The sequence below is a fragment of the Sitophilus oryzae genome, unplaced genomic scaffold, assembly GCF_002938485.1.
Source record: "Sitophilus oryzae breed Bouriz unplaced genomic scaffold, Soryzae_2.0 scaffold_1633_pilon_pilon, whole genome shotgun sequence".
NCBI classification, from domain to species: domain Eukaryota; kingdom Metazoa; phylum Arthropoda; class Insecta; order Coleoptera; family Curculionidae; genus Sitophilus; species Sitophilus oryzae.
In genome coordinates this window covers 5,541-77,629 of record NW_022146318.1, presented here as the reverse complement: position 1 = coordinate 77,629, position 72,089 = coordinate 5,541, and the positions used below count along the sequence as shown (strand labels likewise).

General features: G+C 31.9%; 3 protein-coding genes across 4 annotated transcripts; 2 read left to right on the top strand and 1 right to left on the bottom strand.

Moving 5' to 3' along the window:
• The first annotated feature begins 3,598 nt into the window (after positions 1-3,598).
• LOC115880562 (homeobox protein CDX-1-like) lies at positions 3,599-6,423 on the top strand. Its single transcript, XM_030897792.1, has 2 exons — positions 3,599-3,614; positions 6,056-6,423. Exons 1-2 carry the CDS (start codon positions 3,599-3,601, stop codon positions 6,421-6,423), a joined length of 384 nt encoding a protein of 127 aa, XP_030753652.1.
• Positions 6,424-28,861: 22,438 nt separating this feature from the next.
• Positions 28,862-34,234, top strand: LOC115880564. The gene is made up of 5 exons (XM_030897796.1): positions 28,862-29,094; positions 29,414-30,645; positions 30,711-30,791; positions 30,890-31,424; positions 34,181-34,234. Exons 2-5 carry the CDS (start codon positions 29,414-29,416, stop codon positions 34,232-34,234), a joined length of 1,902 nt encoding a protein of 633 aa, XP_030753656.1. The 5' UTR covers positions 28,862-29,094.
• Positions 34,235-37,442: 3,208 nt separating this feature from the next.
• LOC115880563 (balbiani ring protein 3-like) lies at positions 37,443-56,611 on the bottom strand. 2 transcript variants are annotated; one of them, XM_030897793.1, is made up of 7 exons: positions 56,505-56,611; positions 53,190-53,243; positions 52,900-52,956; positions 50,528-50,631; positions 48,733-48,987; positions 45,796-45,929; positions 37,443-37,648 (listed from the first exon to the last, which is right to left on the bottom strand). In XM_030897793.1, exons 1-7 carry the CDS (start codon positions 56,566-56,568, stop codon positions 37,627-37,629), a joined length of 690 nt encoding a protein of 229 aa, XP_030753653.1. In that variant the 5' UTR covers positions 56,569-56,611; the 3' UTR covers positions 37,443-37,626. The 2 variants fall into 2 exon arrangements, with proteins under 2 accessions (XP_030753653.1, XP_030753654.1); XM_030897794.1 differs by having other exon boundaries at positions 50,528-50,628.
• Positions 56,612-72,089: the final 15,478 nt, after the last annotated feature.

Sequence of the window (72,089 nt, the reverse complement as noted above, 5' to 3'; positions counted from 1 at the left end):
CGCACGGCACTGCTATTCTTAACTTGTTCATATAAATACAATAATAATAATAAATCAATACAATGGCATTAACTAACAAAGCACAACTAACAAAGTTTTGTCGCGAACTTATTCGAAGCGCGGCGAGAAAACGTGAATTGGATCGGGGATGGTATCTATGTATAAAAATGCAGACCCACGGATTAAAGCGAAGTAATGCGAAGAATCAAAATACATGCAATTAATCCAATGACATTTTGGCCGCTCCGGCGCTTCGCAAAAGTTTAAAGCATGATGCGCACTTGTGCGAAGCGCGCCAAAGCCGAAGCCATATGCGAAGCACTGTTTTTCGCACGCGATGGATAATTAAAGTTGTTTTAAGCTGACCTTTTTAATTTTTGTATTATGCGTACAGAAATATTATCTATGTGACGATTTGATAAAACATTGGATTCATAACATTAATAAAAAATGCCTTTTATTCTGCATTTTTCCTCAATTTCTACCCAGGTATTGTCTCGTCTCAATTCATTATGATAATTTGGATTCTCAACATAACTCTTTGTAGCTCTGTATAATCATAATGAATGTTTCATCATCCTTGATCTCAGTAATTAAACTGAATTCACAGGTTGTACGATTCCTTTGCTATGCTTGAGATCTGAAACAAATAAATTTGTATAATTATGTGACACATCAAAAAAACCTCGAGTATGGTTTATAGGATGAAAAAATTAAAAGTGGATGCCGTTGAAGGCTCTAAAATCTCAACAGAAATTGGCTATGAACTTTTTATCTTAGTCTTTGAGTTAACACAGGCATTATTTTTTATAAGAAATAATTATGGTGTTTATATGCCTTTTAAAATAAGCAGGATTCAAAAACAATTGCTGATAAAGCAAATTTACATTTTTGAGTAGTATCCTCCACTTATTGTAATTTTTAATTCTTACCTAACTTGGGTGTAAACAACTGCCTGGGTAAATTCTTAAAAGAGGTCTTACAAGAGACAGATCTTACCTCACTCACAAAACTGCAACATCTGCACTCTGGAAGATTCCTGATTTGGGTTATCTGATCCTTTCTCTAAAATGATAGATACAATTTAAAAAATCTAAAACGATAATTTTAATAAACCAAATTGAGTTTGGATTAGTAATACATATTAATATTTTAATAAACTTTGGAATATGTAATAATTGAATCACTCTCTGCCAAATTAAAGTAGCCAGTGCCATAACTTCTTTATTTACAGCTCAATTAAAATATTTTTTGTTATAAAGTTGATATGATATTTTTTAAAATAATAATGTTCATCTTCATTACTGAATATTTTGCGACTTTAATTTGGCCCACGGTGTAGGTACCTACCCTTTTCAGTTACTGTTTTTCTCAGGTAACAGTACATGTCTAATACCAACGAGAGAGTGGTCTACCAACAAGTTCTACAACAAATGTTTGTCTGTAAATACAGGGTTTGTACCTGGATTGACATCACTGGATACCAAATTACCAGTAGGTTGATCATCTAAAAGATTATTTTAATTTTATTAGAACAAAATATCTGAAAACGTTCTTTATTTAACTAAATGCATATATATTTACTTTTAAGGTTTCGCACTTGATATCACTTTTGAAATAATGTAGGATCGTTCTTCGAGAATGTATGTCTTTTGGAAAACAACTCCATGAATGCCGGCATCGGAACAACATACTTATGAAAGGGTTTACGGCCTGATTCCATCAATGTTTTTAATAAAAAGTTTAAACAATCACTAAAATTTCAGTAAAACTTTTTTCGATTTTTGACGGTGCATATTATTTGATTAAAACTGACTTGATTTGATTTGAAAAACGCTAAAAGTCATAATATTTTTTCCTCAAGCGCGACCGGTGGTTCGTCACAGAACTAATAAATTTGTGTATAACTGGTTGCGGTGAAAAAGTTCTTTCAAAGATCTCAATTTCAGTTTCCCATATATTTTAGTTTGTATATGATATTTATTTGAGACTCGAAATGACATTCTTTTAGGCACTAGTCTAAAAGTGACACTTGTTTAGGCACTAGTACCTAAAAGTAAAAAATGAAATGTTAGAAACAAAAGTGAATACAAGAGGCATCCAACTTTTCGTCTCTAAGAGATATGCAAGTTGCAGGAGTCGGAATAAGTAAATATCTTCTACTGGCAATGCTGGTAGCTTCTGCTTCTACGTGAACTGCTTTTAATTTCTTATTTGGCGTATCTTTCTGTCCCATGATTTTTTTTGCTATTTCGGTTTTCTGTCCAATTGAATTTTCAATGTAATCTTCAGCAACCGAGCTTGATTGCCAACCTCCTTGTCGCTTTAAAACTGTTATGTCCGCTCCTGAATCTACCAGCATTGTTGCAGAACTGCGCCGGAAACAATGACCAGTGTATTCAATGGCGTTGGAGAGTCCAAGAAATTCCGCTATCCTTTTTGGCATACCTCCAATTGTATTGATTCCAACTGGCAGGGTATACAGCATTGATTTTTTCGATACGTCAAGAAAAATCGCCGATGTTTCACATTGAATGGTCGAAGTTTTGCGTACTTTCGAAATACATGTAAGAAATTGATACCATCTATTGGTCCCTCAGTAATCGTAAACACTTTTGGAAAATGAGTTTTTGTATTCGGAATCGTCACACTAATAAATGACTGACAATCTTTAATGGCATCTACGGTCAAAAACGTGATTTCTTGCCTCCTACATGCTCCAAATACTCCAAATACTCCAACGATTAAGACAACTTTAGCTAACGGGAATTCTTTGTCATCGGCTTTTTTCATAAAGCGTTCTATTTTCTATATCCAGTTTTGTAAATACTTTTGATTTCTTTGCCTGATATCCGAAAGCTTTTCTTTTTAAAAATGCAATTAGGTTTGTGAATTTGCTAATATCTACGTTTCTGTTCAGGTAAATCATGGTACGGAGCATCGAATATTTACTCCACGCAAATCTATATTGCATAGTAGACATAAACGCACCGTGTTAATTTATTAACTTGCAACAATGAAAGTAGAACTGGTAGGTCCTTTTAAATCAATTATTCTTTAGAGATTCGATATGAAACAGTTCTGCTGTTGGAAAAAAATTTTGTATGGTACTCGCGCGTTATAACATATAAGTCACTTAAGAAAATTAGCCCAACATTAGGCTAAACATTTCCCAGCGTGACTTATAGATAACACACTAGTACCATAAATAACTATTATTAATTTGAAGGTAGATTTTTGCAAAAAATATCTTTTAAATGACCACTCCAAATAAAATGAAATTCTAGACGAAAGTACAACTTTAAGGCCTCTTTAAAAAAGTCTAATACAACATATTTTGATCCCTTCAGCATTTACATGCGATGTACCACCCAGTATAATCGCATCAATAACCATTTATATTATAATACTGGTGTAATTTCAACTTGGCCATTTTACACTTGTTGAACGTTAGTCGCTTCATAATTTATTGAATCTAGCTGAACAAACACAGGATGTTTCTTAATTTCCTTCCTCGCCATCTTTCTCTCGCCTTTCGAGTACAACCCTGGTGAGCCTCGGATGTTTGTTTTCCTTGTGCTTACAGGACTCGTTCACAATGCACACGTTGTCAGGTGCCTGGGAGGGTCGACTCGAGTTATCGCACGACGACAAACATTTGCCGACGGGTTTCATCTCGCCGCTCGCTAATCCTGTCTAATCGTCCGCTATCGGTCGCTTATCACACGAAATGGATGAAGGAACAAACTTTGCCTTTTTCAAGACATCGGAGCTCATGTAAAACGGTGACGCGTGAAAAACTTGTATTAATTTATTATTATAATAATAATAGCTCCCGTATATAGCGTTTGACGTCTTGGGAGTAGCAAGGTACAGCTTGCCATACTAGAGCCGTTCGGTATACAAGGAAGGTAATGTGGCTAGCACTACGCTTCAACCGCCTATTATTACATCAGGATTGTGAATCCCAAGTACTCGTTTAAGGCTGAGTCGACCTAGGTACCCAAACTATTTTTATTTTAATAAAAATGGTCGGCTGATGAAATGCCGGGTATGGGATTCGAACCCACTACCTTGAGATTGGTAGACGAGAGCCTGTACCTCTACGCCACCGGGCACCATTTTTTAAGTAGATTAATTTATTGATACTTCTTCAAAAATATATACACCGTATTTTGCCACTAGAAGAAAAATTACAAAATAAAATATATATCTTCTGTCAACAGAGTTTCCATTAGTGATGGACATTACGATCCTTTTTAGTGAAACGAATCACACGATTCAATTTCTCATATTGAATCGCCTCCTACGATTCGTTCATTTGAACGAACTACATGCACAATTATTTACGTTTCATAAAAACCAGATCGTAACTGGCACTACCGGCGATAATTTGGTAGAACAATTATTTAAGGGACCAGAAAAAGAAATACACAGCTTTTTCATTTCTTTTTCAACGCTTAATGACACTGGCGTAATTGGATTGATTATATTAAATTATCCATCCAATTTATACATCTATACTATTTATTAAAGACTTCTTAATACCAATTTAATATTTTTAAAGCCATATTTTAATTCCGATTTAATACCGCTTGATTGAAGAAACAAATGGTGTACAGTTGGTTAATTAATTCTATTTTTGGACATATTGGTTTACTACACGACTAACTAATATAAAATTAAAAAACTAAGTGCTACTAGGCTGTTATAATTTTATTTCATAATGAGTGAAAATTAACAAAAACAAATTTCATTTTAAACAGAAAATATTGAAAACAATTTTAATTATTTCTCACAACTAATAGACAGCATTGCCTTCTCGAGCCTCAATGCAAGCTGTGAGACGACGTGGCATGCTCTCAATTAAGTTGTCCAGAAGATGTTAAGGAATGACTTCTCAGTGTTTCGCGCCCAGCAATTTTCAATTCATTTAAGGTTTCAATTCATTTAAGGATCATTCCTTTTGGCAATATGGCGTTTTAGCATGTCCCAAGCATGCTCGATCACATACATATCTGGAGACATCGGTGGTCACCACAGTTTTCTTATACCCTCTTCCTTACAAAGTTCGCGAACCGCTAAAGGGCGATGGGGAGTCATTATCGTCCATGTAAACAAATTCATCTCCCGCTGCCCCGCGAAATGGACGCACAATAGGCTCTAAAACGTCTCTAAGATATGAGTTCGAGCTCCGTGTATTATACTTGCCCATACCATAATGCTTCCTCCTTGAAACGGGACACGGCGTTGAGCTGCGTTCAAGCGTGCTCGTCTTCCAGATGCTCTCCAGACCAAAGTTCGTCGCGAGTCTGACACTAGGCCAATTCTTGTTTCATCACTAAACATGACGAAATTTCAATTAGGTCCATTTGCTCTCATCTCCTCAGCCCATTGTAGTCGCGTAATTTTGTGCTGTAAATTAAGCTTGGAACACGTAGAGGCCTCCTTAAATGTAATCCTCTGTCATGGAGTCTTCTTGCTATGGTCTTTATTGAAACATTTACTCCTTCAAGGCGAGCGAACTCATTTTTAATAGCAGTATTAGAAAGCAGGGGATTGCGTCGTGCAATAAATAGGGATATTTGATGGTCTTGCACAGCAGTAGTAATTCTCTTTCTACCTCTTCCAGGCCGGTCTGTAACCTCGTTTGTTCCCTGAATTTTTTTAATATTCGCGAAACATCGCTTTGGTTAAGTCCTAAAATTTCAGCTATTGCAACTTGCCGGTAGCCCTGTTGAGACAGTGTAACTATTCTGGCTCTATTAAACTGTGAAATAATGTTTCTAGGCATTTTAAGGCCAAAACAATGGTCAAATTTCTTTGAGAGACCACAAATCGAAACGTGCAAGAATTTGTAATAATATTGGGTCTGAACGATAAACATTGTTTAACATATCCATTTTAACAAAAAAAAAATGTTTATTACAGATTATCAGAGCGAGAATAAAAAAAGATTCCTTTAAATTTCTTTCCGTACATTTTTAAACGATATATGCTATCATTTTGGTCACGTGTGTATGTATGTATTAATTTTTTGCTTCTTTTGTTACAGGTAAAACGCGAACAAAGGATAAGTACCGCGTGGTCTACACAGATCATCAAAGACTAGAGCTGGAAAAGGAGTTCACCTTCGTAAACAAATACATCACAATCCGTCGCAAGTCAGAATTGGCAGCAACTCTGGGTCTATCTGAGCGACAGGTTAAAATATGGTTCCAGAACCGCCGAGCAAAAGAGCGCAAACAAACTAAGAAACGAATCGAAGAAAAAACCCATCTGGATATCTACAATAATCTCGCGCCCACACTACAACCTCAAGATCCTATCGATCATAATTCGGTTATATCAAATATACCTCAATCAAGTCACATGATGCAGAGGTTTCTCCACGAAGAGGAAATGAAATCTGAGTCCAATTAAAAGAAACGTTTTTTTATTGGAGGCTTACCCAATTATTACTTATATAATATTCTTCATTAATTTACCTAGTAACAACAAAATCGTTGTTACAACTTTTTATTGATTTTTATCCAAATGGAAATATATCGTTTATTAAAACTATTTTTTTTGTTAAAAACCATTGAATACAAGGGTTGTTTTTTATATTTTGCATATGGGCATAGAACAAAACGGTAAATAACTTTTAAACACTATTATTTTTCGAAGTATTCTCCACAATCAAAGTTTCATTTCAAATCCTAAAATGGCGTAATATTACATCAAGATTGATACTCGCAACAATCACACCTCCAATGACATATGAGTCAAAAGTGATAATTTGGCTCATTGTTTATTGAATTTTCAAAATAACTAATTAGGTATTAATAAAAGCGCTTTTTGTTTTTGTTTAAAATGTCAAAATTATTCTTAAATTTTCTCAACGTTTAGAATAGAAAATGATTGTACAAAGAAACTTCATAATATTTCAACTTTACGAATATCACTAATATAATTATACAGGGTGGTCTGAACTATATTCCTGAAACTTTGATAGCATCTACTGTAGATAAAATAAGTAAAAACTTCGGATAAATGTATGTCCTAAAATGCTTAGTTTCGAAGATACAGGGTATAGAAGTTTCATATTTATTTCGATTTTTTCCAAATAATTTCTAGAGTAAATTCAATATTTGGGCGAAGTAACGTCAATATTTAGGCGCCCCCTACAAATAGGTGTCATATTGACATCAAAATTAAAATTCTCACTTATAATATCACAAGAGCTTAAATTATTTTCGGAAATTTTTTTGAGGGCACGAATATTTTGAAAATTATCCCGAGTCGAAGACGAGGGATAATTTTCCTAAAATATTCGGGCCCGAAAGAAAATTTCCAGGAATAATTTAAGCTTGCGTGGTATTCGGTAAGAAAATTTCACACCTAAATTTGAAAAAAAAAATATTAATCCAACATGACATTTTAAAATAATTTCAATTTGTTAATAATATTAACAAATGTTATTATATTTTTAATTAGTTACATCAAATGCTAAAACTCAAATGGGTAATATTTCAATATATAGACATTGTAGTTCATTCACATTATGATTGTAGATCTTATGTTTACCTTTTCAACTGTCAAAAAATTTCCACTAAAGTTTCGTGGCGCCTCGAAAAAATTTCCGGAAATTTTTTCAGTTGCCATGGTAACTAGTCAACATTAAAGCATGTTATTGGTTGAAAAGTAGAGGTGTGAAATTTTCATATCAAAAAACTCCCAGACACCAATTTTCAACCAAATATTGACGTTACTTCAGAAATTATTTGGAAAAAATCGAAATAAATATGAAACTTCTCTACCCTGTATCTCCGAAACGAAGCATTTTAGGACATACATTTATACGAAGTTTTTTACTTATTTTTATCTGCAGAATATGGTACCGAAGTTTCCGGAATACAGTTCGGACCACCCTGTATAGGACCATTTTTTATTCAGAAATTGAAGTAAAATTATAGTAGTATAGTAATTTCGACATTGTAAACAAAAATTTAAATTGCTTTTGTTTAATATCAAATTATTATTTTAGGTAATTTAAAAAAAACGTCATAAGAATCGCTGTTGTTTAATATCTGTTTTTATTTTCATGAACAACCTCAAAAATATGTGAGAGAGCTACACTATAATTGGAAATGGTTGAATAAGCTGAAAATGATGATAATGATATTTGCAAAAAATATATAGGGTGGTGCTATTTAATATTCTTTGATTTGGCTTACTTCGGGTTAAACAGAAACATAATGATATTCTGATATTAAATTGTCTTTTAATGAGAAATAAGCTATAACAGGAAATACAAAGGGTGAGTCTTAAAAAATATAAAAATGCAAATATTTCTATGTTGGTAAACATATTTTCTCCTTACCGTTTTTAAAGTTATTGCAAAATAACCAAATTATTTTACTTTAAAAAATATTTTGTATTTAAATTTTGAAAATCACTGGATTTTTTCTGCAAAATATTTGCACTTATTTAAGACTCACTCTGTATATTGTCCAACGATTTAGTTGTCACTTGGTATATATGAAGTTTCTTATTCACTTCTGATTGTTCTTTAATGTGAAATAATTGTCACCGTCCAAAAGTGAGTGTGCAATACAGAGAAAAATATGTTTAAAAATCGTGCAATCTATTTTAAAAATGTTCTTTAGTTTTAAGATGGCTATTATATTTAACTTTTTTATTGTGAAAAAAGTGTTTTGTATATACATATATATTTTTACGGGCATTGGATACGACATCGCTCCTCAATTTATTCTCCGAAACTTACAAAAAGAAACGGTAGGGCGTACAAACCTTTTGTATTTGTTTACAAAAGTGGATTTTATGTTATTTAAGGTGCAATTGAGATTATGAACCAAACTGCGAACAGATTGCGCAAATGTAGCATAACGAATCATTGTTCATGGGTCATTTGTATATATATAAATTTAAGATGAAAATGTTATAAATTGTTGATTGAACTAGTGAGGGAATGTAAAATTTTGTTTTAAGGTTTCGTTTTATTTTATAATAGTAAAATTAGTTGTATTAAATTATTCTTCTGTAATTGATAAGCGCACTATTGCGACACATGGTTTAGAAATTTTGAAATAAATGTTTTTTTTCTATATAAAATGTCTGTTTTTACTCAAATAACGCCTAGTTACTTTTGTCAAGGTTTACAGAATCAATATAAAATATATTCTGTAAACTTTGTTTGTTTGGAGTATATCTAAGTAACACAGTTTATTATGCTAGGCAAGCAATATACATATTAGAGTCAGCCGATTTTTAGTTGTATAAGTGAAAACAATATATTCTTAAACACCCTCTACACTATACCCGAAATGTTTTACGAAATATTTTTGGAAATATTTCGTGAAACATTTTGCGAAGATTTTTCGAGATACTTTCAAAACTAAACCCAATTCTTGAGTTCCCAGTTCCAAAGACCTAGCTCTAAGAACTGCTAATGCTTAGCAGGAATAAAGTGCGGATTATAACAGGCCTCTTGACAGGACATATGGCTGTCAACTGTTATTTGAACAAGCTCAACCTTTATCAAGAAAGTCTTTGCTTCAGACTCTGCGATAAAGATCCTGAAACAGCGGAGCACATATTATGTCATTGCGAGGCTCTGGATCGCAAGCGACACTTTTTATTTGGGATCATTTTTATCTGGAGGAACTATGCTCCCATCCTATCAAGGATCTGCATAAGCTAGTGCAGGGCCCAGGGATAGGAGAATGGGTGCAGTTATAGAAAGGGGACAAACACAATAGGCCTCACAGGTCGCAGTGTTTCCGCCAAAGGACGGCCCCTTGTTATGGAAAAAAGTCCAATTCTTAACAATATATTGTTAAACACCCTCTACACTATACCCGAAATGTTTCACGAAATATTTCCAGAAATATTTCGTGAAACATTTTGCGAAGGATTTTTTAAAATATTTTCAAAAGGAAATCCAATACTTAACAATATATTCTTAAACACTCTCTACACTATACCCGAAATGTTTCATGAAATATTCCTGGAAATATTTCGTGAAACATTTCGCGAAGCCATTCCTCGAAATACTTTTAAAAGTAAACCCAATGCCTTAACAATATATTCTTGAACACCCTCTACACTATACCCGAAATGTTTCACCAAATATTTCTAGAAATATTTCGTGAAACATTTCGCGAAGTTTTCTCGAAATACTTTCAAAAGTAAACCCAATGCTTAACAATATATTGTTAAATACCCTCTACACTATACTCGAAATGTTTTACAAAATATTTCTGGAAATATTGCGTGAAACATTTTTCAAAATACTTTCAAAAGGAAATCCAATACTTAACAATATATTCTTAAACACCCTCTACACTATACCCGAAATGTTTCACGAAATATTTCTGGAAATATTTCGTGAAACATTTCGCGAAGCCATTCCTCGAATTACTTTTAAAAGTAAACCCAGTGTCTTAACAATATATTCTTGAATACACTCTACATTATACCTTAAATGTTTCAAGAAATATTTATTTTTCGAAATATTTCGTGAAACATTTCGCCAAGCATTTCTCGAAATACTTTCAGAAGCAAACTGAACCCTTTTCTTATGTTGCGACATATTATGTTGCAACAATATTTTCATGTTTTTTTTAATTTTCTCTAAAACGGTATGGAAATTTCGATAACTATAAACGGGATTAAACCATTTCAGGAAAAGCAAACATTTTTATGAAAAATGTATTTATCTCAAAATGTCAATAATAAAAAACTTTTTCCTCTTGTAGAATTCGGGGACATACTGTAGTATAAATCCTATCCTCTAATTTCAAAAACACTAATTACTTCTACTAATTTCGAGGATCTAAATACAATGAAAAAATATACCTAGAGAAATATTTTTACTTTTTTTAATTATCACGATTAAAATAATAATCAGAGTACCTATATAGGTCTAGATAGTCAAGATATGTAGATAAACCTAGAACATACAAAAGTGTGAAACACTTTGTGCGTAAATATTTTATTATTTACTCGACATACACGGAGCATGTTTATTTTCATGTTCAAGATGAGATAAGGCGATGTTTTACTTGGCTAAAGAAGGTACTGAACAAGGCTGATGTTATTACATACCTACCTCTATACGTTGGGAAAATTTTTAAACTAATTCAAGTTTTAATATTAGAATATGCCTTTTAAAAATTCATTCTAAATCAAATACAAAGCAAACAAAAAAGTGAAGTAGATTTTCATATTTTAAAACTTTGTTTCGTTTAATAAACATGTATCTTATACCTTTGTTATATTTTTTTATACAAACATTTTAAGTATCTACCTACTACAATTTTTCTGGAAAGTTTTCACAAATGATAACAATTTAGCAAAAAGTGTATGAGAAACCCATGTTTTAATTACTTGAACAATTATTACAACCGAATGACCGAAATGACTACAACTTTTGATTTTTAAATGTTACTCTCGATACTTTTTACTTTATATGTTAGAAAATGATCATATCATATGCTAACTCCTGTCAGAGTGTATTCTCCTACATTAGAGAGAATTGATATGATTTTATTAGTTGGTGAATGCAGTGTGCATTAAACCAATTAACTACAAAACTCAACCACTATTGTCGACAACATGAGAGAAATTATTATCGAAATTTAAAATTTACTCTTCATTTTCACAAAATGTGACATATGTCAAAATCCTTAGATTTTAGGTATATACTTCTTTAATAAAATTCACTTTTATTTTTTTTCTAGAATCCGAAAATCAATTAATATATAGAGTGTTCCATTAGAAAAAACACAACTTTGATGTGTAACTTTTTTTGAGGGCCCCCTGTATCGTTCTATATATTTTTATAAAATGCTTTAAGATTAACAATGCCCTGTATCATCAGAATTAATTCTTGTGCTGAGTTCAAATGTAGTGAAATAAACTTTACTGAAAAATTTTATTGCTTCCTTTAATTTATACAGGGGTACCGAAAATTGCTGATCTATTTTAACTATTTATTTTACATAAAAACTTTGTTATTTCAAAGGCAACATCCTGTATTTTTTAAAATAAACCGAATCAGATTTAAATGCTTTTTCAAACTATAGTAGGGTTTCCTAGCTAAATAGGTATTAGCTCAGATTTTGAATAAAAAGCGATTTTTCAATAAAATGGCAATCAAGATGGCTAGTGTCGCCATGGCAATTTTTAGTGACAGTTAGTAGCTATAATTTTTGTTATTTACTCAAAAATTGCTATGTTATTTACTCAAAAAACGAAAGCTGGAAATGAAATGTTAAATAGTAATATAAGAGAGTAAGCGGTAGTATAGAAGATGGAGGGGGTGGAAACCGTAGAAAGCGCCACGAGGGGGTGTAAACATAAAAGAACCACTGACGAGTCGGTTAAACTGAGGGTGAAAACGTCCCGGGGGCGTTGTTTAGACAAACGGTTTAAATGCGTTAGGCACGGTGGATGGGACTTTTGGCGTCGGCGAACAATCCCAAAGAAACTTACGAAAAAGATGTGTGGTCGCCAGAATTAACCCCAACAATTTTATTTTGAAATTATAAAAATGGTTGAGTTTATTTTTCTATTATTTTCGTTTTTTTATTTTATTTATTTTTTTTAATTGGAAAAATTGGTTTTTGTGAAAGCGTTTCGAAATTGACAGTTCTTGATATTTTAATGAAATTCGAAAAATGACATTTATTTAAATTATTAAAGTGAATACAAGACGCATCCAACTTTTCATCTCTAAGAGAAATACAAGTTGTAGGAGTCGGAATAAGTAAAATTGGCAAACTGGCAATGCTGGTAGCTTCTGCTTCTACGTGAACTGCTTTTAATTTCTTATTTGGCGTATCTTTCTGTCCCATGATTCTTTTTGCTATTTTGGTTTTCTGTTCAATTGAATTTTTTGAATGCAACCTTCAGCAACCGAGCTTGATTGCCAACCTCCATGTCGCTTTAAAACTGTTATGTCCGCTCCTGAATCTGCCAGAATTGTTGCAGAGCTGCGCCGGAAACAATGACCAGTGTACTCAATGGCGTTGGAGAGTCCAAGGAATTACGCTATCTTTTTTGGCACACCCCCAATTGTATTAATTCCAACCATAGACTAATGTCACGTACTAGAGATAGATTGGACACTGATATAAAACAAATAGATCCTTCATTTAGAGCCACCTGGTGATCCGGAAGAAACTAATGGAGAGTTTTGGCATGACATAATTTTGGCGTACCGTTATTTATTAACGCTAACTAAAACGGTAACGTTATTCAAGAGCAAAATTATTCCTTGTAAAATATAAAATAATAAATATAGACTTGTTTACTACATCTTATGTTTTATTAGATCATTAGAAGTGTAACATATTCAAAACCAAAAATTAAATTATGAATACATACATTTTATACACCAAGAATAGAGCACATAGCGCCTATTTTTTTTTGGTTTAACAAATAAATTATAATATAGTAAAATATTACTTACGACTACTAATTAACTGTTACTAAAAATACTATATTACCAACTATGTACTTACTTATTTATGATAAAACATATTTTTATTTCGTTCATAAATGTATTATTTCTAAGATGTTTAAAATGTCTTTAATAAAAAAGTTTAGCATCTAACACGAAAATGATGATCAACCGTAAATATAAAAATGCACATAATATTAAAAACACAAACTATAAACACAAATCACCGAACTTTCCGACAAATCAGGAATATCTAAATTAATAGTTATTTAAAAATGATTTAAAAATAATTTGACGGATCACCAACATTTTGACAACTAGACCAAAATTAGACCATAGATGGTAGTAAATATAGAAGCTGTCATGTCATCTTTGTATATAAATTAGAAACCTGTACTTTAATGTCTTTTGCGCCGTCTGGCGATGCGGAAGAAACTAAATTTGTAGTCCCATAAAATTACTATTGAGTGTCTAGGGCCTGATTCCAACTGGCAGGGTACAGCATTGACTTTTTTGATACGTCAATAAAAATCGCTGATGTATCACATTGGTCGCGTTCATCAGGACGTAGCGCTACCGCAGCGATCACTAATTTTCTGCTGAACGCGCCGATTAGTTGTGAGCGCTCTGGGATCAGTCGCCATTTTTTCCATCAGATTTAAAATACGCTACGCTACCGATGCATGATGGATTAAACGTCACATACGCCAAATGTCACAAAATGTTTTGGAAAACGAAAACAAAGCATTTTGTTTATTGTTCTCGGTTGACTAATCCCCTCGATTTGTGCCAAAAATGGGTGAAAACAATTTAATATGCATTACTTATGATTTTGATCTAAAAAGCACGTTCAGCAGGACAACCAATCGATGGTACATCGCTCACTGATCAACATGTCCTGATGAACGCGACCATTGAGTGGTCGAAATTTTGCGTACTTACGAAATACATGTAAGAAATTGATACCATCTATTGGTCCCTCAGTAATCGTAAACACTCTTGGAAAATGAGTTTTTGTATTCGGAATCTTCACACTAATAAATGACTGACAATATTTAATGACAGCTAGCGTCAACAACGTGATTTCTTCCCTCCTACATGCTCCAAATACTCCAATGATTAAGACAACTTTAGCTAACAGGAATTCTTTGTCATCGGCTTCTATCATAAAGCGTTCTATTTCCAGTTTTGTAAATACTTTTGATTTATTTGCCTGATATCCGGAAGCTTTTCTTTTTAAAAATGCAATAAGGTTTGTGAATTTCCTAATATCTACGTTTCTGTTATAAACGATAAATCAACATAATTAAAAGCATACAAAGTGTTCTTATATGTCGGATATTAATTAAAAAAAATCCTTTCATAGTCAATGACTATTTCAATTCTCGTATCTCGTCAAGCGTCAGGGGGGGTACTGTCCCCCAGTACCCCCCCTTATCTACGCCCTTGGTAGGTGGTCTCGTCTAAGTTTTTCGACTTCACTGGCACTAACGTGGATAGCGCAGTTTCAGCAGCTTGTTGAACATCCAAAGACTCCAAACGGTCCATCTCTGACATACAGTATGTCCCCGGATTGTCTTCACAAGAGGGAAAACTTTTTTATTATTGGCATTTTGAGAAAAAATCATTCTTCATAAAATTTTTGCCCTGCTCTAATTAAATATAAATAATAATAAAATGCCAGTTCAAAGCAACTTGAATATTTTTATAAATATTAATTAGTTGCCTTTTTTTTCTAATTGCTAATTCCCAATTAGGGATTAAAATGTAATTTTAAATAATTTCCAAGTATTATTTCTGACTATCTGTGCTCTAGAAAAGCTTATGATAAAACAAATTTTGATATAATTATAAACATACAGGATGAATCCGCACCATGAATGTTGTCGTTTATATTCCACAATATAAAAAAACATATTGTCTCGTTAAATAATAAATATAGTTTATAACAATAATATAAACAAACCTAATGCTAGAGTGACGGGTTTATAGATTATAAATTATATTTAGATACAATTTAGTATTAGCAGAGGATAACTTTAAACGTCTTTGTTATCTTTTCATTTATTAAGAAGAGAATGTAAAGGAGACTAAATGTAACGGAAATGATAACATAAAATTCATTTATTAGCCGACCATACCGACGTATGGTAGGCTACTAAGATCGGCAAAAAAAAAGTTTTTTTAATTTTATTCAAAATGACTTATTTGGGTCATAAAAAATGACCTAAATACAAAATATATTCATAGCGTCTGTCTGTCCGTCTGTCCGTGTGTCTGTAACACGGTAACTCAAAAACCGCTAAACCGATTTTAACCAAATTTGGCACAAAAATACTGTGGCACCCGAGAATCTGGTTATTATTTTTTGGTGGGGGCGGGGGTTGGTAAGGGGTATGGAAGGGGGTTAAAAATTTTAAAAAATCGTAACTCCAAAATTACAGTAGCTAGCGAAACGCGGTTTTCAATTTAAGATTAGGAATAATATTTGCAACAAAATTTGTAATAACATCAAAATTAGTCAAAGTCGCAGTTTTTGAGATAAAACAAATTTTGAGATAAAACAAATTGGAAAATTTTTTTTTGAATAGCGCGGGTCGCCCTAACAGTTTTACATATGATTCTTTGGACACACTAATAATTGCAAAATAGCATAATACGAAAATGATGTATTTGAAGCATTTATATCATTCTTAAGTTTTATTTTCATGCATCCATTATCCGATGATACGATATTAATTTTATTGGTTGAATTTAAAAACTTCGATTGCCTAAAAAATCACGCATTTATTGCATTTTCATGTCTCCGTTCATCGGATATAGGATTGGCTTGTGGTTGGTGCCATTTTATAGTCTAAACTACTTATAGTCTACTTTATTTTTTACCCCAGTCAAATTAGTTAAAAAAACAGTCAATCGGTGGAAAAAATTCCCACAGTTTTGAAAATGGTTTTAAACGATTTCTTTAAGGCCCCCACAGATGTCGTTCTTTTTCGGCAGGATTACTCGACGTGCAAAACTGTTCGGGTAATCACGAACTTGATGGCATCCACATACTATTCAGTATTTTATTCAGGCTTTCTTCAGTATTGTCGTGATTATGGATACAACAGTGGCGTTAGCAACGGTTTTAGCTATAAAAGCTAAATATGCTAAGAGAAAATTCTCTAAATGGGCAAAAAAAGTGGCTTCTAAAAAGAAAACAGTTCTCTCACATTAATTTGTTGGAGGAATTGCGATGAGCTCCTGGCTTTATCGATGCTTTTACTTTTTTAAGCTATTTTCTAAATGATCCTCGAATCGAGTCAATTCTCTTTTTTACCATGTCTATTGTTGCAGCTGAATCAATTTCTTTTAGTTTGGTTAACATAACTTCATAAGCCTTATTCTTCTTATCTCTGTGTGCGTATTCACTAGATTTAATTTTCCAAAGACATGGAAAATTTCTGTACATTTCTATAAATCGACTTAAAAATTGTTTACTGCATTGCCTCAAATCAGCCATTTTATAATATACATAAATCACGTACAACACTGCCAATTTTTAGAAATATATATCGTGATTACCGGTACGCATACCACACACCGACTTGCACGATCACGTTCAAAACCATAGACTTAAAATAAAATATAGACTGAGCATCTCATTCATAAATAGCTGGAACATGCGGTCAGACAATATCTTGTTATTGTTGTGTTATTGTTTTAGGTTATAACGAGTGCGACACGAGCGATAGATAGGTTGTCTCTGTCGTAACGGTCGTTCCCTGACGACTCTGCCGAGAAACACAACACTGTTTTTCGTTTCTCAAGTACACCTGAACTCTCCGTCTCATAGCCGGGTAATTTTTTTATTTTAATGAAGCTATAATTAAATTAAAAATATATCGTATTTAAACTTTTTTATATTTTATTAAGATTTAGGACAGGTTTTTTAAATAAAAGTTTAGAAAAAACGTCTTAGAGTCCAAAAAGGATAAAAATAATAAAATACACGTTATAGAAGAAATTTTATAATCGAAATTACGTAATTTTTGAAATTAATAATAAATTATTAATTTTTAATTAATTAATTAATAATAAACTTAATAATAAATTATTAATTTTAGTCAAACATTTACAACCCCTAATATTAACCAAAACAGGATATATTCCACAGATATAATAGAATCGGCGACAGGGAGAGAAAAAAAAATATGATTGTTGTAATTTTTTTTCTGGTTAAGTGATGTCTTATGTAAATTAGAGAAAACATAAATCTGTTCCATTAAAGCAAGGAAGATGATAGGAAGTGGATAAAATGAAAACTACATTTATTTAACTCGGTACTGTCTTTATTATACCGGGTGCGTCCCTAAAGTGGCTCATCCCCCATAATTTTTTTATATTTTCAAATAAAAAAACAAGATATAGCATGTTAGTATGTGACATAAATTAGGATTGATTGACGCATTCAATTGTTTATGGTCACTTCCTGTTTCACCGGAAATGACTATAACTTTTAATTTTTAAACGGCACCCTCGGTATATTTCTACTTTATTATGGTTTAATTGTAATTGTAACACGCGGTTCATAACGACAATTTGACTCGAAATACCAAGTGTGTGGTATCAATATATTCATAAAAAAATGCTTTTTCCAAATATGCTAATGAGTCACCCTTGTTCCATTTGAAAAAATATGAATGACATATGTATGATTAAAAATACGATTTGTACATCTTTTAACCGGCCTAGACACGACACGAAACCTATTAGACGATCAAAACTATTTTCCAAGGCTCCTTGATTAAAACCTAGTGTTTTTAACAACACCATGGCACCCTGGATTGAAATTTAAAATAGGATATATTTTAAGCGACAATGTCAAAAGTTGACATATGATATGTCATTCTATTCAGAGTGTCATTTTTATCGAATAAAGTAGCAATATACCGAGGGTGCCTTTAAAAATCAAAAGATGTAATAATTTCGGTGAAACAGGAAGAGACCAAAACAATTAAATACGTCAATAAATCCTAATTTATGTCATATACCTACTAACATACAAATCTGTTTTTTTTTATCTGAAAAAATAAAAAGTTATAGGGGGTGAGCCACTTTTGAGACGACCCGGTATATTAAAAAATATTGTTTCATAATGTAATATCATTTTAAAATTCTTGTATGTTATTTTAGATTCTGAAGAAAATTTTAGAATAAACCGGAATATATTTTTAATAAAAACATTATTAATTATTAACAGGGTTATAATTATGATTTTGTTACAATGTAAGTAAGTAAATAATGTAATGTAAGAGAAAAAATTCAGATTTTACATTTTACTAAAATATTATCTAAATAAGCGCCTTTCTACAACAACGCCACTGACTCCCAATGGGTAAATTGAGAGTTGCCTACCGGTCAAAAGTCGTTTCAAGACTTAAATGGATTATTTATGTCAAATTTCTTGCAAATTTGGCACTGGCGAACCATATTTTATAGTTTTTGAACAGAAAAAGTCAATAAAATAAACACTTAAGGACTACAAGCTAAGAAAATGCGTTAATACAGCCGGGGAGATAGCGGCAACAAAGCTTTACCGCACACGTGCGACACGTACTACAAGGTAATAAATGAATGAATAGGCTCCCTCGCCTCTAATCGGTGTTGTCATATTGTAAAGAACTTATCCTTATTAAACAGTATCCGACTTATAATTTAGTAGTATAAGGACTATTTAATACATCTATGGAATATTAAAACCTACTTTATTAAACTGTAGTATTAATATCTCAATAAATGTGTATAACAAGAAAAAAATATTGATAATATTAAAGACGTGACAACATAGGCTGGATGAGGAAGGCTCGGCCGACTGTACCCAGAAGTAAACATGTGTACAAAAAAGGTTGTTTGTCCGCGTTGAAATGTAAATAGTGTAGTCTATATTTTATTTTTAAGTCTATGTTCAAAACCCGTGCTCGGCTTAGCATGAATGCATAGGTATAAATAACATTTGACAATGTTTGGCCGTGCCTTCACCGTCGCACGGCCCCGGCCCGTCACGGTGTACCATGAATCAGCCTTTACCCGAAAAATTTTGCACGTTGAGTAATCCTGCCGAAAAAGAACGACGTCTGTGTGGGCCTTTAGACTTGGGCCGATATCTGTCAAAAGTCCCCCCGAAGATAGACGATGAGCTGGAGGAGTGGGAAGGAGTTAAATGTCAATTTTTCATTGTTTTGCTTATATCTTGGAATCTATCTACCGAAGTTTCCCTTCAATAACTATTATTTATGTTGTTAAAATATAATTGTTTCCCTCTGTAGGAGCGAAAAAAATTGAAATTTATTATCTGATTTGTCACTATCAGCCAGAAAATTGTGTATAGGATTTAACGGACGCATTCTGTAGTCTATATATTTCAAACGAATTATCAATTCTAGTCGTGAGTCGCCGACAAAGGTTCGGCGGATTAGTCTAATCCTCTTATCATCTTTTGATGTTTCCAATATTCCAGCACATCAAAGCGAGGTAGACGTCGTCATATATTTAATATAAAACGAATGTTATTTATTTTCAATGCTAATGATATCGCTTTCGCTTGCCGTTGAATAAACATAGCCGATACTCTTTCAAAGTGTTGATTTAGGGATGAGGCCAAGAGTATATCGTTGGATTGAACGTAATGTAGGTTGGAAATATATCAATATATTTACAGGCCAACAATTATTATAAACTTTCAAAAGCTAATTTCGACCGGATATTTGATTCTGTATGCCACCACCCCTGATGCCTAAATTTTTAGTTATTTTTTATACAAGACGATAAAATGGTATTTTATAGTCGATCGAAAAGATTAAGTCGGGAGAATATAAGAATATATAATAAGAATTAATTTCGGGAGACGGTAATGCAATTTTATCGTCGTGTATAAAACAATATTTTTTCTATAGCGAGTTACGTTTCAAAAAATATTCGGAAATTATTATTTCAAGGAATTTATTACGAGTAGAAAAAATATTGTGCTAGGTTGGCGTTTGGTTTCTATGTAATTTGACAAATAAATAAAGCTGTCTCTTTAGTTGTCAGTTTTAAGTCAATATTTTTTAATTCTCTTTCGATTGCTGATTGAATTGGAAATCTAGGAAAAATTAACCTAACCTAATAAAACGAAATAAGTAAATTACCAATAGATATTCAGGCTGAGGCGACAAACGAATCCCGAATAAGTTATGAAAAGAAATACAAAAATTTTGAAAAATGGAAGCAATTAAAAAACGTGCGAGAAGGAATAAAGTTTTTAACCTATCCTCGCTGTTAAAGTATCATTTAATCTACCCTTGCGGTTAAAGTATTATTTTAGGTCTGTTCTCAGAAGAATCCCTGACTAGTCAGCGCGTTTCTTATTGGTTGAAATGTGTAGCAACCAGACTAACAATCAGGGGTTTCTACGCATTTTAACCAATGAGAAACGTGCTGACTAGTCAGGGATTCTTCTGAGAACAGACAGAAGTGTCTAGTTCTAGCAGTCAACTATTAAGCTTGACCAATCAGGTTGGTTAGCGTGGTTATTTGGAGTGTGTTAATTCATTTGTGTTTGTCAAAAACTCTAACGTGATTGGTCGGGCTTAACAGTTGCCTGCTAGGGCTAGACACAAGTGAACAGACATTTTATCCAAGGATACTATAGAGATAAGGATAGTTCGATTCCTATCTTCCTGCACTGTCAGTTTTTTACGTCATCTACTGACCGAGTTGAAGTTGGCGTTAAAGATTTTCGACAGTGACAGTTATTTTTGCATTTGACGGACGAGCGCACAGTGCGTTGGAAGATAAATTTAGCGGGACAAAAGCGTTTGGTTAGAAATAAGCCAAAAAATGTGTACTGATAAGAATAAATAGTAGACATATGATACAAAAATGCATGAATATTCTTTGTATTTCGATACATTTTATCAACCAAATTTGGTCGTTTTCTGCTCAGCAAGGCAGAGATCGTGCGAAAACAAAATATTTACAAGTGCTTATACATTTTATTAGAAAGCCAAATTATGTTGAAGATTGCCAAAGGTATGTACTTTTCTACTGAACGTATATTATTTGTTAAAATCCTTCCTGCCTTTGTTCTGCAGATATCAAACTTTCACTTTTTTTTCAAATATCGATATATTGAATGATGTAGATATTACCAAGATTGTTACCAACACAGGTAGTTACAGTCACAGGGAGTTCAAGCTTAACAGGTGAATGCCCAAAAAGATTCATTTCAATCGGATAGTATAAAAACAAAACAACTCCACCAAAAGGCACTGAGTTTAAAAAATTGTCTTAGATACTTAGTATATATGAATTTACAATTACCGAGTGTTAAAATTAAAATTAAAATATCTATCTTATTTATTATTTTTAAAATAAAATATATTTTTATAATAAATTATAAAGGGTGTCACAAGATTTCAAATTAATTAAAAAGACTGCTAAAGAGTTTTTTGATATCATAATTTTATGTATTTGGCAATAGTTTACAATACGGTTTTTGTGTGTCATATACGAATAATATCATAGTTTTATTATCTTGTATTTATTTATTAATAAATTAAATTGTTAATAAATAAATAAATTTAACCATATAGTTGCTATATATTAGACCATTTGCTACGTTCTTAGATTTTAAGTCCCAAACATTGCTCTTGAGATTTTGTCCCGCTAAAATAACCATCCGCCGCACTGGGTCAGCGCGTGACGTAGCATTCCATGGCGACGATATATATATATATATATATATATATATATATATATATATATATATATATATATATATATATATATATATATATATATATATATATATATATATATATATATATATATATATCGACAGGAGCACGCCTCAGATTTTTTTTTGAAAAAAGGAAAGGAAAAAAAAAATTGAGAAGTATTAATAATATAGGTACTTCTCAATTTTTTTTTTATTTCCTTTAATGCCAATGTAAGCATTCAAAGCGTCAAAATTAGTGGTAGCAAGTAATTTTCAATTAGTAGAAAATGTTGACAAACTTTTGACATATTCCACTAATTATTATAATTCAAAATTTGCTTTTTTTTAATTTCAATAAAATAAAATATATTTGCATAATTCATAATTTCCTTTTTAAACAAAGGATTAAATATTCAGAGACTTTAATTACGGACAATTTAGATTATCCAAATCTAGCCTAATTAAAAAAGCCAGCGCCATCTTGTATAATGGATTATCCTTCAAAATCCTTGTTTAAGGATAAGGAAAATTAATATTTGTTTTTTGTCTTAAAACTGTTTTCCTATTGTCGCCTACTAAGCCTTCAGTACCTGTGCTAGAACAAATATTAAACGTCTTCAATTTGTTTAGCATTTTAAGCTGTAACATTTCGTAAGGCCAATATACAGGGTGAGTCTTAAATAAGTGCAAATATTTTCAAGGCTGGTAGATCTCGACAAAAGAAACATATTTTCCCTTTACCGTTTTTCAAATAACTCCAAAATAACCGAGTTATTTTACTTTAAAAATTTCCAAAATAAAATATTTTTTGTTTAAATTTTGAGTAGTACCTATGTTGCCATATTATCAAGAAATTATGGGTTTTAACTAAAAACTAAAAAAAAATAGTTAAAAAGTTAAATAATCTTAATAAATTCTAGAAGTTATCGAAATCAAAGTATTTCAAAGAAGTTCAATTTTAGCCCCATAATGATTTTGAAATCTTGCTTTTTAACACATTCTTTCAAATTTTTCTAACTATTTCCATTGACTTAAACTAATTATGTATGCTTGGATAGAGGGTGGTTTAATGAAGTAATAAAAACTCGAAATTTTGCAAAATCTGAAAAAAGAAAATCTCTCGAAAATTCATAAATGACTATTTACCCTCTACATATAGATAGAACCCTATATACCTATAGTCCCATATAAACAACTGTATTACTAAAATAAATAGCTCTGACATATTATAAAGTTTTTCTAATGAATATTTGAAGTTTCCAATTGTCGCTTTTCTTGATATACTCGCCTGATTAATTTTTAATTTTCAAGAGCATTAAGACTCTCTTTACACGTTACTTTTTATTCCTAGAAGGATGGTTTGAAGAAGAAATATTTCGTTCATATTATTGATGTCACTAAATAAACCCTTATACAGGGTGAGTTTCCCACGATGTTCTCTATAGGTATCTCGGACACTACTGGAGACAGAGAGTCGGTTAAATGAGGAAAGAATTGCAGTTTTGTGGGGTCATAAATATGCGCCTTTTAGATTTTTGAAAAAGTTCATGGCTTACTAGATATTTCGAAAAAAACAAATTTTGGCTATTTTAAAAATTGTCCCTAATTCCATTATAAGCTATTTTAGACAAAAAGTTTTCAGATAAAAGTTTTAGATAATCACATCCTTAATGGAACTGTGTCCTGCGTTTTTTTCTAAAGCCTGTCATTTTTGACATATGACACTAACATACGTTTTTTTTAAATGGAAACCATAGTTGGCCACGACTTCATAAAAACGCCATTTTTTAAGCTTTTCAGCGATATAAACTATAATATGTTTTCTTCGAAAAATTACTGAGTTATAGCCAATTCTTATCATTTTTAAACAATTTCACATAGTTAGCCATGGAAAAAAGTTTAATCGTCTTTGCTCTCATAAATGTGAAGCTGTCACATCCTAACTTTGTAAATTAAAATAAACAAAAATTGTAAATATGAATTTTTCAAATGAAGAAAAGAGTGTAGGATTATTGGTTGAACATTTCTTGACCATACATTTTCTGTTCTAGAGAGCATAGTAAAAGATATATCAAAGACCCAGACGTCTAAAAATACTTGTTTTTCCGACGTTGCTAGCTCTCGTACTATAAGGGCATGTTCTAGTAATAAGTTGTAATAATTTCATAAATTCGCTGCATCCAAATATTTAACTGATGCCTTTTAAATGATCCTTTGTGCAAATTTTTTTGTGTATAATCCAGAGGTCTCGAATCCAGGAAAAAACTCCAGAAATCTCTTCTTTCTGTAGAATTTCATTCATCTAGACCAGATAGTAAGGGATTTTCGGCTTCGGTGAACTATCCTGACACACGATTTTTCTTAGAAAATGAAGTTTATGTTACGTTAAAATGAACTTATAGGATTCTTTGACTAAAATCTGATGCGGAAAAACATGTTTCACATAAAAAATATTCTTAAAAATGTTGTTATTTGATTTTTATAGCAAATTCCATAACCGATAATGAAAGAGTCGCGGACTTGTTTATATCCGTTTCTATGTTTACGCTGACAGTAGTGAAGGTCGAATTTTGACAAATATTGCGAACTGATACATGGTTGTCAGATCAGCTAGTAAATTATCCGGAATTTTATGCATCTTTTTTGTTTAGGAAAAAAAAATGACGTCATAGGTTTTAAAGTGTTTTTTTTAATACGAATTAGATTACTTTAGTTTATCAAATTAGCTAAATTACCGCACCGGCGAGACAATTGCTATAGCTGTAAGCGTGTTTTCATTTCTTTGGTTTGTGTTTGTTTCGGGTTGATTTGGTTTTGTATTGGTTGTTTTTGTATTGGTTGGTTTTGTATGGGTTGGTTAGGTTTTGGTCGGGTTGGTTTCGGTTGATTTGGCTGTTTTTTTTTATTTTATCTGTTTGATTGATATTTTGTTTCACTCTGTTATTTTTTTAGTTTTCCCATTCACACATTACCAACGCATTTTTATTATTAAAAACGGCTATTTTTTCAAAATAAAAATAAAAACAGAAAAAGAAAATTCAGTGGAACTGGCAACATTGCTTTTCCTTTTGTCGCTGTCATGTTAAAACAAGTGATGATCAAGTGTTAAAATTCTCCATAACGTCAAATATGTGTCAAAAACTACTAAAATTAAATTGAAATATTTTAAAATTCTGTGCATAATCTCCATTTATTTTTATATCATAAGATTCATAAAAAAAAGAAAAATACAAAAATCGTGTGTCAGGATAGTTCACCGGATACGGAATTTTCATACAACAAATTGTTCGACATAATGTTACACTCTAAGAGGATGAATTTCCTAAAATCGCTTTGCGTAGCTAATTCAATAATCACTAATGTCATTTAAGCGAACCTTTGGCGGTATTAACTGACCCCTAAAATATCTAAAAACTTGATATATAATCTAACTGACACACCACTGACAATGACAAATAATTTATTTCTGGAGGTATTGTGTGTAGGTGTTTTTCAGGTATGTTTTTGGTATTTAATCGTTCACAAAGAAATAGCGATTAAACAATATAAAAATACTTCATAACAAATCTAGACATACCTACCTTTCATTTAAAAAAAGAATCATCAAGATTGGTGAAGCGGTTCCGGCGGGATGGATGTAACAAAAAAAACCCTTTGAGCTTTTATATAGGTATCGATGGATGGATATGGATATATTTCTATACGGTTTTATTTTTGAAAACCATTCCTTGCTTGCCTCCATGACGAAATGTGTCATTAATGAACAAAAAATTATCCAGTACCGAAAGTACCAAAAAAAAGGAAAATCCCGGTTCCTTAGAGCCGTGGTACCGAAATTCCCCAACAAACGGCTCCGGTTTCGCAAACCCTAGTTCGTCAAGACACCATCTAGTACCCGAATTACGTACCAAACTTTTTCACCAAGAGACAATTTCTCAGAATACGAGCGGTACCAAGTTTATTACACCCTCCCGGGGTTCAATAAAGATATCGGCCGAAAGATTCATCCGGATCGACGTGAACGGTACAAAAAGAGGGCATTTTTATTGGGGTAGTTACTATTGGGGCTCGGCGTACTCAAGACCGGTCTTCTCAGGGACTTTTGTCCCGCTAATGTCCCGCGTCCCAACGCAGACGGTGCCGAAAAGGCAATAAAGAACGTTACAGTATCGAAAATAAAATGTCGAATGTTGGGTTTTTTAATATAGGCTAGACGTCCCGGAGTTAACGTTTTATGTCGTTATTAATTTGTGGTGGACGGACTAAATGGTCTTTAAAATAAAAAATATATTTATCCAACAGCCACTACTTATACAGACATTACTCACATATATTCATGCATATAAAATTAATAATAACACACGCGTGAGTTTCTGAAGTTATAGCAAATTAGTGTGTTATGATTCCCTATCATATACGCCACGAGACTTTTCTGGCAGTATTTGTGCTGTAGCCGCCTCTGCCTGGTTAATAATTCCTTGCAGAAGATCGTCCTGAATCATTTTTCTTTAAAATCTGACTTGCTGGTTGATAATTCACTATTTTATCGTTAAAAATCGCGATTTGTCTCAATGACGTCTTAATGTCAGTGCTATTTATTATTTACAAAAAAACAAAACGCACCTCTACTATATTGCATGGTAACATAAACGCACCCTGGTAATTTATTAATTCGTAACAATGAAAGTAGAACTGGTAGGTCCTTTATATAGAAGATAACGCACTAGTATCATAAATAACTATTTTATATAGTAACTATTGGGAACGTTTTTACGCTGATTTAATAGCTTCATTCAGAACCTCGCAATTAGTGGAATAAAGTAGCGGTTCCAATTATTAAGGTGCGTCCAGACTTGTGACAGAATCCCGTGTCGTAACACCGCCGCGAACCTCGTCGCGTATAGAGTATAGACTGGATGGTGCCCCGTAACGTCAACCCGTTACATCGGTGCGTTTGCAGCGTGTTGCCCAACCGTTCCATGCGTTGTCGGTTTTTCAGCGTCGCATCAAAGAAATGTCGCATCATATAATTAGTGAAAAAGTTAAAAGTCTGATAACTTTTTCTACTAATTGAAAATGTCTACCACTAATTTTGACGTTCTGACTGCTTACATTGAAATTAAAGGAACAAACTTCTACGCTAATTGAAACCACTAATTTATTCCACTAATTTCGAGGTTCTGAATGGAGATTTATGCCAAAAACACGTACACGTCTGTACGTTCGAGATAATTGTCACATTCCTTGCAAAAGTTTGAAAAATCTTAAGCACAAACGTCAATAAGAGAATTACAATTTTTATCGTTATCAGCGTCAGTTTTCTAACTCTACATAATATTATATATTAAATATTAACACATCAAAAAGACAATATGTAATTTACGATTGTAGGCGTTCAGTTTAAACTGTTACTTTACTATTTTTAAGTGTGTAAATATACGTGATTTTATTTTCTTTAAAGAATTATGTGTTCACAACTTGGAATAAAAAAATTAAGAAAGGGAGTATAAAGGTTGATTCTCACTGTACCTTCCGTTTCCATTCCATATCAATTCCATATCCGTTCCGTATTTTTTATTGTATTGACGCTACACGTAAGCTTCCGTTCCGTATCAGTTCCATACTTTTTATTGTACAATTTATCTCATTACAAAAGTTTTATTTTAAAAATGTGTATCTTTTCAAAAAGGTAATAGATTTAATTAAGAGATAAAAGAATAAATGATAAATATCAGCAAAAATTTTAACAGAGCTGGTACAAATGTAAGAACTTGACAACGCTGTTTCCGATAGGCTTCAGTCCGTCCGCCAAAAAAATGTATGGAAGGAAAGGATATGGAACGCGGAAGGGAAACGGAACGGATAGTGTGCAACGTCCTATTCATTTACATGATAGCTTTTTTCGAGTTCTTGATATTACCGACTCTGAACCGTCCTAGAACTCTGCAGCGCATGCGCAAATGAAATAATGTCTTCATATTTCCTTCTGCGCATACGCATCACAGTTCTAGGACGATTCAGAATCGGTAATAACAAGAACGCGAACAAAGCTGATATACGAGCCCTAACAACTAAATGTTCGCACAAACAAAAATTTATTAAAAACTTTTATTTTCATTAGCTGAATTATTTACATTTATGAAATACATTAAAAATATATTAAAATTTAACATTTCTAATAAGTATTTAAATAGTTTAGTTTCTATAAACATTAAAATAAACTGTAGGCCAATAAATAAACAAAAATATTGCACAATATCATGACAACTCAATGTTCGGACACTTTAAAAAATAACTGTTCTAATATGGCGTTACATCGGCATGTACTTTTTCAACCACTGCAAGCCTGTTTGGCATTGTTTTTATTAATGATTGACATACGCCAGACTAAAAATTTTGCCATAATTCACTTAATATCATCGTCAAATGGGCAACGGTTTCTTGAGGATCGTGGCACAATTTTTGTTTTGTTTTATGCCACATATCTCGATAACATTAAGGTCCGGACTGTACGAAGGCCACGAGGGGACCTTGATGTTCATGTCCCTAAACTATTTTTTAGTAGTTTTAGCCGTATGGCATGCCCCGTCATCCTGTTGAAATATAAAATTCATATCGGGGAGAGTGGGGCAAAGTGGAATGCGGGGCAAATTGGAATTAGATATACCGCCAAGCAGCAAAAATTATTAACCGCCCGAAACGTGAAGGTCATATGACGCTTCACTCCCACTCAAACCGAGAATGTGGTCGGAACAGGCGATCAGTCTGCATCGCGACATTTATGAAAGCGCCCGTTAATCGTTTAATTTACGCAGAATATATTTTGTGATAGCCACGTGCTCTGTGATGCTTTGTGTGCAACTTTTGGTTATTCGTCAAGGTAAGACATTATGTTTAACTACAGGGAAAAAAAGATTCTTAAAAGCAAGCAGTTTTTTCTTAAATAAATGTTTTTTTACTAAATTTTCGAATGGGGCAAAGTGGAATTAGTGCCACTCCACTTTGCCCCACCAAAAATTTTAGCATTTTTTCAAGCGGTGTGATTTTTTGACTATAAAATCATATTTTTATTATATTAAAAATGATTTATTTGTAAAAAATATTTTTTAAAAGTAAAATATAATAATATAAGGTAAAAATGTATTGCATTCCAATTTGCCCCACTGTAAAATGCTATGCTGTTTTCAATTTTTTTATAGATGGTGAGAAACTATGTTAAAAAATCAAAATATCAATCATGGGACGAAGAGGATATGACAGATGCAGTTACGGCAGTAAGAACAAACCGGTTAAGTTATGAGTCAGCGGCAGCTGTCTACAACGTACCACAAACAACATTATTTCGGCGAGCCAAAAAAGCTTGCGACAGTCAAGAGGCTTCTACCAAGGGATTGGGCAGATTTCGAAGATGTTTTACTTCCGAGCAGGAGCAAGAACTCGTAAGCCACTGCCTATTTATGGAAAGTAGATATTTTGGATTAAGGATCAAAGATCTGAGATTTTTGGCATACGAGTTTGCCTCTCGTAATAATATTACTCACTGTTTTAATGATGACAAAGGACTGGCTGGGAAAGATTGGGTGCTATCTTTCTTGCAAAGGCACCCAGAGCTTGCGCTTCGTCAACCGGAGAAAACTTCGTTAGCAAGGGCTACTGGATTTAATGCAGTGTCTGTCGGTAAATTTTTTAAGATATTAGATGACTTATTTAAAAAACATAATTATACTGCAAGTCAGATATATAATGTAGATGAAACAGGTATATCTACAGTTCCAAATAAGCCATCAAAGATTATTGCCTCAAAAGGAAAGAAGCAAGTAGGCACTCTTTCCTCAGCTGAAAGAGGAACAACGACTACCTCAGTCATTTGCTTTAATGCCGCTGGACGATACATACCTCCTCTCTTAATATTTCCCAGAGCTCGAGAAAACTTGGATCTATTAGAGGGAACCCCACCCGACACCCACCTTGTGTGTCATCCTTCAGGCTGGATGAATTCGGATATATTTTGTCCCACATGGTTCGAACATTTTCTTAAGCACGTTCAACCTACAGCAACGAATCGAGCTCTACTTATTCTAGATGGGCATGCAAGCCATACAAAAAATATTCGTTTGATTGAAACAGCTCGAAAAAATCATGTGGACATCTTATGTATTCCCCCCCATACGTCTCATCGACTCCAACCCTTGGACGTATCTTTTATGTTCCCCCTGAGTACCTTTTACTCCCAAGAGTGTGAGCTATGGCTCAGAAATCATCCAGGCAGACAAATAAGCATCAGGCAAATTGGGCTATTATTCGGAAAAGCATACATGAGGGCGGCAACACTTAAGAATGCCGTAAGTGGTTTTGAGAACACTGGGATATGGCCATTTAATCCCAGCATATTCCCTGAAGAGGCATTTGTAGCTAGTGAAACTACTAACAGGTAACTTAAATCACAGAATAATGTCTATAAAACATTATTTTAATACAAATTTGAATATTTTTCAGACCTGAGCCAACGAATCCTCCAGCAAACACTGAAAAAGCTAATACAACAGTAAATAATACAAATGCATCTTACCCTAATGAGTAGGTTTTTTTCACCTACCTAATTTATAACTCAAACTTAAAATTATACCTTATTTTTTTCTCTCACATTATATATCCTTCACTTTTTTTTATTTCAGATCTATAAAGGAACACATTGATATTAATTCCTCATCTGACGAAGACGATGTTCCGTTGATGGCACTCAAAAATTTAATTGCCACCAATTCCGTTACTTCTGAAAAACAGAACTCAAGCTGCAGCAAAAATATAACTGCAGAACCGATCGCTGGTTGCAGTAAGGATATGTTTGCAGGGCCAATAGCTGATTACAGTAAAGATGTACCAAAACCCGTCGCTGATTTCAGCAAAAACATGTTATGCACAGAATTTGTTAGTTCTGAAATAGGAGAAGAAACACCCGAGAATGACGTTGGATTTGAAGTTCCTGAAAGTCCAGTGAAAGAGATTATTACATCCCATAAGGAGTCTGGTAGTTTTTGCAGTCCACAGGAAATAATACCCGTTCCACAATGCAGTCAAAATATTACTGAACAAAAACCTCGGCGCACTAGAGGGAAAACTGCCGTGATCACTAGCAGTCCATATTATCTTGAACTAAAAGAGAAAAATAAAGTCATCCCTGTTAAAGTAGTCGCACCTGTAAAGAGAAATGTATTTGGCGGCAAAAAAAAAGAAAATACCCCCATCTTGTAAAAAAAAGAAAAGAAAAAGTTAAATGTAAGGACGATGGTTTGGATAAAACTGAAAAGACCGACAATGTTCAGTGTAATATGTGTTGCAGCTTATATTATGACTCAAAACATCGCGAAGTTTGGATTTGCTGCTCCATCTGTAAAGAATGGTCCCATGAAGGGTGCACATCTTATGAAAAAAGAGATGGAAAGCCTTACATTTGCGATATTTGTATGTAGAATAATATTTTTAAACTGACTAGCTGATATTATTAATAAATAAACACATATTCCAATTTACCGCACCTCCCATTCCTCTTTGCCCCACTGGTGGGGTAAAACGGAATAAAAAACAATGTTTTTAAAAAAATATGTGTAGCAGTATTTTTTAATTTTGGAGTTTTGGAATTGGTATCATTTTTTTTAGAAATGTTGAACTTTACTCTGATACTAAAATTATTTGAAAATATTTAATAAATCAGGAGTTATTAAGAAAAAAATCAATTTCATTCCGATTTGCTCCACTCTCCCCGCCTTGTAAAGGTCTCTCGCACTTGGCACAAAACTGTTTTTCAAAATTTCTTGATATTTTGACACATTAGTTGTGCCTTTCTACCACCTCATACCTTCCTAGACCCATTGCGGACATAAACTCTAAAAGCATAATGTCTTTAGGAAATTCCACTGTCCATCTTTCATAAAGATCATGCATGCGTGCATATGTAATCATTGAACTTGCAGATTGCGATTAGAATTATCAGCGTCGGATTGGAACTTCTGATGTCACAAACTACAAAAATGACATTAAGGTAAAAAATTTAATTATTTCCCAATCCGACGCTAATAATTCCAATCGCAAATGGCAAATGCACGGATTACATGTGCACATAAGCCACACCTTAATATCGATATAATAAATATAATCGAACACCGCTAGAGTGTCTATTTGATAAAGATTGCCTCAAAAGGACAGTGACATTTCCTAAAGGCATTATGAAAGTTTATGTCCAAAGCATTATGAAAGTTTATGTCCATGTAGCGTTTTTTAAACCACTACCACTGCGAACGGCAGCTTTTCATCGGAGAGCAGTCGTGGATAAGGTATTTCACTAGAGAGAAAATTAATCAGTAATAATTAACAAAAGATATATAGATATTGGGCGCCAGGCATGTACAGAGAAAGAAAACACAGTTGTATAATACTTAAAACTAATGACTATATTTATTCATGACGTTCTTTGCTGATACATGACATTGTAGAGTTCTAGTAAATATATAGTGGTTATAAGAAAAGAAAGTGGTGGTAAGAGTCGTACTAAATATCAATGAAAACAACAACGATAAAATACAGGACATGTAAAGTTTAAGAGAAAATATGAAATGTAGCATTACTTTAATTAATTTGATATATTCCATATGATGCTAAATCGAAGATGTTACAACCTGTAGATTCTAGAATCTATGTTTGATTATCCATCTATTAAAATAGTGCAATAATATCTATGAAAGTAATACCATTACAAGACGTAATGCAATGAAACCTAAGATCTAAATTATATTTTAAAGATTATATCGACATGAATGTTCTTAACAATCTAACCACTGAACATCGTCTGTACGATATTACTTAAGATGTACGTTATTGTTTAAGACTGAAAATGTTTTAGATGTTAAATGTAAAACTAGAACTTAAATATACACTTAGCTGTTCTTTTATGTAACCTTGCTTCAAACAGTAGCAGCGTGAGGTGGTCTAGCATCTCTGTACAGTCTGTCGGCGATTCTGTTGGTCAAAATAACAAAAGGGGCCAGATTGAGGACACAATGAATCCTTACAGCCGTAGCTACTGACTAGGCTTAGAAATGGGAGTGAAGCAGCATGGGACTCAAGCTACATCCACGCTGTGGCACTTAGATGTAAGAAAAAATCGTTCTTACTGGGGACACTCGTCCACAGGACATCTGTACATAAGATAATGTCTGTACATAAGGCACTACCCGTACCTTGGACACAGTCCGTACCTTGGACACAGTCCGTATCTTGGAAATAGTCCGTACCTTGGACACAGTCCGTACCTTGGAAATAGTCCGTACCTTGGACACAGTCCGTACCTTGGACACAGTCCGTACCTTGGACACAGTCCGTACCTTGGACCCTCGAATTACTTCCGAGGGCTCACTAAATAATAAAGAACCTGTCCTTCCTTCCATGTGACATTCTGGAGGACAAAAAAAAGGGAAGCCAATGTGCCAGCAAAACACAATTACAAGTTAGGTTGGGGCATCCGCAACTCTACCCTGTAGCTTCGAAATAGCAGCTGATTCAGATTACACAGCAAGATTTAAATAATCACCATTTCTCAAAAACTGGGACTAATGGCGTCTGACAGGCCAAACAGTCTAACCAAAAGTGTATAACAGGGTTGTGTCAAACGAAAACAGGGTTGTGGACTAGAGAACGTAAAAATTCGTCAAATAAATCATCAGGCCCGAACGATACGGAATCGGGTGACGATATGCCCCAGACATCATATATTATATATAAAAAAGACATGTAACGAACTAAAAACGTTACAATAGGGGGCACCGAAAAGTAAGAGGTGGTAGAAGGCATAATTGATGCGTCAAAAAATCAAAAAAATTTGAAAAATATTCTTGTGTTAAGTGGGAAGAACAAAGGTCCTTGTAACTAATTGTTCTGGTAAAGACCAGAACAATAATTTTATATTTCAACAGGATGGCGGGGCATGCAATATAGCTAAAACTACTAAAAATGGTTTAGGGACATGAACATCAAGGTTCCCTTATGGCCTTTGCATAGTCCGGACCTTAATGTTATCGAGACATGTAGCATAAAACAAAACAAAATTTGTGCCACGATCCCCAAGAAACCGTTGCCCATTTGACGATGATATTAAGTGAACTATGGCAAAATATTTATGCTGGCGTATGTCAATCATTAATAAAAACAATGCCAAACAGGCTTGCAGTGGTTGCAAAAGTTCATGCCGATGTAACGCCATTTTAGAACAGTTATTTTTTAAATGTCCGAATATTTAGTTGTCACGATATTGTGCAATATTTTTGTTTATTTATTGGCCTACAGTTTATTTTAATGTTTATAGAAACTAAACTATTCAAATACTCATTAGAAATGTTAGATTTTAATATATTTTTAATGTATTTCTTAAATGTAAATAATTCAGTTAATGAAAATAAAAGTTTTTAATAAATTTTTGTTTGGCATTGTTTTTATTAATATTTTATGTAAACGGAAGGGAGCTGATATGGAAGGTATAGTAAAAATCGAACGAAATAATGGAACAACTTTTCATTAGTTATTATATTGTCCTTATCGGAATTAATGTTAAAATTTGTTTTTATGGAGTTTACGTTAATCCTTTTAAAATAAAAATGTACAGGTCGTGTCAAAAAATTAGCAACAAATGGGAAAATATTTTATAATTTAGTTGTTGAAAAAACTGTTTTTATATAGTCTCTTCAGCATGTTCTGAATTCTCATAATGTCGTGCGACATACTACAAATATCTAATGATAAATCATGATGGACTAAAATAGCCAAAAAAGTGAAATAAAAAAATTGTTCAGAATTTGATTTGATGTCTATTTATCAATTAATCATTTTGTTGACAATATTAGGTATGATAACACTTTAAGAATATACATATGGTAATATACAGGGGCGGCTTGTCCTACGAGGCAGATGAGGCAGTGCCTCACCAATAAATTTGAAAAATTACACGTATTAATCGATGCATCTTTAATCACAACGTTTTTATTTTTTGCCTATTTGCATCAATAATAATTGTATTTTTTCCGTCATTCAACAATAAATTACGTCGATGGTATTCCTTTAAACGCGCTTCCTTTCCCATATGCGACTAACTCGACGTACCCGACAATGTATATCCATCTCATTTGTTCTTTAAGAAGTATATGTGCAGAGGTTTGCCTCTCGCCTTTCCTTGTCTAGCGTATGGTGGTATATCCCACTGACGGAGCCACAGCGTTCACTGGAATCTTAAATCTATAGAAAGAAAAGAGAAAGCATAGGCAAAACCTTTAGTTGAAGAGGGATAAAATGTATGGAGTAGTAACGCGTAAAAAGACCGTATTGAGGCGAGCCTCAAATGTAAATTTAAACCTTAATAACCGTTCGTTAAAAATATGTATCACTTCCCGATCAGCCCGAGAGATTTTAGGCGACGCGACAGACTGAAAATCATAAAGTAACTAAAATATATTTCTCTATGCTGAAAATGCAGAATTGCATTATTTGGGAATTTGGATTAGTTTGAATCAGGGTTTGAATTAACTTTGCCGGTTATTGCACTGTTCTGTCTCTAATTGATTAATATATACGTTTTTTAATGTGAATTGCATGTTTAATTACTCGTCTTACTGATTATTACGTATTAAGATTATACTATTATTAAGTAAATACCTAAAAAGTGGGCAGTGACTTGGACTTGTTGATTGATATGATGATTTAGAGGGACCATGCATCATCAGAGGACTTCCCCAGGTAAAGTTTTTCGAATCATTTCTAGATAAATTGTGTATTATAGTCAAAAAGTAAAGCAACCTGTTACAGATTTCATTTTGTTTTATTTTTATAGGATGTAGAAAACAAAATTTTTTCATACAGAGTAAAATATAAGACAAAATATCCTGAGGTCGCTTTGATAAAAATTTACTGTTGCAATAGCCGCAACTGCTAAAAAATTTTCCGCTACTGCCAAAAATTTAGAAATATTTTAAATACAAAATGTGCGCTTTTTAAGTCTGTGGATATCTAACACACTAAAAATAATTTACAGTGTGTATTGAATAATATAATAATATATAATATATATAATATATAATAATATAATACTATATAACAATATATAATATAGTGATTCACTCTAGATTTTTACCACTTTTTAAAAAATTAAATTTTTCAAATATGAATTACCTATCATGGAAATCCCGCATATATAGTGCTTCAAATAAATCAATAGTGTGATGTATGCAGAATTTTATGCTGAACCCAATTCTGTAGAGAAAAGTGGTAATGCGATTGCAATTTTAAAGAAAATATTTTTTTAGGATATGCACTTTTTTATATAGAACTGTTATTTCATATATTTGCCAACTACGACGATATTGTACTTCCTCGTACTAATGGCCACCCTATATACATACTAATAAAAATTCTCTTCTAATGTGCCTCACCATCTTCCAGTGCTACGAGCCGCCCCTGGTAATATATTTTAGTAAATGGGGCTTTTTGAATTTCCTTTACAGTTATTCCATGTCATTTTTTTTTAAAAAATCTTCATCTTTTTTTAAAACTCAATGTTTGTTGACACTATTAGGTATGACATATTTTGCGTGAATTTTTATTAGTTGAAGGGGGCGGCAAAATAAATGGTGTCTAGAGTATAGTTGTAGAACTATAAGTACCCATATAAAGATATAGGTACTTATAGCACACGTACTTAACATAAACTTTGTTATACAAATATATATTAAAAAAAATACATTTATATTATAACCAGAAGAAGGATCCGATTAGGACACCTACAATAACAACAAAACCTTCGAAACAAAACAATAAAAAATCTATTAATTTTAGATCTAAAATACCTATAACGACACATTTTAATGTGATTTTTCGATTCGAAACTTTCATAAAACATTTTATGTCAAAACATTAAAAAGGGGAAAAAAGAACTAGAAACAAACTACGGTATAAACTTTAACTTATACGGTCATCAAAGGAAAAAATAGCCTTGTTTTATAAGGTCCTTAAATTCGGATTCCCATCAATCTTGAATTTAGGCCTATAAACTTAGTTTATGGTGTGCAATAAAGGGTCAAAAAGTGAGTTGCTTTTAAGTCTTTTAAAGTTTTGTTAATAGTTTTTAGGACATTAACAAACGTGAAGGGTTTTGTCATTTTTTGTATTAATTACTATAGAGAAACAATGTAGAAAAGCACATTTATTTAATAACAAAATATAAAAAAGTGTTACATGGGAATACATTTATACATAACAAAATACGCATGAATACTTTATTTAGTAGTAACATTTGCTTATAAGAAATAACTTTTCTTTCTTTGGTAATAAGTTACAGTTGCTTTGTTGTAAATGTTCTTTTGGAGTTTCGGATTTTTTATGACCCACGCTTAGAACACCTAAAAGAAAAAATAATTATAATAAAGGTTTATATACAGGGTACGGCAATAGTGCGTTGGGCATCTGTAGCTGTAGCTCCTAGAATAAAAAAAATTGGGAATTTTGTTTATGTATAAATTTAAAGTATGCATGAGGATGCATTTCAGGAAAATATTTTAACTTATATAGGGTGGCTCAAAAAAGTGTGGGTGGATAGGAATTATTATTTTTAAATGGAATATCCTGTATATTATTGCATTTTTGGCTTCCGTTCACCACTTTACATAATCTTAAGACGTAGTTAAATATATTTCGATAGTTTTAGAGATATTAATAAATAAATAAAAAACATATATTTCTCAACTTCACTTAAAACATTATTATAAATACAATAACTGTCCTAAAATCAAAACTATATCAGGTATTTACTTTTTTTTGTTTCGTTTCTTGACTTGTATACTATATATTTTTTGTTTTTACTCTTGGCTTTAGGTCGTTGGGGTTGCAAAGATGTTACTAGATTTTGTTCATTATTTTATTTTATGACGACGCGACGTTCCGACAGTATATGTCTTTTTCAAGCCTCTTGAACGTAGATTCCTACAGAGTTAAAATTTGTTAAAATTGGACAAAACACAATAACACATATTAAACTATTATTTTAATTGTTTTTGGACATCACACTTTAGTATAGAGCACGTATGTATTTTCTAGCAGACAGGGGCGCCGACTTTTATGAAACCTCGTGGGTGCTCATGTAAATCTAACAAATTTCCAGATTGTTTCATTTGTTGTATTTATTACATTTTTTTACATATGTAACATACATAACAAATATACCATAGGAGGAATACCATATCAATTTGACAATTCTATTGAGTATAATTTGTGTTATGCAGAAATATTTTTTTTAGTGCAGATACCAATTTGTGAAAATATTAATTCTATCCATTCCAATCGTGTAAGGGAACAGGCAGTGAAACAGACAGATACTGTATTCTGTGAAGCCAGTTTGGAACGCCAAAAATTTATTTGGCGTTCCTAAGTAGTTTACAATTCACTTTCAATTTAGAATGATTATAATTAGTTTACAGGATGAGTCTAATAATTAATATACAGGGTAAAGTACAAATATTTTCAGGGCTGGTAGATCTCGATAAAAGATTTTTTCTTTATCATTTTTCAAATAAGCCCAATATAAATGAGTTATTTTTCTTACTAAAAATAAAAAAAATACATATATTTATATATTATATTTTATGCTCATGATTTGAGAACCACTGTTTTTTTTTGGGGTTTTCTTTTTTGTAAATACAGGGTGGGCCAATGGAAACTTTCCACCCCAATTTTTCTCGTTTAAAATTAAAATTTGGAAAAATGCTCGGACACGTCGATTTAGTTTTCGAGGGGGAAAAGAAAATATCATAAAATCACTTACACACCTATAACTCTCAAGGCGGGGGCGGCGCCACCCCTAAATTCTTAAACGGAAAGGGGGGCCGAGTGATACCTCATGTGAAAGGTCTTTCAATTCCCTTTCTAATGATATCAGATATTATGTACTTTCGTTCAGTAGTTTTAGAGATTTATTGATTTAAAGTAGGATTTATCAGCTAAGTGGTGAAAAAAACGGTGTTTATTTTTTTTCTCTCTCTGTATGTATTTTTTTGGCAAACTATGTACAGGGTGGCACCTCTCATACGCCGCAGAGGCTCCAAAGAGAACGACAGTTTGTATTGAAATAAAATTTTGTGAGCGTATGTAGGTTAATTCAGAGCACTTTTTAAAAATATAGAGAGTTGTACAGGGTGTTCCCAAAAAAGTTACATATCAAAGTTGTGTTTTTTGTAATGGAACACCCTATATATTAATTGATTTTCGGATTCTGGGAGAAAAATAAAGGTGAGTTTTATAAGAGAAGTATATAACTAAAATGTAAGGTTTTTGACATATTTAACATTTTCTAGAAATAAAGAACAATTTTTAAATTACAATAAAAGCTACCTAAATTGGAATTTACCCGGTATAACCTAACATGTAGTTAAATAAACTATTGTACTTTAAATCAAATTAAAACTTGAATCAAAAAGTCATACAGGGTGACACAAAATTAATATTGAACATTGGTCACCTTTAAAAGCATGTTTTACTCTCTTACTTTAAAGAAAACATCCAGTATATTATTCCGATATTCAATGGAGAATCCATGTCTCTACAAAATACTATTAAGGTTGCCTACCCCTCAAACAAATATTTTCCTAGATATTTTCATTTACATGAGTTCGTCTGAGTAGATCTATATTATTTGCATGATAAAATCTAGGTGGCTGTGATATGTTTGACGTTACTTCAACATAGCTAATCTAATTAGTCCAAATTTAACAACTAGTTATTATTTTGTGTCATTTAAAACAAAAACAAAAATTCTCAGAAATTTGCCGAAAATGCAAACTTATCCTACATCAGAGAGAATTGATATGATTCTTTGATTCTTGATTAGTTGGGAATGCAATGTGCATTCACCAATTAATAGAATACTTAAATGCTCCTTATTTTATCTAGTCTGGTTTTTTTTAATGGGGATATATTAAAGATAGTGTTTAAAAAAATCGACCAACTAGTGTCGACAATATGAAAGAAATTATTGTAGCTGCTTTTCGAGGTAGAACTCCACATATGCCTTTTAAAATGAAAAGATCCTTTTGAAAAGACAATCATTTTATGCAGTTAACAGGAAAGGAAGCATTTTGAGCTTTTGATTTCATCCAGCTAATTTTTGTCGCATAGTTATAGGTTTTTTATCTAGTTTTAATTCTGTAATAATTAAAATATGTTTCGAACGTGTATCTTTTTATTACCCTTGAGTATTTTACTCTACAATCTTTAATTTTTGTTAAAATAACAAAAGGTATATCATATAGCCACCTAGATTTTTTCAAATAATAAAGATTTACTGACGCAAAACCATAAAAATTAAAATATCTGGGAAAATCTTTGTCTGAGGGGTAGCCAACCTTAATAATATTTTGAAGATATATAAATTCCCCATTTAACACCGGAAAAATATACTGGGTGTTCCATTTAAAATAAAGGAGTAACTTGTTTTAAAAGTGACTAATGTTCCATATTAATTTTGTCTCGCCCTGTATAACTTTTCGGGTAAAATTTCAATTTGGTTTAACATACAATGGTTACTGTAATTAAATATCAGGCTATACAAAGTCAACTAAAATTTAGGTAGCTATTATCGAAATTTAAAATTTACTGTTCATTTTCACAAAATGTAAAATATGTCGAAATCCTCAGATTTTAGGTATATGCTTCTTTAATAAAACTCACTTTTATTTTTTTCCTAGAATCCAAAAATCAATTAATATATAGGGTATTCCATTAGAAAAAACACAACTTTGATGTGTAACTTTTTTGGGGACACCCTGTATAATTCTACATATTTTTATAAAATGCTTTCAGTTAACCTACATATGCTGCCAACATTTCATTTCGATATAAACTACCGTTCTCCTTGGCGCTTCCGCGGAGTATGAGAGGCGCCACCCTGTATACTAAAACTTAAGCTTTTAAATAAAAAAGCTTAATTTTTTTTTTATTTTTTAAAATTTCTAAAAACTTTCCCGTCCAAAATTGAGCATTTTTCACTTATTCCGAATTGAAAGATTTTTGGGCGTGGATCGATGCAGATTGATTAGTTAAAATTTTTAGTATACATAGTTTGCCAAAAAAACACAAACAGAGAGAGAAAAGAAATAAAAACCGATTTTTTCACCACTTCGCTGATAAATTAAAATCTACTTTAAATCAATAAATCTCTAAAACTACTGAACGAAAGTACATGATATCATCATTAAAAAGGGAATTGAAAGACCTTTCACATGAGGTATCACTCGGCTCCCCTTTCCATTTAAGAATTTAGGGGTGGCGCCGCCCCCGTCTTGGGGGTTATAGGTGTGAAAGTGATTTTATGATATTTTCTTTTCCCCCTCGAAAACTAAATCGACGTGTCCGAGCGTTTATCCAAATTTTAATTTTAAACGAGAAAAATTGGGGTGGAAAATTTCCATTGACCCACCCTGTATAATCCACTACCTATCTGGCCATAATAACAAGATAATATATTTTTAACTAAAAATAAAAAAAAATACATTTTTTTTTCAAAAAATACCAAATTTTCCAAAAAAAAATTCACGAAAAAAAATGATATACATGTTTCTGGGGTCGAAATATACCATCCATAAAAATATTTGCACTTATTTAAGACTCACCTTGTATTAATGTATAAAGAGTGCAGGCCAGCCTGCGCAGTTTAACCTGTATTACAGTCTGTCGCACACACATGCAATTTTATAGTACAGGGTGAGTCAACGATAGAGTAAGGTCCATTATCTCATTTGTTTTAAGGTTTACAAAAAATATTAAATATAAAAGTTATAGAGATGGTTAAGATACACATTTTAAAATTATTATACAGTGTACAGCGTGCTTCAAAAAAGTGTGGCGACTAAAACATATGTTTTTTTAAATGCAACACCCTATTTTTTATTTTACTTTTAGATTCTGCGAAAAATTCCATAACTTTTTTATATATAATGTTATATACCTAAAATTAATAGTTTTTGTTATATTTAAATTTGTTTAAACAAATGTTAGATTGCAGTGGGTTAAAAAATTGTCAATGATGGCATTGATTCTGAAGTTGGACAACTAAAATTTGGTAGGAGAATTTTATAGAGATATAGAAAAGACCTATGTAAAGATATTTTAGTTAGATTTTACAGGGTGTTCAAAATATATTTAGGAATTTCAACTACTTAAAATTAAGGAATTTCAATTTTTTTTAAATGGTACACCCTATATATTATCATTTTTTCTGATAGATTTTACCAAACTCTTCAACTTTTATTAAGAATGTCATATACCTATTTTTTATTAGTTTGGGTGAGTTATTCCAATTTTTTCTATTTTTACCCATATTTTTAATACAATTGCGCTATAACATCATAGTTACCATGACAAAAAGTAATAATTATCACATTTTCATGTCTGTTAAGCAAGTTAAGAACAAAATCTGAATTTTAGTTTAATTTGTTGTAATAAGTATAAATGGTAGAGATAATAGTTACAGATTTTCTTGAAATGAATTAGTCAATGTAATTGATATACACGGACAAGCTTAGAAAACCACATTTTTTGGTTCAGTACTATATATTATATAGTACTTTACTAAGTACTATAAGGATAGATATATATCTAGAAAACATATTCAATGTGTAATGGGACGGTTTCACGGCAGTAGTAATATTGGCCTCCATATAATTCCAAGTGTCATCTTTCATAATATAGAAATACACCAAAAAATTCACTACTGCGATTTAGTTTATTTGAGTAAAGTTAATTAATTTTAACTAAAACCAGCAACTGTAACTAACTATGAAACTACTTGTTAAAGGTAAGTAATAAATAGTTTCGTTTTGTCATGGTAACTATGATTTTATAGGGTACTTGTATTAAAATTATGGGCAAAAATAGAAAAAATGGGAATAAATCGCAAACTATTAAAATTAGGGATATGACATACTTAATAAAAGTTGAAGAGTTTTGTAAAATCTATCAGAAAAAATGATAATACATAGGGTGTCCCATTTAAAAAAATTGAGATTTTTTAATTTTAAGTAGTTGAAATTCATAAATATATTTTGAACACCCTGTATCATTTAACTAAAATATCTTTACATATATCTTTTTTTTTCATCTCTATAAAACTCTCCTACCAAATTTTGGTACTCCAACTTCAGAAACAATGACACCACTGAAAATTTTTTACCACACTGCAATTTAACATTTGTTTAAATAAATTGACATATTACAGAAACTATTAATTTTAGATATATAACATTATATACAAAAAAGTTAAGGAATTTTACGCAGAATCTAAAAATAAAATAAAAAATAGGGTGTTGCGTTTAAAAAAACATATGTTATAGCCGCCACATTTTTTTGAAACACCTTGTATATTCTATAATAATTTTAAAATGTGTATCTTAACCATCCCTATAATTTTATATAATTTTTTTTTGTAAATCTTGAAACAAATGAGATAATGGACTTTATCGTTGACTCACCCTGTACAGTTTTATCTATAATGAACTGAGTGATGCACTCACTTCGGCACTCTTTTCTAAGTGGAAATGACCTCCTGAAATACAGTTCTGTTTTGGATTTTGTTCGCTTGTGCAATAAGGAAAAAGCGGAAAAACAACGGTTAATTAATGTAAATAAATGGGCCCAATATTGGCTACTTAAAGGATATAATTATTGCCATGTCAATTTGCATGCTGATTTTATAGTGAAAAACAGGATTGGTTTAACTACCTAAGAATGAACGAGGAAACTTCCTTAGAACTACTGAAATTGATATCTTTGAAAAACTACCACAGTATAATGCGCATCATGCACCATAGGGGGACCAAAGGATTTTTTTGAGCGACGGCGACGTCTCGCCTTGTTCTGGATGGGATGCAAGTGTCTTAAGTTGCTTAACTGATTAGTTTTGAGGTTGTCTCGTGGGTGCTCCGCACCCACTATTTCTCTCTCATGGGTGCTTCAGCACCCGAGCACCCAGGCAGTCGGCGCCCCTGCTAGCAGACCGTTCTGTATAAAACACATTTATCATTTCAATACCCGATGTCTACTAGAGACTATGTTAGAGTAGACATCGGGTATTGAAATGATAAATGTGTTTTATATAGAATGGTCTGCTAGAAAATACATACGTGCTCTATACTAAAGTGTGATGTCCAAAAACAATTAAAATAATAGTTTAATATGTGTTATTGTGTTTTGCCCAGTTTTAACAATTTTTAACTCTGTAGGAATCTACGTTCAAGAGCTTGAAAAAGACATATACTGTCGGAACGTCGTCATAAAATAAAATAATAAACAAAATCTAGTAACATCTTTGCAACCCCAACGACCTAAAGCCAAGAGTAAAAACAAAAAAAAATAGTTATTTACTTTAGATGGTCTAAACTTACTTTGTTATAAACATCGCAATCTTAAATCATACAGGATGTTCAAAATTCTACGCCAAACTTTCTAAAATATAAAATAATTTTTCTTCGTTTTTTCAAATGGAACACCCTGTATATTATTCTCTTATTAGATGTAGAATTAAAAAATGAACATTTTTTGTATTGCAGGTACACGAAGTATAATTTCATATGGCTCTCTCAACGGTAAAATACGAGAGAAAAACCATTGGGTGGCTTTGATAAAAATTTACTTTGGAAAATGCCATATGAAATATAGAACCGCGAATATCTGCCAAACCATTAAAATTTTTAAATACTCTAAATACAAAAAATGTTCATTTTTCAATTCTCCATCCATTGAAAAAATAATATACAGGGTGTTTCATTTGAAAAAACGAAGAAAAATGATTTTATATTTCAGAAAGTTTGACGTAGAATTTGAACATTCTGTATGATTTACGATTTCCATATTTATATCAAAGTAAGTATAGACTATCTTAAAGTAAATATATAATATAGTTTTGATTTCAGGACAATTCTTGTATTATTAATAATTTTTTTAAGAAAGCCTGAAAAATACTAGAATTTTGTGCATCTTGTATAATTTACGATTACCATATTTATAGCAAAGTAAGTGCAGACCATCTAAAGTAAATACCTATTATAGTTTTTATTTCAGGACAGTTCTTGTATTTTTAAGATTTTTTTAAAGAAAGGATGAAAAATATATTTTTTTTATTTATTAATTAATATCTCTGAAACTAATAGAAATATATTTACACATATCTTAAGATTATCTAAAGTGATTTGAAAGTAAGCCAAAAATGCAATAATATACTGGGTGTCCCATTAAAAAAAATCATCCCGATCCACTCACACTTTTTTCAGTCACCACTATAAGAGTTAAAATATTTTCACTAAATACATCCTCGTACATACTTTAGGTTTGCACTTAAACAAAATTCCTAGGTTTTTTTTATTCTAGGAGCTAAAAAACCGGTGTAGGAGCTAAAAAACTAGTGGAAAAAAACCCTGGAATTCTTTTCAAGCAATACACAAAGATAACATACATAAAACAAAGGGATACATAATATTTAAAAGCATTACTATCATTATCTTACGCGCATATCTTTTTGTCCCAAGAAGTGCCGGTTGAGCATGGCTTCTCTTCCCGACAGACGCAACTGCAAGTTTGATCATCCCATTCATGAAGACCCGTCTTGTTAGCTTTCTTTTCACAATGTAGACGTTCATTCTAAATAAAATTACAACGGAAATAATTAAATTTTAAGCCGATGACAGACCTGACGAATGTTACTTGGCAATTGCACGACACCATAATCTACATATATAAAATGCTAATGTTTATCTGTGTCGTCTCTACTGAAGTAACGACTTGCTCTAGAAAGTTGCTTTTTTTACTAAAAGATAGCTAATTGGCTCTTCTAAAAACTGTCGTCGCCGGATTTTTTGTTTTTCATTTAATTAAAAAAAAAAGTATTTTTTTCCTTATGTCGATGTCGTGGCGGATGCGCCGGGCTTCAACTAGTTGTATGGCTAATTATAAAAGAATAATATACAGAGAATAATCTTACAGAATAAAGTTCTTTAATTAGAAGAATATCTCACAACTTTTTTCTCACAAAATATGTCTCCAACTTCACGACATGCCATTTTCAAACCTTCTTTATTGCACTTATGAAACGTTCAATAGGTGTGTCTTTCTCGAGGACCTCACTTTGCGCATGCCCATTCAAAGTTGCACGTATTTCCAAAGTAATCACATTTTATACGGTTTAGAAAGTACAAATTATACCACATTGTTATGGAAACCAACTTTTCATTGGTAAGATGTTCAGCGTATGGCTGCAAAGGCCGAAGCGAGAAAAAAGTGGCTGGAATTACATTTCACAGGTAAAAATCGATACACAACTTTTGTTATGTGATCATAAAATGTACATTTTTTCATCATAGCAGTAAAAATATGTAAAATGCTTTTAATATGTCTTGTACCACATCCAAATCAAATTATTTTTAATAATTTCAAGTAGTATTTTCAATATCCTGTATTATAATTAATGTTTGAAACTATAAATAATGCTACTCAGCCTGGATTTCTCCAGTGGCGTAGGGAATTATAATCAGAGAAATACAATTTCTGCAATAAACATTTTTTTATATATTTTACATGTAAAAAAATGTATAAAGTATTGTTATCAAATATGTAAAATAATTGTAAACTATAAAAAAATCAAAATTCTAGTGATAAAAAATCTATATGTATAGTTATATAAAACTTAAATTTACCTGCCAAGATTTGTTGGGGGTGGACAAACTTGTGGTGGGCTACTTGTTACTACATACATATATTTTTTAAATATTCTTTCAAAAAATTTGCTAATTTAAGTGTATAATAATAGTTTCAGTGAGTAATTAATCAAAATTTAAAAATAAATAAAATGACACGAAGCTTCTAGAATTGTTTTATTTTTTTTTTGAATAAATTCGGATATTCTTAAAAATAGGATATTCTTATGATTGAAGATAACAAATATTAAAAATTACATTATTCATTGATTCCGTACGCAAGTGTGAAGGGTAATGGCTAGATTCATTATTATACTGTATGGTCGAAAAAAAAACGACGTCCAGTTGGCTTGTAAATGACGATCGACGACATTCCCCATATAATTTTACATATAAAATGACAGCGATCTTCATTTCATAGCCATCGCTGACGCCGTCTTTTTTCGATGTCGTTTTGTATAGTTTTTATGTAATTTTATATGTAGAATTATATGGGGTATGTCATCGATCGTAATTTAAAGCGAACTGGACGTCGTATTTTTTTCGATTAAACGGTATAATAATGAATCTAGCCAATTCTCTTCACACTTGCTTACGGATTCAATATTCAATGAATAATGTAATTTTTAATATTCATTTGTGAAATTGTCATTTCCAAACAAACAAGACGCCGTTTTTTTCGATCATACAGTATATATGTATATACACGTTTAAAATATATGTTATTACATTATTTTTTATTTAATTATACATTATACACACGTTAATAAATAAATAATTATCTTGATAATCAGTCCACTGTGACTGTTAAATAAATTTTGCATTATCGACTTAGATATTCTAATATTATAAAGGTGAGACTATAAAATACAAAATTGTACAGTACGTCTGTCCGTTCTGTAGCTACGGGGTATCCGTGAGAGGGGAAACGATATTCTCTCCATGTTTTTCGTAAAAAAATGGACGACGCGTCCCATCAATAAAAATTCGACAAATTTGCAAGTAGCCAATAAAATGAGTGGGCGGAGCGATTTGCGGTGACGTACTCGTCAAGTCGACGTATAAAATATATTGTTGTTTATTTAAATGTTTTTTGTCCGCATTCCTTTCATAGACACAGATCCAGCAGACGAACTGTATATGCATTACTCAAAAATGAACGATATATTAGTTTACGTTTTAATAAATATTTTGTACCGTCTAGGTACAAGCTAATTTCTGATGCTACGCCATTGGAGAATTTCGCGTGGTGACAACTTGCCTCACTTTCAGCTGCCGTGTTACCTGTCCCCTCTCTTTCCTTGTCTAAGAACAATTCTAATATAAAGGTCCCCCGAATTATCTTTTCATAGGAAAGTAAAGTATTCCGTTGTTCTTTTATTTATATTAAACCACATGCATACTTTCTGTTTGGTTTTCCTAAGAATATTGGTATTCGTACGGAGTGACTAAATGTATTTTTTATATAATTTAATCTTTGTGACAGTCAACATTCAATTTATTGTTCAAATATATGCGTTTTACAATTAAATTTTTAAAATTAATGTTCAAATTTGGCGCGTAGACACTAGGTCCTCGACAAGGAAAGATAAAGTAGAAGCGCCGCGTGTGCAACATAAAAAGAAGATAAATGGAAGTCGTTGATATGTTTGCGACAGTTTCCATAGTGATTTACTTATCCATGTAAGTATATATGATCTAGGGTTGCGAGCCGTACATTCTATGTTTTTGATGGGATGCTATTTACTTACCTGATTTTGACATTCACACTGACAAATTTTCTTATTGAACTTTTGTTGTGCAGTACAACTGGACTTATTCTGCGAACACACGCATTTACATTTTCTGTCTTCGGGTATAAGAACTGTTCTGCACATTGACTCTTTGCCCGAGTACCACAGTATTTGAACTGATATTGTCTTATTTGCTGTTTGTGTTGCTTTGCATACTCGTCCCATTTTACACGATCCTGAACAATATTTTGTTAAAACTGCACTGGGTTTTACCTTAAAAAAATACTTTTTATTAGATTTCCTCATGACATCATGAGCTAAGAAAAAAATTCGAAGAGATACACAATAATTTAAATAGTTGTAGGACAGTAAGCGAGGATAAAAATAGGGTATTACCTCTGAATTCTTGACACCCGCACCGATTGACGTGAAATTTTAACAGTGAATAGAGATATTTAAGAAACAAAAGTTTAAAAAAAAGTTTTTTTTAAAAGAGTAGCGATGTATGTTTTCACCCTGGGTGTGAGTGCCACCCCTTCTAGAGGGTGAAAAATAAATCACCCATTTCAATTCCAAAAATCAATAAAGGGATAAAGCAAAAAACAGGATAGGATAAAGCACATTTTGTGAGAAAATTAATATTTTCCAAGATATTTAGGATTGAGAATGTTGATTTTTCATCTAAAAACTGCATATTTTTCTGTCTTTCAAAAACCTTCCGTTTTAACTCATGTAAAGTAAAAATGAAGCGTTTGGAATAACGAATCGATTCATTTTTTGTTGACTACCGTAGGTGTGATAATAGCCCAGTTATCACTCTGTAAAGGTGATCTTTTATTTTTTGAAAACTAAAAATTGTAACCTTTTACCGTAAAATAATGGCGAAAGAACACATTTTTCGAAGAAAATGAATATGATGGTTTTTAAAGTGCTTGAAAAGACCTTTTAGATGATTTTTTAAGAGGTTTTTCTAAGTTCGAGTTTTCAAATTCGCGAGGATATAAAACGAAAATGGTCACTTCATTTTTTCGGAAAAAATTAACAACAAAATCTATGACTAAAATCATAAAAATAAAAACTATAAATTTGTAGGAAATTACACGAGCTACAAATTAATCTCTGTACTGTAACAGTCTTGAACTCTTCATTTTTACGAGATGTAAAAAGGGTTTTTTAGAGCTCAAAGAAGGTGGTCCTTACAGGCAAGTCAAACTAATAAAACGTAATATCTACGAAATGAAGAGATCTACACAAAAATTGAAAGAGAGCAAAAATATTGCAAAAAAGAACCTTCAATTTTACCCTGTTGCATTTTTTACGTATCTCGCTTAGTTTTTGCAATATGTCAAAAAAATTAAAGAATTTTAAAAAATGAAAAAGAAAGAATTTAATTTTTTTCAACTTTTTTCTAAATTTAGGCATTCTAAACTGCTCGAACTTGCAGAGCCCTTTGTTAGTACCTAAATATAGCCAACTGTATATGTATTACGCTTAGTTTTTATTTTTATCATTTTAGTCATAGATTTTGTTGTTATTTTTTTCAAAATAATGAGGTGAGACCATTTTATTTTTATCATAACTTCGCGAGTTTTTGAGCTACGAACTTCTTTAAAAAAGCATTTAAAATGTCTTTTCAAGCACTTTTCTTGGAAAAATGTATTTTTTCGCCATTATTTTTAGAGAAAAAAAGGTATAAATAAAAATAAGATGTTTCCTCTCGGAAACGGTAAGTAGCTAAACCACCAGTGAAGCCTCTACGGGTAGAGCTAGTGGAGCTCTATATTCTCCAGTTTATGAAACTATACAAACTTACCTCTCCTTCATCAGTATGAAGATGGACCACCATGGATCTGGCCTTACAATGAGCTTGTTTCTCGATGCTTAAATTTTCTTTATTGAATTGTTTTGTACATTCTGCTAAAAATATGTAGCTATAAAACTATATGCCTCCCTATTTAGATATAATATTTAGATAACTACTTATACAGGGCGATTCCTGTAAGTCGGTCATGCTTTCGAGGAATCATAGGGGACGTCGAACTATTAATTCTGATATAGCACACTATGGGTCGGAAATGCCTCTTACGCAAGATACAGAGTGTTAAAGTTTTTGAAAAATTAAAGATATTCTTTAATAGTTTTTTAAAAGTGGAAGGTATCGTTATAAAATTTCATTATAGTAATCTACCTAACAGAGACACTTTAAATGTAAAAAGAAGAGGTTTTAGTTTCAACCAGTGGCGTAGATGTGATACGCATCGGGTAATTTTTTCAAAAAAAAATAGTACGCCACTGATAAAAATTAAAATTTCGGAGTTTTTTATTTACTCGGTTTATTTCCGAGAAAAAATATCTCTTGCAACTTTCTCCTATCTAACACCATTTTGTCACAATTTAAAAATAAATAAATTTTTTAATGAGAATACTGCAATAAATTAAATACAGCGAATTATTATAACTAGAGAGCAGAAACACATGTGCATCGTTAGCTCCCTTCATCTTGGGTAACTTTAGTACTTTTTACTATTAGCTCTAAATACATTTTTAAAAAATTATAAATTTAAACTAGAATTTTTTTTATTGTTAATAATAAAATTCGTAGTTTTAAGGTAGTTATAATAATTTGCATATTTAAGGTTCCCATTAAAAAAATATTTATTTTTAAATTGTGACAAAATGGTGTTAGATAGAAGAAAATTACAAGAGACTTTTTTCTTGGAAATAAACTCAATAAATAAAAAAACTCCGAAATTTTTATTTTTATGAGTGGCCTACTATTTTTTTTGAAAATATTACCCGATGCGTATCACAGCTACGCCACTGGTTGAAACTAAAACCTCTTCTTTTTACATTTAAAGTGTCTCTGTTAGGCAGACTCCTATAATAAAATTTTATAACGATACCTTCAACTGTTAAAAAACTATTAAAGAATATCTTTAATTTTTCAAAAACTTATGTATGTCTTAAAATGCTTAGTTTCGGAGATACAGGGTGTAAAAGTTTCATTTTTATTTCGATTTTTTCCAAATAATTTCTGAAGTAACACTGATGTTACCAATATTTGGATGAAATTTGGTGTCTGGGAGTTTTTTGATATGAGAAATTCGATTTTGATGCCAATATGACTCCTACTTGTAGAGGGCGCCACCTACATATTTTTAACTGGTTTGAAGAGTAATAACTTTACGTCCGTATCTGTATAAAACTACTAAGTAAAAAAATATACATTTACGACGTTTTTAACGTAAAAAAGATCTCTTAATAAAAATCGCTACGAGTAACAGTTCTCGAGATATTTGAAATCGAAATTATCAATACCTGTCATCATTGACATAAATTGAACATGTTGACTAAATAGTTAATAGACGGAAATCATAAATTTGAAATGTTTTTGTGCCAAACCATCATCGATCATCATATTTTCGAAGAAAATTTTATGATTAATTTAAAAAAATAAAAATTTTTCAAATTTATCTTTTTAGTCAAATAACTATCTATTCAACATGTTTATTTTTTGTCAATAATGACATGTATTGACTATTTCCATTCTAAATATCTCGAGAAGGCTTGCTCGTACTTTTATACAGGTACGGACAAAAAGTTATTACTCTTCAAAACAGTTAAAACACATGTAGGTGGCGCCCTCTACAAATAGGAGTCGTAGTGATATCAAAATCAAATTTCTCATGTCAAAAAACTAACAGACACCAATTTTCATACAAATATTGACTTTACTTCAGAAATTATTTGGAAAAAATCGAAATAAAAATGAAACTTCTACACCCTGTATCTCCGAAACTAAGCCTTTTAGGATATACATTTATAAAAAGTTTTTTACTTCTTTTTATCTGCAGAATATGCTCCCGAAGTTTCCGGAATACAATTGGGACCACCCTGTATATTGATTTCTAAATATTAACAGTGCACTTTAGAATTTTTGCAGTGATTAATGAGAGAAAAGAAAGAGATTTCATATTTTGACCTTATGGCGTTATTCAATAATATTTAAACGGTTACAGGATGTTTGTATTTTTTTTTTGATTAATTAAAAAAATGTACGACAAAATTGTATATATCAGTATGAAAGTAAGAAAGAATTGTGCAAAGTCTACAAATTAGTAATTAGTAATTACTGATACATACTTACTCAGAATTATACTTATTGTACTTTAAAATAACACCTACCATGTAGAAAGTTCTCAGAAGTAACCTGAAACGTAGATGGACCTGCTATATGAAGACCTACGACAAACAAAAAATATACAAAATACCATACCATCGAAAAAAAAACGTTAAATTTGACATGGAAATGAATCTGAATTAATTATTGAATAACTACTCATACGGTTTCCTAATTAAAATCTGTCTGAATCTTTGAATAAAAAAATTTAAAGAAGTCGCTGGACTTTCATACTCTTAATTCATGTTCATTTCATACAATACTTTTTAAATACTTTTTACAAGTATGATATTACCTTTATCATATTCCCTTAGGTTGACAGGTATACTTGGACTCCTCATTATAACTTCTGAAAAAAATTTACATGAATCATATTATCTATCATTTACCTACAAATAACAATGACAGACAACTGTCATGAAAGCTCTCGCTGGACAGATATTGTCTTTACTTTTAATTGCTTTAACATAGCGTCTCCCCGAGAACTATGCACTTTGATTGATTTAGTATGTAAATTTTGAAGTAACATAATATGTATAGTAGATAGTAGAGTGTCCATTATTTGCAAAGTTGATCATTTCTCTCACGACGGCCTCTAAATTTTTAGTTTGTTATCTAAAAAAAAATAACAGACCATTGTAAACCCTTAATATTCACAATAAACCTTGCCCCAAAGACGATTCATTTCTCATTTAAATACTACAGGAATTTGCCACTTTTTGCAAATTTTATTTTTCCCTCGATCTTGTTCTCTCACAGCTATGACAATTACATACTTTTGTACAGAATTGAACGCTCTACAAAAAAGGTCTCTTATAAATTTTCGATAAACCTACTCCTTCAAAAGTTATTCACGGTTAAAATTAACCACTCGCTAAATTCCTAAATTCTTCAATTTTTTTGACAAAATTATGATTATTTTTGAAAAATTTAATCTATTACTGTAGAAATATGCAATTCTGAGTTGGGAATTAAGAGATCTTCAAGTCTAATGAAGTTTAAACCATTCAAATATAGCTGATTTACTTTAACAAAAATTCTTTAGTTGGATTTTGATATTTCTTCTTATACTCGCTTATAATCTGAATCACATATTGTTTTTCATCTTTACTTCTAGATAAAATATTAATGTATGCTTCTGACAATTTAACAGCTCTTTCTGCAGTATCATTAACTACTCTCAAATTTTTCATAATTTCTAAGCCTCTCATATATCCAGGATCCTTTAACTAGTACTGTCTAACTGCAGAAAACTTGTATCAATATTAAACCGTGTAAAAATTGTAACAAATTTGAATTCATGAAATAATAAATGTTTTTGTTTATAAACCATTTAAAATCATCCTGATTAAAAAAGAAGCCTTTAGAAATATCGAACTCTTCGTCATTATTCACTTTTATAGCTTCAACCATTTTCTGCCTGATACTATAATAAGTGTTAGAATAAAACTACCTGTCATGCAGTCAATTGTTTTTCATGAATCAATTTTTTTTATCATGGTATCATAAAATTGTTTTTTTTTTTCAAATATTAGATTAAATTTTTCAAAAATAATCACAATTTTGTCAAAAAAGTTCAAAAATTTAGGAATTTACCGAGTGATAAACTTTAACCGTGAATAACTTTTGAAGGAGTAGGTTTATCGAAAAATTGTAAGAGACCTTTTTGTAGAGCATTCAATTCTGTACAAGAGTGTAATTATTATGGCTGGAGAGATCAAGAGAAAAAATATTTGCAAAAAGTGGCAAATTCCCATGTAATTTAAATAGGAAATGAATCGTCTTTGGGGTAAGGTTTATGGTGAATATTAAGGGTTTACAATGGTCTGTTATTTTTTTTAGACAATAAACTAAAAATCTAGAGTCGTGAGAGAAATGTGAACTATGTAAATAACGGACACCCTAATATAGCATAACGTAGTACCCTACATGTATAGCACACGGTGTCCCACTTAAGATGGATGGTGTCCAATATCTTTAAGATGGATGTTAGCCAATATCTTTCTTTTTATTTGGCAGGAGGCTGTATGGCTATAAGACGTACATTTTGCCCAGGGTAAGAAATGCGATACCTCATAGACGTACGTTTTAATGGGGTTTGATATTTTTCGAGTCAAGAGTAAACTACCCTTAGGACAGTATTTATTTCAATTCTGAAATTATATTGAATCCTCCTTACCTAAGATACTAGATACTTAAGTTCTACTTTTATAAATATTGATACAGGGTGTGTCATTAAAATAAGACATTTTTATTTTTATAATTATTTTTAAGTACTTATGACGTTAACAACTGGTTTATTATCAATAACCGGTTATAAGTAATTATCAATTAATAATCGATTTAAGCTTTCAGATAGCTTCCATAATAATTAAGATGCGATGCAAAAAAACTAAATACTTACTTTCAATTTATTTTGTTTACTTTAAAAAATTGCTTTTTAAGTTTGCTAATACAAATGAATAAAACGAGTTACAAAATAATTTAAAACCCCAGTTTTCAATGGAATCTGAAATATGATTTTTATTCGTTTTATTGAGGAATATTTAAAAAAATCCAAATAGTTAGATATTTAAGACAATCACTATTAACTTTAAAAAATATGCTCTAAACAAAGCTTTTTTGTATCGTATCTTAATTATGGAAGCTATCTGAAAACTTAAATCGATTATTAATTGGTAATTGGTTATAATTGGTTATTGATAATAAACCAGTTGTTTATCCAGTGGCGTCGTAATTACTTAAAAAAATAATAATAAAAATAAAAATGTCTTATTTTAATAACACACCCTGCATCAATATTTATAAAAATTAGAACTTAAGTATCTTAGGTAATGAGGATTCAATATAATTTATCAGATTTGAAATAAATACTGTCCTAAGGGTAGTTTACTCTTGACTCGAAAAATATCAAACCCCATTAAAAAGTGCGTCTATGAGGTATCGCATTTCTTACCCTGGGCAAAATGTACGTCTTATAACCATACAGCCTCCTGCCAAAAATGAAAAAGATCGCTCAACAAACAACCAAGATATTGGTTTGTATCCAGCTTAAGTGGAACACCATGTAGATTTCAAAATATTTTTATGTTCGGATATCTCCGTTATCGCTAAAGATAAAGGACTGTGTGGTTTTCCAGATTGTTTATTTTTATTCTTTAACAACCAGCGATTTTATTATTATTTAATAGCTTACATTATTATTATTTAATACTTATAATTATGTAAACAGTTTGACAAAAGAATAAGTTTAATACAATGCATCTCCATTTTTCATGTATAATACCTATTTTAAACTGAAATGAAATTTATAGTGGAAATAGTTTTAGAGGTGGTATATTTTAACCCCAGAAACAGACCTATGAGGTCTGTGATTTTGTATTTTTGAAAAAAAAAATAGGAAAACATAATATCTTAATACGGGAAAAAATAAGTACGTCTTTCCAAAAGCAACATTCCAAAAAACAGCTAACTAACGAGAAAGGGAGCATCTAGATGATAAAAATGGTTTTAAATGCATTGCTTTCTTAACATATCTACAGGGTGTTTCAAACTCACACCTAAATGTTACACCTACTATGTTAACTGTTTTAAAACATTATTTACTTACCAGGAATTGTAGCATGAATTCTCGGATTATTTCTTCGTGCTTTTGTAATTTTCGGCACGGTCATTACAGCCTTCTTGTATTCCAAATATATATTAACATCTTCCCATTTTTCGTTTAATTTTCTTTAGTTTTTTTGTAACATTCCGTTTCATTGTTACATTTATCTTTGCCACTGCACGAACATATACAAAAATTGTTATAAAAACGATATAAAATAAAGTAGTCTTCCTTCCTACAATCATTTTTTGATCAGGTTCTTCGCGGTTAAGTTCGGAACTAACACTGAAGCAGAGTATCCAGACTGTGTCCATATTTAAATTCGTACGGTAGGAATCAGTGCCGTAACTTCCTCAACGCGTGCAAATGATATTAATGTAAAACAAACAATTACCGCAATTACTCACACAGTAACAAGTAGGTTTTTAGTATACCTAATGGAAACATACGTTTTGAGGAAGTTTTGATAAACATGTGAAACTTTTTAATTTATATTAATGGTAAACAATTAATTAATTACTCATACTGTAACAAGTAGGTTTTAGTATTGTACGATCGAAAAAAATATTATGTCCAGTTGGCTTGAAAATGACGATCGATGATATTTCCATGTAATTTTATTATTTAAAATGACAGCGATATTCATTTCATAGCTATCGCTGACGTTGCTTTTATTCGATCACGGTATATCTAAGGAAAACATAAGTTTTGAGGAAGTTCTGCAAACTGCAGCCTGGAAGATTTCCGCAGACAAGCGTTCAAACCATCTCCTCAAAACTTTTAGCCATGAGTTCTGGCGTCTTCCTACTCATCTTTACCCTTGCACTTGGCCCTCTATTATGAGGCGCAGTATTTCGCATCTACCACCTCTCATCACATGACCCAGGTATTGCATTTTTCTATCCTTGATGGTGTTCAGTTCTTTTTGTTTCTGCATGCGCTGGAGCACTTTATCGTTGGTGATCCTTTGTGCCCATGAGATTCGCAGCATCCGTCTGTATGTATACATTTCGAAGGCTTCTATTCTCTACTCTCTTTTCGGTCTGTGAATTCAGTGTCCAGCTCTCACATCCATAGAGTAACACAGAGAAGACGTAGCATCTGGCCATTCTGAGTTCCGCACTGAGGTCTCGTCTTGTTAAAAATGATTTCATTCTCACGAAGATTTTTCTCGCTTGCTCAATTTTTGAAAATTTTCTGGTTCCAAATGACTATCGATGTTAGCTCCTAAATACTGAAAATATGAAACTTTTAAACTGTTTTATTTGCGTATCCACCCAACAAAGAATTAGAAAAAGTGAAACTAGTAAACCGTTCACACACATGAAAACGTTTTACACATGATCAATTATTATTGTTGGTCCATCTTTTACTAGAATATTACAAGCTTCTTTGAATATTTAAAGTATCTCATGTAAAAAAGTAACAACATTTCACTCGGTAGGTAGCTCAACAAATTAAAATTGTCAAAGGCCGGTTGTAAAGATGTACTTGAATCAAGTTCACAAGTTTCACTTGTAGGTTGTTTGGATCGTATCAACTGTTCTATTATACAAGTTGGGTCGCTGTCAGGAGTCGGGTAAAGTGGATGTGTGGTCGAAGGAAATTACAGGGTGGTCCGAATTGTAGTCCGTAAACTTCGGCAGCATATCTTCAATTAAAAATAAGTGAAAAAGTTCGTATAACTTTATATCCTAAAATGGCCAGCTTATACAGGATAAGAAGTTTATTTTGCTTCGATTTTTCCGAATAATTTCTTTAGTAACGTCACAAACTAACTTAAACAGATGCGACACCTTATAGGAAATTTTGTGTTCGAAAAGACCTATGTTCGGAAGTGCGACGACAGGGCGGCGATACTGTCGATGAAGGCAAAATATTCGGTCAAACAAACAGCTGGTCACTTCAAATCGTTCCCGCACTCGCCCCTTCCCTAAGCCTCCATTTCTTTCGTTCTTTTTCGCCTTTAACCTTGTCTTTGATACACCGCGCCGTCTCGTCTGCCCGTCGCAACAGCCGCCGCCAGCCGCACGTTTATAAAGTCAAAGCGAGATTACCAGCTTGAACTTTTTTTATGTGAGAATTAAATGTTATATGTACTTGTATTAGCGCTTTTTCCTGGATACAATAAATAACTATTACATGATGTTAGGGAAATATCAGCTAATATTTATTTGTAAGGTATGAGAAATTTTCACAAATTTAAATAATCGGTTAAGATCAATACATATGTATAAAAAAATGACGATTTCATTAAATTAAAAATTATATAAAATATCAGAAATATACAATTTAAAGAATAGATCTTTGTTGTCAGCTTGCAGTTTGTATTTAGCTGTACTTCCAGCTGTTAATTTCAAATATTAATCTGTAAGTCTATCTACTATTAGCCAGCTTAAATTATCTTTAATTATTTTTTATATCCTGCTTGTAAATATTTTTATGCACTACTATAATTTATTTGATATTTTAAATTGATTTGTAAATTTAGCAGCTGATCTTTTATATAGCAAATAGGTACTTTATGATACAGACACGGCATATTGTTTGCATGTGCCGTGGATACCGATATAGTTTATACAAGTTGGTAAGTAGAATTGGCAACAGTGTCCTAGAAAAAGGATATGGGAATCTAAGATGGGAATATTGAAGGTTTTCAGAGGATTTTTAAGTCAGTTTCTTCAGTTGTTTCACATGGATAATACATACATCATTATTATATTAGCTGTTTCCGGACTTTTTTAATTTTCTGTTGGGTTTTGTTGGTTTACATTTAGTTAGTTCACGGTGTTCTGGTTTTTAGTTAATTTGTTTATCTGTTTAAGTTTCTTGTTTTGATTTTATTTAAAATGCTTCTTTTAAAAGTGTACTTTCAATGGATGAGAAAACATTTCACTATAAACTGAAGAAGATACATTTTTTTTTAGATTTTCTAGGACTAAATTATATCAAAAACTGTGGGTGTTTTTTCCGAAAATACCTAGATTTTCTAATGAAAAAGTGAATTTAAATACACATACAGTTCGATCAAATAATCGACTTATTAACTACATATACTTTGTAAAAATATACTTCTATGCCAGGTAGTAATAAATTTTCATGCCAACTTTCACCCCTATCATCCCCGAGATGATGAATTTTCAAAATCGTTTTCTACTTTATACTATTGCTTCCCAATTATATTTCTACATATTTGGCCAAATTTTTAATTCATAAATATTATGTACTTCTAAACCACGTAGTAGTAACGAATTTTCATAAAATTTTGCCCTTAATTTTACCCCTTTAGGAAATAAGTTTCGAGAAAACGCTTCGTAAGTATGCCACACCGAAATATCATACTCTATACCAAATATTAACGAATATTTACAATCATTTTTTCCCTTATTTTAAGGGACGTATTTTTTTATTGAACTTAGAGAAACCTTTATTGTGTAATGTTTTGAATGAACAGGTTTTTTTTTTAATTTTTATGTTTTGCTTTATAATTGTTCAGCCCTAATTTTACCCTCTTCGGGGATGAATTTTCATAGTCGCGCCTCATATAGTCATTGCGTTACTTAAGAAACCTTTTGAAATTATTAATAAAATTATTTAAATATATTTGAAACTTGTAGTAAAAAGATTTACAAATTTTTATATAAATTTCCACCACTGTCTCTCTCACCTTTAGGGATGAAATTTCCCTTGTCAAAAAAACCCCACAAACTAATTTTACGGGAATGTTTGTACCGACTTTTTCCCTTTTTGGGAGATTAAATTTAGGGATAATTATAATAATAATTATTGGCTGTTGGAACTATAATTATAGTTCGTTCCAATGGAGCTGAGAGCACAGAGCGCCTATAATAAACGGAAAACGGAGGTCGGGTGTGTCAACAAATTTCTCAGAGTATTGCAAACAGTATTTATATTGCAAATGTATTTAGACCAAGAAGAAAGAAATTGTGACCCAGACCACCCTGTAATCGGAAGTATATGTATAGAAAGTGACTCTGGCCAAGCCAGCGCCGGTTTCCACACCCGGGAGCATAGATGCTCCAAAAATAAAAATGCTAACGTCAGAGACTAACCAACGCTAAACAATGTAAATTATCAAAACCAAAAACCAGTCCCACCAAATAGCTAACCTATCCAATGCAATCAACACCAAATAACCAACTTAACCAACGCAACTAACTCCACCAAATAATCAATCTAACCTCACCAAAAAGAGTGAAACCAACGCAATCCGTATTTTGATTGTTATTAAATATTTACAGCTTTTTTTTTTTTTTAAATAAAACAGCAGTAAAAATAAAAGAATTTAGTTTGGCGTGAGATTTGAACCACGGACCTCTCGTTAACGAAGTGATGTAGCCTGAACCCAGTAACGGAGCCACAGCTGCTCTTGCAAAATTGGCTATAGCTAGGCGTTACTTTCCGCCGTTCTTTCAGCCGTCAATGGAACCGGAGCCGGCAACCATTAAGGGAACCGGCGCCGGCAGCGGAGTCATTTACTAATAATAGTTAGAAATTATATAATATAAAATAAGAAATACATAAAAATAATAAAAAAAAAACCTTTTTAAAATGTATAATATCTATTAAGATATTAATACTAGCGTGTACCCGCGACTTCATTTGCGTCGAATTAATAATTTGTAATGGTGATGATAAAGCAAAGCAAGAATTTCCATTAACATACAAACTGGATAAAATGTTCTCACATTTATGTCCTGAGCCTCAGAAAAAAACAACATGGCGATATTATTACATAACCTGGTAATATTTGAGAGGTATAGTTTCATCTCGTTGGAATTTGACTTCGAAAATCTGTTTGCCAAAATAATTTTTACGTCAAGCAGTTTAAGCAGAATCGTAGTTAATCAATTACCCAACTTTTAACACTTGTATGATTTTTAAAAATCAAAATATGTAAAAACAAAATAAATTATTATGCGTGTCCGTTGCTTTCGAAATACTAACTGTTTTTTAAATATCAAAAAAAAAAAAAAAAAAAAAAAAAAACAATCGAGAAACCTCCTTATCGAATCTCTGCACCCTTACAGTAAACTGTTTACTAAAATCAGCTTTAAACGTCAAGCAGTTTAAGCAGAATCAGATTACCAATGGTCATATCTATGAACACCCTGTATAAATTTTTAAAAATCTTAAAATACTGTATGTAAAAATAACAAAAACAAAATATACGTTTTTAAGAGTTTTTACGAAAAAAACATAAAAAAAAAATTTTTAAACAAAAAATTTCCTATATTTGAGGGGTGGACACCCCTAGAATTCGAGTTTCGAAAAATCCCTTCTTATCGAACCTCTACACTTAAAGTTAACTGTTTCAAAAAAATCAGCTTTTGTCAACTTAAGCAGGATCGATTAATCAATGACCAGATTTTTCGAATCACCCATACATTTTTAAAAATCTTAAATTAGGTAAAAACAAAATAAAATATACGTGTTTAAGTGTTTTTCGGAAATTGACCGTTTTTAAATAAAAAATACTTACGTTGGGTGGTTAAGAATTTATATATATTAGTAGGTATAGATTGTGAATGTATCAAAATTGAAAAAACTAATGAAATTAAAATCATCTCTATTTGATTCCAAACTACAAAATTCCCTCTCTATTTTCTTCACAAAGGAGGCGTCTTAGTAAACGAATGGAGGTTACTTTGCTGGTCCGCTGTAAAATTCGTCTATATGACAAATCTAACGGAAAAATTTGCTCAAGTATCTGCTAAAATGTAATTTCTATTTGCATTGTTTGTCGCATCTGTTTAGGTTAGTCTGTGGTAACGCCACAATATTTGAAAATTACAGTCTAGGAGTTTTTAATATGAGAAATTTGATTTTGTTGTCACTATGACTCTACTTGTAGAGGGCGCAACCTACACATATTTACAAACTATTTGAAGAGTAATAACTTTCAATCCGTACCTGTACAAAACAATGGAGTGCTATACATCTACGACATTTTCATGCAAAGAAAGTCTTGGTAAAAATCGGCACGAGTAATAGTTCTCGAGATATTTGAACTAAAATATCAATACCTGTCATCATTGACATAAACTATATAGTTATCAAACTGAAATAATAATTGAAACCCCTAGAATATACCTATAATAAGTTTAAAAATTAAGAAAGAGACATTTTTCACGGAACAAAAATCACGGAAATGTATATTTATCTTTTTTGATTAATGTAGGTACGGACGAAAAGTATCACTCTTCAAAACTGTTACAAATGGGAGACATATTCACATCAAAATCAAATTTCTCTTATATGAAAAAACTGCCAGACAAAACTTGCCTGACAATAAAATCTTTCATCCAAATATTTATGTTACTTCAGAAATTATTTAAAAATCGAAATAAAAATGAAACTGAGAACAAATAAATAATGCCTGTTGTCAAAAATTCTAATTGTAGACAAAGGTAAACTAAATAAACAAAGCAAACAAACAAGGCATACAAACAAACAAAACAAAAGATAATACAAAAGATTATACAAATAATATTGAAAAAAAAACTTATTGTTAAAAAAAATTATAAATGTTTATAATGCTAAAGAACAAAAATAAAAAATAATATTCAAAAATATTTAGCTAGTTTATAAAACATCACTGACCTCTAAATAAATTCATTTGATGTCATTAGTAATATAGCAATAGCAAACATTGACCAGTGTTTACAAGATCAAATTTTATTTTCAAAATATAATCTATTTACGGCGTAGAAAGCCTTGTCTAGTAATAAGAGTTCAGCGCTGGCAAATGAAAAATGATGTCATGGATTTTATTTCAAATGGCAGGTGATTGCATTTTTCGAAAGCAGGAATGAATATTGAACTTTTAACCAACTCTGAGCGTGGGGTAGGTAGGATAAACATCTTGATCCGCGTTCCTGAGTGGATAAGTGTGAGATGGCCTTCTTGAGAAGCTGATACATGTTTACGTATTAGGCAAACGGATTCAAATATAAATAAGGAAGGAAGAGTCAATATTTAAATTTTAAAAAAAGTCCCAAGTAAATGAGTTCTGTTTAGTCCCAGTGAATATCGAACAGCTCTCCTCTGGAGCTCAAAAATGCGGTCAAATTGAGTCGCACAACACGTACCCCAGAATGGAAGGGCATACCTGAGGTGCGATTCAAAAAGTGCATAATAAACAGTTCTAGCCACTGACAAGTTAAGCTCCTTAGAAACAGACCTTAATGCAAAACAGGCAGAGCCCAATTTTTTCGACAAAGCTCCGATATGTATGTCCCATTTCAGAGAATTGTCCACAACACGCCCTAAGACCATGAAGCCAGTGTCGTCCGCAAAAAGACATTTTGCCACTGATGTTTATGTTAGCACTGTCGTTAATAAAAAGAAGAAAACAAAATAGGGCCTAGTACTGAACCCTGTGGTACTCCACATTCTATTGGCTTGCTAGAAGACAACTATTGGCTTGCTAGAAGACAACGTCAAACCTCACAAGTTGACTTCTGCTGCTCAGATACGACTTAAAACCATTCGAGAGATGATCCTCTGAACCCATAATGCTGCAGTTTATTAATTAAGATCATACTTCTACATTCGTAGTATCTCCGAAACTAAGCATTTTAGGATAAGGCATTTATACGAACTTTCATCTATGCATTCCAGAATATGCTGTGCCAGTTTCCGGAATACACTTCGACCACCCTGCATTATATTTCAGAAACCTGCCTAAGACTTACTTAGTCCGATCCTGTCGTGTTAAGCCACATCAAAAATTACAAACACCATATGAATTATATATCACTGTGATCACAAAACTTCAATCTATTGTATTGTAACGGATTTTTTCAAGAAAATTTAGTCCAAACATATTTTGTTGATATTTTGACCATCAAAAATCTTAAAAAACAAAGTTGTCTAAAATGTGCTACAATACGGATATATATAACTTCTTTATCTTTAATTTCTTTGTCAATTGCGTAAAACATTATAGCTAGTTTTATATAAACCGCAGATAAAATAAATGCCGAAAGCTTATTTTGCTACTTTTTCGGACTGCTGAAATGGACTCTTAAGAGAAACTGGTAAATGTATCTTTTATTTTTATCTATTTTTATTAATAATTATTGTTTCATTTTAACTGTTTAGATCTATAAATAACGAACAACACAAATATCTGATTACTCATTTTTAAATAAATAATATAGTAATTTCTTTGCGGTTAATGGTGGAAATTTGGTTAATATTATGATTCCCTATCTCATTAAACTAGATTCACTTTTAGCGTTATTATCTCACTTCTAATATTAATATGTACGTCACACAATAACAGAGCTTATTCAAACCCTCCGATGGAAAAAGCTTTTTATACTCAATACCTTGGACTATACAATATAGTGGTGAGCAATAATAGTGAAGACCAAGATTTGCTTGGTCTTGCAATCTAATAGTAGTCTTGATCTTGGTCTTGATCTTGCAGGGCGCAGTCTTGGTCTTACTACAAGACTCTTGCAAGTCTTGCACTTTTATCGGATTTTTACTGAAGACACTTTCTAGCAGCATTTCATTTGTAATTGATGCAGTAGTTGGCCTTTGCTGTTGCACCATTGGGGGATATACTGTAGATATCTTTCAGTATTTTGAGAACGCTTAAAGTACAATTTAAATTATGTTTTATGTTCCTTCTCCATTAGAGTTTGATAATTCTGTTGATTTCAAGAAATTCCGACCGTAGCGCACCCTACGGCATGGTCATGTTGATCGCATTAAAATAATAATGAAATCGGGGTTTTATTACAATATTTAATTTTTCTTTTCTTTTCTGTGGAAAGGATCAGTGACTCTGGAAACATCCAAACCTGATCCAATCCAGATAGGGCCACTTGCCCTTACGGCATTCAGCCAGCACTACACTTTGTTCGAATATTTATTCCACTCGCTATAAAATCTGTTATCCTCTGGTATCTCTCTTCCTGCACGTTACTGCTAGAATGAAGGAATATGGAATGTGGGCTAGGAATGTACTGTGGCGTGTCCAGTAACTGTGTGGAAGGATTGCGCAAGGAAGGGAATTTATGATAGGAACCTGAAATTGTTTTATTATATTAATAAGATCTTTGAAGTTTCTTTTCATTGATATTCTATTATTTCATCTACCAAGCAGAAAACAGAAAGCGAAAAGAGTGAGAGAAAAAAAACCGTGCACCGCTAGAAACCGTTACCTAGCTTCATCACCCACAAAATCAAAGCAAAGCATCCAGCAGACTACAATTATTCAAACGAACAAATTTACACTAGGTTTGTCAAGAATACAGACTAATAGACTTATAATAATATTGGCATGAAAGAGACAGATCCGTGACAGCGAGTTCACAATTTAATATTGTTTTGCTTGAGGTATAGATACACCATTTTTGCCTCTTTAGATAATGGATTCATCAGAACATCTTAAATCCTAATGGGAGCACACATACAACTGGCTAGAGACAAGTATAGTGCATGACAAGCTTGAGCTCTCAAACTACAAGCAAAAATGACGTGCGATAGGTCATCTTTGCTTCCACATTCACATAGAAAAGAGTCTTTGATTCCTATTTTATGTAGGTGAGCCGGAGTGAGACGATGTGACGATCTCATTCTACAAAAGAAGATCTCATTCTATAAAACATACTGACATATTCACGATTCTCCTCCACATATTTACCAAACCATGGGGTACTGAAAGGTTGTGGAACAATATTATAGTAAAAACTCCCTTTGATTGTTTTATTATTATGATATAAATTTGCCCATTCCCGCCTGCTTTCCTTCTTTATGATGCCAAAAAGTTCCAAATAATGAATCTTATTATACACCAGGTTCCTAGACTTTCTTCCAAGGGATGCCAGTCTATCTGCTTCCGTATTACCATCAACATAAGAGTGACCAGGGATCCAAATTAGTCTTATCTATTTTCCTCGTTGTATAAGAGTAGTAATTCGCTCTTTTATTCTTCCTGCTGTTTTTCCTATTCTACAAGAAATATCCTCAAAATCGTCCCCCAGACCATCCAATGCCCTTTCAATAGCTAACACTTCTGCCGAGCAGATTGACTTGTTTCTCATAACTCCAATACCAATCGACGAATATTTTCTTGATGCATTAAAAACCCCAATTCCGCATCTCCCAGAAACTAGATCCAATGAGGCATCCGTGTAAATCAGCTCATACCCTAGAAGTTCCTTAGAAACAAATTCCCGAAAGGCCATATTGTTATCAATGGCACTCTTGACCTGTCCCGAGTTCTCCCGCTGCAAACACTGTAGCTGTATATCCAGATCTATCTCAAAGCATGGAAGAATGTTACTTTTTTCGAGGGCATGAGATAATATTTAAGTATTTTAGTTTTTTGCTAGTGTAGTTTTATTGAGACTATAAAACACCCAAGTACGAGGTTTGTGTAACGCTGTTTCTGGGTAGTGGTACAGGCGCAGTGGCACTGAACTAGGCAGGTCTGTGCTAGACAGTTTTAAATGCTTAATAAACTGCCCAAAATGTTAAAGCGCAATGTTAAAGGAGAGCTGCAAAATTAGAGCGTTGTTGGGTGCAATAACATAACTCAACTTTTCTGGATATTCAACTCTCTCGAAACAACATTTTATAGCTTCATAATTTCTTACACCGATTTGATCGGTAACATAAACAAAATTAAATAGACATACTATGAGAGGATAAAATATACTGGTAATATTAATGGATACTTTTTTTTAATCAACTAGTGATTACCTAAATGTTTTATGAACATCTTCTAAAATTATAATTATAAAATTCTTTAAAAAGTTTCGTTATAGCCTAAATAGCCTCAATTATGACCCCACTAAAACCGGTGATAAAACTGTGCTCAAGTAGTTGAACTCTAATTTTTTAAACTGGAACAAAATATAATGCAAGTTAGACCTTCTAAAGATAACAAAAATATTTTACTTTTTTATTTTTTGTTTAGAATTCCACAAATTATACTTCTAACACTTTTAGAATAATTATATACTAATTTTTTCGGTTACTCGTCATTTAAACCCGTGTATTTCTATGTATTAGTTATTTACGATATTCTCCAGCGGTGGCAGCACCGGCGGAGAATGCACCTGCCTAGATTTCCCAAACTGAAAGAAATAATAATATTAAGCAGTTTAATCGAAAGATAAGAGTAGGCTGCTCGATCAGACGTTTTCAACTAAAAGTTTATTTTCGCTAGAAACTCCGGTTTATAGTTATTCTGTTGTAAAATTACCTCAGTCTACTTCACTGGCCTACGCTTTTAATTAGCCATGTATTTTCATAGAACTGGTAAAGAGCGAGATAGACTCCAAACGGATAAATACAGAGCTTTTCTATGTAAATAAACCTGGTCTGTAGTACAAATTACGTGTAACAACAACGGTTTATTTATAACTTTTTTTTCGAAAAAAAAAAAAAATTATGAAAATTTAAGAAATTTCAAATGGTGTATCTTATAGACGGTTTTAAATTTAAAGGAAAAAAATTATAAGTGGGAATAACCCTAACCAGATCATGTAAAGATAGAGTCCCCAGCAACATCGTCTATGAGTTTTTAAAAATTGTATTTTTGTTTTTTTTTTTTTTTTTTGATAATATGGCAACAAAGATAGTAGATTAAATATTTTGGACTTACTTGAAAAATGGTAAAGAGAAAATATGTTTCTTTTTATCGAGATCTACCAGCCCCTGAAAATATTTGCACTTATTTAAGACTTACCCTGTATAAGGCATCTCTAGGGGTTAGTAATGTATGGTTATCGGTTTTTTGGTTTTAATAACATAAGTAAAAATTAAAACAATAAGTAAAACAATTAGTTGTTGAAAGTTTGAGGTTTTTGATTTTACCTCATTTGGTAACAGTTTTTATAGAAGTATTTGTTGAAAAAAAACTATTTTGTTCGTGATTAGTTGTATTTAGATATTTTAAATAGTTTTTTCTTGTGATGCAGATTCTATAATGATCTAGAGTTGATGACTAAGAGGCTCTATCAAGAATACAACAAATGGGGACTTAAGGTTAGTCTAAAGAAGACGGAATACTTAGCTGTCAATACCAACGCTTGTTTTGAAGTCTTCTTTAATGATAACGTCCAGATTCAATAAGTAGACAAATTTAAATACCTGGGTGCTAATATCAACAACGAGGGTTTGGGCAAAGAAGAAATACAAACCCGAATTCAGAAGAGCAAACAAGTTATTGATCTTAATAATAGCCTCTGGTGGGACCGAAACTGTCTGCAACAACTAAAAGAGACTTGGAAGAACATTTGTGGAGTCAGTTCTTTGCTATGGTTCGGAGCTATGGACTCTGAGTGCGGACGCGAAGCGCAAAATCCAAGTTGTTGGAATGGACTACCTTAGAAGTAGCGCAGGTATATCTAGGATGGAAAAAAGACAAACATCGAGGTCAGGCGTATCATGAATGCATCGGAGGAAACAGTACTAGATCGCATCGAAAAATAAAGTAGTTTGATACAGCTCTATGTATGCCAGAGAACAGGTGGCCAAAAAAAGCTTTTCAATGGGCTCCCCAGGCCCCAGGGCAGAAGAAAGAGAGTAGACCTAGAAAATCCTGGAACGGAACCAGTGACGGACTTAGACATCCAGGGCCCCTAGGCACTTGACATTTGGGCCCCCCATGTCATAGCCAATTTGGAGTTTATATATAAAAGTTGCGCGTCACTCATTGCATGGGGCCCCTAGACTGGCGGCCCAGGCGGAAATCCGGCCCTGAACGGAACGGTTACGGAAGCAATGGAAGCTCGTAACCTAGAAGCTGATGAAGCTGAATCGAGATGTGTGGCGTAGGGTACCGGGAAGGCAGCAATAGTCTGTAGTTGGAAATGAGTATTAAATATTTAAACCAAACCGTTTATATATTGTTATGTTTATATTGTACCTAATTGTTATAATAATTATCCTTGTTGATTAGGAAATAATATTTTGTTAAATAGGAATACTATTTTAAACAGGTTGGCCGTGTCAGATTGTATTATTAATAATGCATGGTTTTTATGTTCTTTTCCAGCAACTTAACTTATGGATTCAGACACATCATGGCATATTGGCACCTTTTAAACTCCTGTGGTACTTCTAGTAGGTCTATCCCGACTTCACTCTTTGCTTATTAAAGAGACTTTTCAATGCAAAAACACAAAGTGAACGTTGTCCATCCCACTTCTGAATTATTAAACTGTATTTATTACAAAACACATTCAAATCCTATTTCATCGTACCAGATTACACAAGCATGTTGCGCGAGCGCCCGGTGCCGACTATCCCCGGGCGCACTGTGGTTCAGATGCCGTCTGTAGTGCGAATAAAGTCTTTAAACAATCAATTGGCTTACGTCATTACTTATAGGACTTGTTTTAGATAAGTATATTGAAGATTCGTCATTTATAGGCATATTTGTCAAATTAAAAGGGCGGGGGTGGAAATAACTCTTAAAAATTCAAGAAAATTTCCAAAGAATAAAAATTTACGAGAAATATTACTGACTTTAGGTATTAATAATGCCAAAAAATTGAAAGGACTTTATTTTAAAGTTGTGTTGTACTACTGATATCGCTTATAAGATCCATATTAAGTATAAAAATAATATTGCTCGCAATGAAACACAAAATTGAGTAATGTCCTACCAAAATCTTATTTGTCAGTAGTTGAAAATCTATAATTTGGTTTTTATAAAAAAAAACCTCAATCAAGATAATAATAATATGTAACTATTCGTATTTAATGAACCCATAGTAAAATTTTAGCAATCAACATTATAAATATTATATCAAAACCGTATTTTTTAAAATTAACAGATAATGGATTTTTATTCTATCAAAATTAACCAAATGGATAACTTTTAATAATTTTCTACTTAAAAACGATAAACAGAAAAATAATAACAAGAAATTAAATAATATCATTCTAAATTAATCTAAACCTAAGGGACATAACATAAAAATAATACTGTTTTATACAGTATAAGTACCTCACGAAGAATGGTCTTGACATAAAAAATAAATATAAAGTATTTATTTATAGTTTTATAGCCTATAATTATTGGAAAATGACTTTTCTATCAATAATTGTTAAGACCAATAATTACTCGTGAAATGAAGTTTACAGTCTGATTAATTTCAATACAAATAAAAACATAATTTAAATTCATAGATTAACTAGAATAAATTATTGAAAATGGGTGAAAAACAAATTTTATAACTATCAATAATTTATCTATGAAAAAAACGCAATTCTATTTTAAAAAAGAAAGTAAATAATACAAAACACATTAAATTTTTGCAATCGTACTTCAGGTTTCCAAAAAAATAATGATGTTTTAACATAATGGTTTTGGTGCACTGGCTAGCCTTCCACCGCTTTTCCAAGTTTTTCAAAATTTTTATTACCTTTTCATAAGTTTTTCGGTTGCTATTTATTTTAAGACGTTTTTCAATATTATCGCAGCATGATTTTCCTCCCAGATGCTTGATTTTCACCCAGTGCTCCTAAATTTCCATTTTAGATATGGACTTATGTTCTAAAACATCAAAAAAAAACTATTGCGGATACGCCAGGATATAATGAAACATATTTTATTTTAAAGCTAACATACTGGGGTATCTAAAGAAAAAGGTAGAATAAGGTGCCAAAGCGTGCCTTTTTTTTCCGGCCCTTATATATAAAAATATTATAGAAAAATTGGGGCTTAATAAAAACTAATTACCACCTGAGGATTGAACTCATCTCCATCATCAGCCATAAACACAAATATTTTACTTATAAACGATTTATCACAATATAGCTTATTGCACCGCTATCGAACGTTGAAACGGGTTTAAACAAATACAAAACTTTGAACCGACAAAAATCGCAAAATGCAAAGGACGAGTAGGTTCCATTTCGTGGGTGCAAAAACTAGTTTTATCAGTGTTTTCTTTTTTGATTTCGATGAGGGTATAACCGATAAGTATTTATCTTTTTAATAATAATACATTTTGGACAAAAAACAAATTTCAACATAACGACTTAATTCGCGCTACGAGGCTAATTTGAACCACAGTGGGGCGCCTCACTTACAATATCTTATCTTCCATAACATTCTATCGCGTCTGTCATAAAAACCATGCATTATGAATAATACAATTTGACACGGCCAACCTGTTTAAAATAGTATTCCTATCTAACAAAATATTATTTCTTAATCAACAAAGATAATTATTATAACAATTAGGTACAATACATAAACATAACAATATATATATTTTTTCTTTGTTCGTTGTGTTTTTTTTTGCTTCAGACGACGGGAAGAGATATACTTCCCGAAACATTAAGCATTTTTTTGTCCAATGGGCAAATTTATTTATTAGTAAATCACTGCTGACAAGTTGGTCTCCGTTGGATTAACGCAGCACTGTTGAACAAAAATTAACTATTTTATTTTGTAGATTTTCTTACAGTGCAAATGCCGAAATACCTAGAGGATTTTTTTTCTGAAGAGAAGAAATTAAACTACCTCAAAACGTTCCCCTGAGGAACTTTTTTTCTGTAAAATTCTACAGCCTAAAACTTTGAAAA

Coding starts and splice junctions, on each gene's coding strand:
- LOC115880563 (XM_030897793.1), bottom strand. CDS start 56,568: ATGACCGTGCCGAAAATTACAAAAGCACGAAGAAATAATCCGAGAATT. Junction 52,957..53,189: donor CCTAAGGGAATATGATAAAG/GTAATATCATAC, acceptor TGTTTGTCGTAG/GTCTTCATATAGCAGGTCCA. Junction 48,988..50,527: donor TTCATACTGATGAAGGAGAG/GTAAGTTTGTAT, acceptor TATTTTTTTAAG/GTAAAACCCAGTGCAGTTTT.
- LOC115880564 (XM_030897796.1), top strand. CDS start 29,414: ATGGTGAGAAACTATGTTAAAAAATCAAAATATCAATCATGGGACGAA. Junction 30,646..30,710: donor GCTAGTGAAACTACTAACAG/GTAACTTAAATC, acceptor AATATTTTTCAG/ACCTGAGCCAACGAATCCTC. Junction 31,425..34,180: donor TCGCACCTGTAAAGAGAAAT/GTATTTGGCGGC, acceptor ATATTTCAACAG/GATGGCGGGGCATGCAATAT.